Source organism: Bidens hawaiensis, unplaced genomic scaffold (genome assembly GCF_021521415.1).
Source record: "Bidens hawaiensis isolate Kalapana, Puna unplaced genomic scaffold, B.hawaiensis_p1.1 tig00051482_1, whole genome shotgun sequence".
Taxonomy (NCBI): Eukaryota; Viridiplantae; Streptophyta; class Magnoliopsida; order Asterales; family Asteraceae; genus Bidens; species Bidens hawaiensis.
This window is the reverse complement of record NW_027506193.1, coordinates 15216-87304: the sequence shown is the minus strand read 5'-3', so window position 1 is coordinate 87304 and position 72089 is coordinate 15216. Positions and strand designations below refer to the sequence as shown.

At 36.7% G+C, this 72089-nt stretch overlaps 2 protein-coding genes across 2 annotated transcripts; both read left to right on the top strand.

Moving 5' to 3' along the window:
- The first annotated feature begins 17155 nt into the window (after positions 1-17155).
- Positions 17156-19378, top strand: LOC143617033 (metacaspase-1-like). The gene is made up of 5 exons (XM_077089705.1): positions 17156-17603; positions 18195-18525; positions 18700-18811; positions 18908-19075; positions 19271-19378. Exons 1-5 carry the CDS (start codon positions 17201-17203, stop codon positions 19328-19330), a joined length of 1074 nt encoding a protein of 357 aa, XP_076945820.1. The 5' UTR covers positions 17156-17200; the 3' UTR covers positions 19331-19378.
- Positions 19379-39986: 20608 nt separating this feature from the next.
- LOC143617034 (metacaspase-1-like) lies at positions 39987-41909 on the top strand. The gene is made up of 5 exons (XM_077089706.1): positions 39987-40338; positions 40421-40751; positions 40981-41092; positions 41180-41347; positions 41841-41909. The coding sequence occupies exons 1-5, from the start codon at positions 39987-39989 to the stop codon at positions 41898-41900; spliced, it is 1023 nt and encodes a 340-aa protein (XP_076945821.1). The 3' UTR covers positions 41901-41909.
- Positions 41910-72089: the final 30180 nt, after the last annotated feature.

Genomic DNA, 72089 nt, shown 5'->3' with positions numbered 1-72089 from the left:
GCATCATTTGCGTTCCATTCTCGAACTTCTTAGAAATGAACGACTTTATGCCAAGTTCTCCAAATGCGAATTTTGGCTCGAGCAAGTTCAATTTTTGGGACATATCGTAAACAACAAAGATATTCATGTTGATCCCGCTAAAATTGAGACCGTTAAGGATTGGAAAACTCCAACGACTCCCACGGAAATTCGATCCTTCATCGGTTTAGCCGGATATTATCGACGTTTCATTCGAAACTTTTCCAAGATCTCTTTGCCTCTTACCTCCCTCACTCATAAAGGAAAACCATTTGATTGGGGTTCAAAGCAAGAAAAAGCCTTTTGTACTCTCAAGGACATGCTTTGCAATGCTCCCATTTTAACCCTTCCCGATGAAAACGACGATTTCGTGGTATTTTGCGATGCCTCTCATCAAGGTCTTGGTTGTGTCCTCATGCAACGAGGTCAAGTCATCGCTTACGCATCAAGGCAACTTAAGGTCAACGAGAAGAACTACACGACTCATGATCTCGAACTTGGTGCCGCTGTTTTCGCTCTCAAAATCTGGAGACATTACCTTTATGGTACGAAATGTGTGGTTTTTACCGATCATAAAAGCCTTCAACACATTTTTGACCAAAAAGATCTCAATATGAGACAACGACGATGGGCTGAATTACTTAGTGATTACGATTGCGAAATTCGTTACCATCCCGGTAAAGCGAATGTTGATGCCGACGCCCTAAGTCGAAAGGTTAATGTTAAATCCGTTCTGCTTCTAAGTGTTGTCGTTCAAACCGATCTTCAAATTCGAATTTTCCAAGCTCAACGTACCTCCGTTGAAGAAGGTAACATGTATGACGAAATTTCATGTGGAGCCGAACTTCAACTCGAAACCAAACCCGATGGTCTTTTGTACTTTCTCAATCGTTTGTGGGTTCCAAATCGCGATGACCTTCGTACTTGTATACTCAACGAATCTCACAATTCGCGGTATTCCGTTCATCCCGGTGCGGATAAGATGTATTTCGATCTTCGTGCTACCTTTTGGTGGCCGGGTATGAAAAAGGACGTAGCGTTATTAGTATCTAAATGTCTTACTTGCTCAAAAGTTAAAGCCGAACATCAAAGACCTTTTGGTCTACTCGAGCAACCACCGATTCCCGTTTGGAAATGGGAAGACATTGCTATGGACTTTATCACTAAATTACCCAACACCCAAAAGGGCAACGATAACATTTGGGTGATCATCGATCGTTTAACCAAATCTGCTCATTTCATTCCGATCCGCGAGAAGTATTCTGTCGAGCAGCTTGCTCTAATCTATGTTCGAGAAATTGTGTGCCGACACGGTTTACCATTGACTATTATCTCTGACCGTGATGCTCGTTATACCTCTCATTTTTGGCGTTCACTTCAAGAAGTTTTGGGAACACGTCTCGATCTTAGCACCGCTTATCATCCTCAAACGGACGTTCAATCCGAACGTACAATACAAACTCTCGAGGATATGCTACGAGCATGTGTTCTTGATTTCGGTGGGAATTGGGATTCTCACATTCCGTTCATTGAGTTTTCTTATAACAATAGCTACCATTCGAGCATTGAGATGGCTCATTTCGAAGCTCTTTACGGTCGTAAATGTCGTTCTCCAATTAGTTGGAACGAAGTCGATGAAGCTCAAATCACGGGACCCAAAATGGTTCAAGAAGCCACCGACGTTATTGATCGAATCCGTAAGAACCTCCTAGCCGCTAGAAGTCGTCAAAAGAGTTACGCCGACAAACGGCGAAAACCGATCGAATTTAATGTTGGCGATCTTGTCCTTCTAAAAGTATCTCCTTGGAATGGGGTAGCCCGTTTCAGAAAGAAGGGTAAACTAGCTCCTCATTTCGTTGGTCCTTTTAAAATCCCTGAGCGTGTTGGAAAAGTAGCTTATCGACTCGAACTACCGGAAGAACTTACCAGTGTTCATCTGACATTTCATGTTTCAAATCTTAAAAAGTGCTTAGCCGAGGGTAATCTCCATATACCTCTCGACGAAGTACATGTCGATGAGTCGATGGTCTTGGTTGAACGACCCGTTGAGATCATGGATTGCAACGAGAAGAGAACCAAGCATAGCCGTATTTGGTTAGTCAAAGTTCGATGGGAATCACGGCGCGGCGCGGAATTCACTTGGGAGCGAGAAGACAAAATGAAAGAGAAGTATCCACATTTGTTTGCAGCATCGTCTTCGTCTTAATTTCGGGACGAAATTTCCTATAGTAGGGGATACTGTGACATTTGTCAATTTCGGGTCTTGTTTGTATTCCTTTTTGTATTTGTTTATTATGTAAACCGACCCGAATTGTAAACCAAAGCTTATGTTATAATCAAAATGATGGATTTATGTTACAATATTGTTTCACACTTGTTGGGTCTTGAAAACATCCTACCTTTATTTTTATTTTTATTTATTTATTTATTTATTTTATTATTATTATTATGTTTTTTGTTGTTTCGTGTTTTTGTGTTGATCCATTTTGCATGAAAACTCTTGTGTCTCACACCCATATTTGACCACCAACATTACCCTATATATACACCACCTTCCCTCTTCATTTTCCCTTGCTACAACTCCAAAAAAAAAAAAAAAACTCTCTCAAACATCAAAGATTCAAGGTTATCTTCTTAAGTGTTCTTGAAGGTTTTTAGTCTTTCATCTTAATTAGTTTATGTAGCCTTATTAATACTTGTTTATGGTTGTGAAACACATATATAATATACACCCCTTGTTTACCTTTGGTAGTTACTTCTCCGATTCTGGTCGGTGAGGTTTCGGACCTCATAAGGCAAGGCTTCATGGAGGACTTCGTGTCCTTGATATATATACATCTATATAACTTGTTCAAACATATTAATCTTGCTTATTTTAGTTTGTTGGTCATGTTTACAAGTTCCATGGTTATGGGTTTTTAAGAGTCTATGCTTCGGTTTAACCGTAAATAGCTCTAAACCGTAAACCGAACTTTGTTACTAGTTTTGTTTGTTTAAACATACTTAGTGTTAGATCTAAGTTTCTAAAATCATTTTTACAAATTCTATGGTTATGAGTTTGTAGAATCTTACCTCGGTCTTAACCCGAAACACGATCCGAACCGAAAACCGAACTTTTGTTTAAAGACTTTATTGTTAACTTTTGGTATTTTTTATTTGTACATTATTATACAAGTTCTCTAGTGTTTGGACATGTGGAAACCATCTATGAACTTGTTGTGAGATGGAAACCGAACCAAACCGATTCTTACTCGCTTAAGACACACAAGTGTGTTTTTTTAGCCATCAAGACTTGTATATTTCTTTAAAAATAGTTACAAATTGATTTTTAAAAATTTTCTTAAGTACTTGGAAATGTTGGATCCAACTTGATCTCATAACAAAGTTTGGACCGACAAAACCGAACACTCGCTTAACGTGCGTTGTTAGTTCTAAAACAATGGAACTACATACTTGGTTAAGTCTTATTAAATTTTATTGAGTTATCTCATAACATTCAATATTTTGGAAAGTTGACTTTGGGTTTGACCAATTATCAAGACCCGAACCGACAACCCGAACACTCGATAAAAAAAAACCCGTTTTAGTATCTTTATTCCAAAGGGATTTGCATTCTTGCATTTTACCCACCTTATCACTTAACATAGGTTGAGTAAATATTAAGGTTAGATACTCTAACCCAGTTTCGATCAAACTTACATTTTTAAAGGGTTATTATTATAAATTCTTAAATAGTTACATTTTAAACCTTGAACTTTAATTATTTACATTTCTCAACATTTATTTTGTTTAAAGACCTTCAAGACAACCTTTCTAAATTCAAGACTTCTTTTCTTTTTAGGCATTGTGCGTTAAACTCGTCGTTCCGACAAATCTCCAAATTATCATCTTTCAAGTTTACTATTTGAAGGTGAGTACTTCATACCCTATTTTCCATATTTTATTTTTGAGGTGACATTTCATACTTATTTAACAAAATGCTTTATATTTGAATCTTAAACCACAAACGTAGTTGTATACTTTACCTAAATAATTGCTCGATTTGGTGTTCTATGCTTATATGCCTATGTGTTTATGGCTTTTGGTTGGTGGAACTATAAAATCCTAGACTATTTGGCATCCCCTTATAGCAAGGTGTCGTTAACGTAATGCAATTAACGATAACTATAAAATCCTAGACTATTTGGCATACCCTTATAGCTAGGTGTCGCTAATGTGTTTAGCGATATCTATTTATCCAAATTACCACTTTTATTTATCGTTTCGTATGCAAGTTTTGTGGCTATCTTTATTATATACTAATATGATTAAACTTATGAATTGCTCACCAACCTTTGTGTTGACAAACTTTATTTTATGAAATGTTGCAGGTTTGCATCTTGGTTGATTTATGATTGTGAAGAAAACGACATCAAAGACCTTAGGATATTAGTAAAAATAAACAATATCAAATTTGCCATATTTTGTGATATCTTGTTTATGGTTATTTTATGGATAATTGTTATGTGACATTTTCGGTGTTGTGAAATGAAATGAGTTTATTAAATATTATCACTTTAATTAGTGTCATGTGCTTATGGACAATCGTTACACCTCGGCATGTTCCGCCGCCTTTGGTCGGGGTGTGACACAGACACACAGTGCCTCCTTATGTGATTTGCGCACCTCAAACCTCATCTTTTGAGACCTACATGCTTCAGAGCGACTTGTGCAGTTGTGCGACTAGTACTAAGAACCCAAACATTTATGAGTTCTCTGACAATCAAGTTGGTATCATGTACAATCCTCTCTTGATATGTGTTTTATGTTAGACAAACATTTAACTATATCACCATCGCCTATGCTTTCCTTGCTGCCTCATTTTCACATAGTTGGCATGAACGACTCGGTCACTTACTACGCCCTATCATAGTTGTCCTTTCTTTAGAAAAAAATATTTCTTGTAATAAACTTAGTTCTTTTACTTGCCATTCGTGTCAATTGTCTAAACATAAACATTTGAATTTTTCCAGTTTCGTTATCAAATACTTTGTCTTTTGTTTTAATTCATTGTGACTTATGGGTTTTGTTGAGATAATCAGGAGATAAATATCATCTAGTTAAGTTATTATTTGATTATTTCACTCGATGCACTTGGGTTTTTCACTAATTAAAATCAAAGCATTTCAATGTGACATTTCATTGTATTGAATAATTTTAATGTCTTTTGGATTACATCGAAACAGAAGGCAAGCGGGCAACAAGCTGCGCCGCTACCCCCTTTTTGAATCGTACCTTCAACACCTTCGTTAACACAAATAGTCTTCGCTTCGTATCTCGTGTCCCCACATGTCGTATGACCTCACGCCTAAACAAGATTATGCTTACCGTCTTACACACGCCTCTCTCTCACCCTTCTTTTGGGTCGAGGCACTTCGTCCAACCGTTTAAGTACTCTATTAGGTTGAAAATCCTTAAACTAAAGAAATCTTTGTTATTAGGAATACTATTTCTATTTTGAGACATTCCTTTTAAAGAAAATAGATTGATATTCGAAGCATTTCTTTTCTAAGAGTATTAGGTTCTTTATTGTAATCCTTACGGGCCAATCATTTAGGAATCCACATACTTTATGCTATCGCTTATCTCTATAACGTCAACGTTATTAAGTTGATCAAAAAGTCTTAAAAGTATTTTTACCTAACAGTCCTTGAGGCTGTAATCTTGTGGATTGAAAATAACATAGTTTGTATGATATTCTTGCTCTATATCAATTTGTAGTTTAATGGTATACATCTTGAAGATTCATCTTGAGAAAATGATGAATATTTTGCGCCAAATTTATTTGTATCGCTCTATTATTGGTGATTGTAAATTTATTCCCGTCTAGCTCATGCTTACTTTTATTTTAAGGGGGTGTTTGGTACAGAGAATGAAAAAGGAGAGAAAATAGAAATGGAAATGGAATTGTAGAGAAAGAGAATTGGTATGGAGAATGAGAATCATTTCTCTTGTTTGGTACACGAGAAAATAAACAGAGAACTCTACCATACCCAACCCCACCTCCACCCAACCTGACACCACTCACCACCGCAGCCCCACCACCATAGCCCCACCACCACCAGCACCACCACCACAGCCCCACCACCACCACCAGCCCCACCACCACAGCCCCACACCACCAGCACCACCACCACAGCCCTTTCTTCAACCACAGCCCACCACCACCGGCCGCCGCCACCAAATCCCCTTCTTCAACCACAGTACACAAGAAATTAAAAAGATTCAAATTTTTGGAACATAAGATATAGAAAAAGGAGGTTCAGATCTGTCATCACTGCCTCTTTGGAGATTTTGTGGTGGTGGTTGTGGTGGCGATGATGATGATGATAATCAGAAGCCACCTGCGACCACCGCCGATTTCCACCACCACTGTCACCCACCTGCGACCACAATCACCCGACCATCTGAAAACCCTAACCTACCACGAACCACCACTTGAAACCCTAATCTCCGTTCACCCGTACCACCTGCAACCTACAACCGGTTACCATCTCTGTGTTCACCACTGCGAACGGCGGAGACGGGGTGGTGGTTGCAGACTTGGAGACGAGGTGGCGGCCGGAGACGGGGTGGTGGCCGGAGACGGGGTGGTGGCCGGAGACGGGGTGGTGACATGCTATGAGGAGGCTGCTGAGAAATGGATTTCTCTTTGTTTTAAAGAGAAATGGAATTCTCTAGTTTTAGAGAAATAGAAAGAGAAATAGAAATGAAAAGTGGAAAACAAACAAAAGAAATATTTCTAATTCCATTTCTCCCCAATCAAATCCCTCTACCAAACACCCCCTAAGGGTTTTCTGTTGGATTTATGGAGGCTTAACAGGACCCATGGTAGAAGCCCATTTTTAATGGCAGCTTAATTAAAATGAATACTAGTAGCAGGACTGACCCATTTTATTTAATTATAGTCCGTTAATATTTTTCTTTGTGATTAAGTTGTGAACCCTCGCATTTTTTCTCTATTTATATTGTAATTCGTGTACTTCTAATTCCTCACAAGTGAGGCAAATAACAATAATATTTTGCCCTGGTAGTAGCTGATATATGTAGGTCAACCAATTGAACCACGTAAATTTCACGTGTTCATCTTCGTTTATTTCTTAATAATCCTTTTAAAAAATTAAGGCCTTTCGAGCTCTATCGGATGGAATAAACAAGAATAACCACTTCCTTTTCTCGTATTTACTTTCCTCCCATGTGGGAAAGTTGTCATTCAAGGGTCAAACTCTTCTTTGATCCACCACCGGTATCAATTAGTAGCGTTGGCAAGTCACTCGTCTCCTCGGTTGACTTCGGACGCAGTGGGAAGGAGGGAGCCCTAGCCTTTGTCTAGCCAATCAATCCAACCGCGCGAAATGTTCGTGTTTGTTTATGTGTTAGATCCCAATATTTTCATGGTTGTGTGCTTATTATTTGGTAGGTTGCTTATATTTATAATAACCCTATTTTATGGGCACGCTTCAAGGATCATAAGAAATTAAAAGTTCTCAGGGTACTCGGAGAATTCACGTGCCTCGGCCGAGCCGAGAACAATGTGCCCCTTAAGCCTTAACAGAATAAATAATATTAACAATTTTTTTAAAACAACGGTTAAAGTTATGGTAATAAACATAACAATTAGCAAACTATGGTATTAGGATGAGTTTATGACATACTTAATAGGCTAATAGCTAACCATGATTTGTGAAGCTCTTCTAGCATTCTTGATAACAATTTGGTGAATTAACTCTTAGTAGTTTGTGCTCTCTAATATTCCTTCTAGATAGCTATCATCACTAATCCACTAAGTCTTTCTTGGGGTATTGTGGATCGTAAATAATATTTCAATAACTATAATTTTGAAAAACTCATTTATGTGGAGCTACCGTGACTGCTGGTGTTCGAAGTCAACGTTGTTGTTATCCCACATATTCATTTCACTTTATTTATTTATTTAACTTATGTGATTAATTTAAAGTAATGGGCCTTTTTCAATTTTTAAATGGCTATAAGTCTTTAATTTAAAAAAATGAGTCTAAAAGTGTTTGAGTATTATAAAAATAGTGGGATTATAATCGTTCGGGTATTCTTTATATATAATATCGGGAATTTTTAAAAATTTTGTGCTCGCAGTGAAAACGTGCCCCGACCGGATGCCCACCTTGCCCACCATTAGAGCCGGGCATGAGAGTCCTCATTGCATCCCTTTTACACAAAATTTTTGAATTCCATGAGGGTTGAGGTAGGGGTTTTTTCCGGTAATTTATTTGGGTTGTTCGAATCGGGTTGTTCAGGTTTGAGCTCAAATCAAAATGACCCCAAAATCGACCCAAATAAGGTCAGGTTGTTCGAGTTTCTGGTTGAACGGGTTGGGTTTCGAGCTTAACAAGCTAAAAAAAATATTCACCTTTAACAAGATCATAAATGAAACCATAATTCAAACCTTCATAAAATCATAATCAAATTAATTTCAACATACAACCATATTTAACCATAACAAAATCCAAAACCTTCATAATTCTAAAACTTAATAAAAACAAAATGTTTAAAACATAAAACTAACAATGAAAAAGATGATAATAATAAACTTCTAAACAATATTCACTTTTGATTGTCTTCACTCATCATGGTTGTAAAAAGACTTTCAAGTTTGCTTCTACGCTTCTAATTCTACAGTAGAAACCACCGATCACTAAATATAAGCAATAAGCATTGTTAAATTAAATTGTGTGCTGAATGAAGATATCATGCCGCAACTAATTATTAATGATATACGACTATATGCATGCAATAGCCAAGAATTGAGAGCTTGAGACCTTTGGTTACCCAACCATTTGAATTATTCGGGTCAACCCGATCTTGGATATTTCAACCCAAATACCGACCCGAATGTTTATTCTCGGGTTCGGATTAGGAGTTTAATCGGGTCGGGTACATTCGAGCTGGGTTATTCAGATCTCGGTTTGCTTCAGGTCAAGTTCGGTTAAAAACACACCCCTAAGTTGAAATAATAAAATCAAATGGTATATTTGAAGATCATCATATAGAAAACTTACCACTTAACTATTAATGTCATTTCCAGGGAAGTAGAAAAATTCTTGGAGGCATACATTAGAGGATTATACTATAAGTTGCCATTAACGTGATGGGCGTTTTGGGTGCCATGTAGACATGCTAATGTCTGAAACATCGCCACGCTCCAAATAAAGGCGGCGTTATGAAGGGTTTGTTAACGAGGTAACGAGCTCTTGACGGAAGGTGTGGCCACCTACTAACAATCAACCAAAACCTTTTCTTTTTTTTTAAATTTACACCACTATTATAACTAGCTAGTTAATCCACAACGCCCTAGTTAACGGTAAGCTATTTAAAGTCTCTCTGCCTATGTGAACTCAGGGCCGGCCATAAGGTATGACGGGGTGGTCGACGGTCATAGGCCCGACACCCTGTTAGGCCCAGAATTTTTTTTTTTTAAATTATATGTACTTTTATTAAAACAATATGTATATTTAGTGTTTAAACTCAACTAGTATTTCGACCCCGTGCTTCGCGGCGGGTGAAACCATTCGATCAACTAATTAGCCTACCTGTGCGTTATGTTGGTACTCGGGCGTGAAACCATTCGATTAACTAATTAGCCTATTTGCGTGTTGAGTTGGTACTCGGGATCAACTACGGTCTTTTTTTTGTCGTTCGATTAGTTGTTAAAAAGTCAGTTGTTGTGATAAATAGCAAAGTAGGGCATCCATACCAAATTAGGGGATGCATAATCAACAGAACATCACAAAAAATATAGGAAACAGAGTAGAAAATAAGCATAATCAAAGTAAATTAGATTACCTTACAAGAAGGAAGAAGGTACCGGAACAAAAAAGATATATGGAAAGAATAAGAATGTGAAAACATGTGGCATCACACAAAAGCATAAGAGATATGCAGTTGAAAGTCGGTGGACATATGAGAACATATATAGTGAAATCACATGTGGGTTGATTGAGGAATGCTTAAAGAACTTGTACCAAAAGCATGAGAAATGATACAAATTAACTACAGTGGAGTTTGTCTCACAAAGAGCATTTGCTTTTTAAAGTTATATATAATTACATAATCACTAGTTTGGTTTAGTGACAAAGGGATATTACTCCCAACCAAATAGTTATGGGTTCTAGTTTCATTTGAGATATGTTTAATCCTATTTTTATACAAAAGTCTTTTACACAACCTAAATTATAACCAGGTAAGCCCATATCAGAATTAAATTGTTTTAACCCAACAAAGTACTCCTTTAACTTAAGGCCCAAAAAAGTTTTCGCATTTGGCCTAAATTTTTTTTTGCTTTTTTGAAGCCGGCCCTGTGTGAACTTTAACTAGCCATTGCTAGTCAAACCATAACACATAGCCTTATAGCATATTTAATGATGCCTAAATGCAGGGCCGGCCATGGCCTATGGCAGGGTGGTCGACGGCCATAGGCCCGACTACCCGTTAGGCCCGAAATTTTTTTTTAAACATTTATATGTATTTTTATGAAAAACTATATGCATACTTAATGTTTAAACTCAATTACATAACAACTAACTTGGTCTAGTGGTAAAAGGGTATGACATCCAATCAAAAGGTTGTGGGTTCTAGTCTTATTTGAAACATGTTTAGGCCTATGTTTACACATTAGTTTTTTACACAACCCAAATCATAATCAAGGAAACCAATTTAAAAATTAAATTGTTTAAACCCGACAAAATAATCTTTTTACATAAGGCCCAAAATATTTTTCGACTTCGACCCAAAAATTTTTTTCAATTCCCCGTGCCGGCCCGGCCTAAATGACACTGTTCGAAAATGAAGAGAGGAGAGAGAGAGATGGAAGAAAGAGAATAATCCATTCGGGAATGTGGACAATTTTGTAAGAGAGAAGAGAGAAGAGGGTGGTGGTGACGTGGAGGACAGTGGTTTCGATTAAAGCTATGTGTCTTTCAAAATGATTGGCCAATAGATTTAATCAACATAAGGATATATAAATCTTGGGAAATTAGATGCCCACAATTTGAGGTTCTTCCATTAACTTTTGGAAGACCAACTGATTCCTTTCCATTTCTAATTCAAGAGATTCTAGAGCTTATAATAATTTAGAACCAATACATAAAGATAAGAAATGCTTCGAATATCAATCAATTGCATCTTTTTCTTCAAAAAGGCGAAAATAGATATAGTATTCCCAATAACAAAGATTTTGTTTTGGTCATATTCCTGCATACAACACTTTTGCTAGTGCTGTCATCTCCATTGCGTATCATTCGCCCTTGTCACTAGAAATAAACTTCACATATCATTTGAATACGACATTTCACATACACCTTTTCTGTGACTATGCATTCGGTATAACTCAAGTGGCATGTTGACTATATATGACTAGTATGTTTTCGATATAACCTTTTTAAACTTTAAACTTTGGAGCAATTTTTGAAAACTGGATCGATCATTGAACCAGCCAATATGCTAATTTAAAAAAGGGATTTTTATATATTTCCCTTTACTAAAACATCTAATTACATATATCTCCAACTATAAAAATTAATTACATATTTCCTCTTTTCAAATTAAATTACTAATTTATCCTTGTTAAATCTACAAATTTACAATACTAATACTATTTATCTATCTATTCTAATAAAATAAAATTAATGGAAACACTTGTCATGTTTTGGTTAATTCTCATAATTTTTTTCCCTCCAAAACTAATACCCTAATATATGTAATAAATTAATAATTATCCACTTTCCTTTTACACTATATTTATATAATATCTATATATTTTTATAAATGTAAATATTAACATGTTATTTTACTATATATTTCAAAATACTTGGTGAATTTCAAAAATCAACAATAAATCATATTTCTCAAATAAAAATTGTTTCGGGTTTTTTGTGGAAGTTAATTTGATTTTATGGGTCAAAATTTGGTAAATAGATTGTTTGATACAAGTTAACTACATTTAGGTCAAAATTTGTTACGGGTCAAAAATGAAAATTTTGAATATTTTTAAAAGTATGAGAATGCAAAATAGATTTATCGTCAAATTTGTTATGGGTTCAAATTGTTGACTTAAAATGTCAAAAGTATGAAAGTTAGAATTTTAAACATGATTCGAGTTTCAAGTTTATTTTTAATGGCATTTTTTGAAATAATCAAAAGGTTCGGGATTTGACAAACTGACTATTTTTCCCTCAACTATCAAAATTTAAGAAAAGATTGCGAACACTTTTGACATGCCACCCCCATGCTTATCAACGCTTCTAACTTTTATCAAATTTGAAATATTTATGTCAATATTAATTTTTTCCTTCAATGGTGATCAGAACGTTGTTTGGGAAGCATGTCATGCAAAACTATACTCAAATGAAACAAAATATTCACAAAATTGAATGAGTTAATATGTTATTTTTTATGTTGTCATTATGATAAAGTCGAGAAGCCCTTTGAAACTTATCAAAATCTTTTTTATGGTGTAGCTCAGAAAAACATAGTTATTGAAAAACATCAATTGCTACAATTTAATATCCTACTTTCTTTTGATGGGTGGTAAATTGATAAATATATCAATAAAGATAACGCCTCTTTTATATTTAGGCTAAGTGGTTAGAACTATTATCGTAAGAGAAGTCTTATTTTTGAAATTGGTTCATAACCAAAATTCTTTCAATTATACATATATGACACCGAGAATGAATTTTTCAATAGAAATAAACATTCTCAGATACGATTTTGCATGGGCATTTTTTTTATTAAGTGCATTTAAAAAAATCATTTTGTGATATAAATAAAATCAATTTATGTACACATTGTATAGATACAAGCATAGATGTAATACATTTTTTTTTCATATATGCTATGTAATTATTTGTTTTACTTATAATTTTATAATCTGAATTATTCCGTGTGTAACACTGGCTCTAAAACTAATTATATATATAGATAAAGATCAATGGTTGATGCCAAACTCCTTTTAGAAACCCACAGTTTGTGTATTTATGAATTTAGTTTCGTTGTTTTATCAAATATGTTAGTTTAGTTGGATGGCTGAAGATTGTTCTGCTAAGCCCTTTGGTTTACCTTTCCCAGGTTCGAACCTCTTTGTGGTTCATATGCATCATTTCTTTTTATCTATTGTTACATCATGTTTTTTAAAGGTCTTTGAATTTAGGCTTTTTTAAAGGGTTTTTTTTAAGTATAATAATTTTAGGAAATTAAGTTTTAGATTTAGTTTCAGTATCGTAACGAACCTAACTTATGCCAACTAAATACGCAACACCTTGTCGCCGCAACACCCGTGTTTTTTTATTTTGTTTTGGTACCTTAACGAACCTAGCCAATAACAAAATTATTATTTATGTTTACTTCTGGTATGATAACAAACCTAACCGGTACCGACCGAATGTGTGTCGACTCGCCGCTGCAACACCCACGTTTTGTTTTCTCTTTTTTAAATATGTTAATTTTTCAAATTGTCTTTTATGTTTGTTCCAGTACCGTGGCAAACCTATCGATACCGAATTTCCGCCACAACCCTCGTATTTTGCCAACAAAATAAAAGCGGTTTTACACATATTATTTTTTTGTATCATAAGCAATACAATTTGATTATAAGTTGTACGTGTGCTGACACTATTTTGGACGTTCACATATAATTTTTTTTTACTTAATGTAGGTGTTGTGACGAACTTTACCGATTGAATTTGTGTCAACCCGTCGCCGCGTTTGCGGCGGGCTTTAAACCTAGTTAGTAATAAATCTACAAACAGTTACGGCATTACTCATTAGTGGCACTAGACCTCATGTAGCTTATTGTTGACACCGGCGGCTGATCTCCGGCACCGGCGTGCGGCGGCGACAGCGAGTCTAGTAAGAGTTCAGATTCTACGAATCTAAGGCAATTCTGATTTCACGAAGCGATTGGATGTAAGCAATATCAGCTGCTACGAAATCGTGGCGTGAGGCTACCACCTGGTTGCCATTGACCCGCCGCCGACGACCCAAACCCAAACTATGTAGCTTCAAGACTAACTCCGCCACCGTAACCAATCTGCCAAAACGATTTCTCATCAATTTGGATCCGTATCTTTCGTTATAAAACCCAGATATGAACCACTATCGAACTTGCTACCAGGGAGTTTGAAGATGGATATGGAGGGTGGCAATTAAAACCTTTACAGCGAACCGCAAACGTGTACAACCGTTGATTGTGCGCCGGTGACGGTGTTAGGCAGTGATATGTTACGACCTGTGGGGGAGTTTAGGGATGACGAGGTCACGAGGACCTTGGATGGGTTATAAACAATATAATATTTAGTTTTTAGTAGTAAGAGTTTTTTAATATTAGAATTTAAGGTATTTTGATAACGGTAAATTAGTCAATTAATAAGCTTATTTTAATGAAATGAGTATATATGTAATATATATGTTTTAGGATGAGGAAATATGTAATTGATTTTTAGGTTTGGGGAAATATGTAATAAATGATATTATGAAAGGGAGATATGTAAATGCCCATTTAAAAAAAATGGACCATGCCCTAATTAATTTTGAAATTTAATTAATATAAGAAATAAATATCTATGTAACTTAGTTACACATAGAAAGAACAAAAATTATATGTGATTCAAAAATTAATAGATTAATAAAGATATAAAATTTACAATTAACCAAATAGTTCAATTAATCAAATAGTATAATAATATACTAATACTAGGTTTTATTGGGGAGGGGGATAGTTTTACATTATTCGGTTATAATATTTATATATTTTTTTTGAATTTTAATTTTATTTATTGTAAGAAAGTTAATAATATACTTAGGGTTTGATGATAAAATAGTTTCACAAATAAATGAGATGCTATAACTATGAAAATATCTGTATCCCCATTTTATATATTTTCATATCAAATATTTGGTGAGATTAAATTTTGATTTAATGAGATGTTATAACCCCTTTAAAGGCTATCTGGGTTTGGTAAGACCCATACATGTGAATTCGGGTCAAATGCATAGGAAACTTTCATTTACAAATAAAATAATCTGGTGACTTTAGAGAATTTAGAGAGCAACCAGAGAGTTTTTAAATGTTTCGTTTATATATATATATATATATATATATATTTAAGATTTAAGATTTATATTCTTTTATATAATAATTTAACTATATACTTTAGGGGTCAAGTTATTCTACAAAGGGGGACAAAGATGAAAATGTTAAGGACTTATAGCCATACAAAAAACCCTAAAAAATCATAACTTAAAATTTAATGAAAAACAAAAAAATAAAAATAAAAAAATGTTTCCATCGTCTTCATTGTTAAAAAAAACATAATGTTGAGGAAAAAAAAATCATTGTGTCTTTTTGTTTATCATCGTGCTTTATCTTTATTTTTGTAATTGATTGTGTATTTTTTTCCTTGATATTGTGTCTATTTTTTCTTGATATTGTGTTATATTTTCAACATTGTGTTATATTTTATTCGACGCTGTGTTATATTTTGCGATTTATTGTGTCTTTTTTAGTTATAATTGTGTTTTTTGTTCATTTTCTTTATTGTGTCGTTGATCTCGGCATTGTGTCTTTTTGTGGTTTTTTTTGGAACGAGATTTACGGAGGAGACATTTGAGTTTTTAATTTTTTTTTTATTTTTTATTTATATTTTGAGTTATGATTTAATTATTAATTGTTTTGAACTTTTTGTTGAGGGGTTTTTTATATATGGACATAAATCCTTCTCACACTTCTTATTTTTATCTTCCTTTATATTTTGACATTTCCCTATACTTAAGATATTCAAGCAGGTTCGACCCAATAACGTAACTGGGTTACAGTTCAACTAGAGGTGCACAAAAAACCCGAAATCGGAACCGGACTTGAAAAAGGAACCGGTTTTTTTATACTCGGGTTTCTTAATACCCGACCCTACCCGTAGGTACGAATAGGGTATGCATTTCAATATCAGAACCCGTACCCAAACCAGACCCGATTTGTACCCGGTAATACCAGAAAACCAATTTGTGCATCTCTAAGTTCAACCATACTGCCGCCTGCTAATACGCAGGTGGCCCACAACTCACAAGACCTCAACCATACTAACGCTGCCCGCCGTTGCAGGTCTTGACGTGGTCTCGCCCTTAAACCAAAAATAAAAAACAAACATTGAAAATAAAAACAACAGGAGTTAGATTTGGATAAAAGTTTGTGAAGAAGTCGAAGACAAGCCGCCTGCTAATACGCAGGCGGCCCACAACTCACAAGACCTCAACCATACTAATGCTGCCCGCCTTTGCAGGTCTTGACGTGATCTCGCTCTAAAACCAAAAAGAAAAAACATTGAAAATAAAAACAACGGGAATTTTGGATCAAAGTTTGTGAAGAAGCCAGAAGACAAATTAAATTTTGATAAGGATCAACCAAATAAATAAAATGAAAGAAGTCTAAGGCAAATCAAGTTGAGATAAAGTTAAAGTTTGAAGTCTAAATTAAATAGATTCGGATTACCTGGATCCATTTTATTATTTGATATTATCAAGTTAGCTAGAGTTATATTAGATTCAGTATTTGTTTAGTTTAAGTAGAGGGTCTATGTAAACATCGAGTTTGTATTGTTAATGATAGCAGTCGCTTACATAGTTGCTAAGTGCTAACCATATCACTTTATTCCTGATCATCCATTGAGAAGCGTGGGCCTTCCGTATACATGCTCATTACCCAAGATCTATTGGTTCAATGGTACGTTATCGTTGTGGGTTTAAATCCTTGCAAGGGCAAGATAAATGTGAAGTTTTTGTTACAAAATAAGTATGCTTGTTCATTTCCATTTTTTTTTGGTTTATAACCGGTTATTTTAATTAAAATAAATGGTCAAGTGGTAAGTTTTGGTTTTCTTTTTTTGTTCAACATGGCTACAAACGAATAAATCTATATATCTCTGCCAGAAGGTGTTTCAGATGTGAATCTGGTTCTTCCATTTACTTTTTGAATACCAAATGATCGAATCCATTCCATACAAAGAATGATGATGATGATACAAATGGCTGGACTATTAGAACCAAAAACTCTAAACCAACAATCAAGCAATTAACCTCAGAATTACAACTACTCTAAACTACCTATAACAACAAATACATGGCAACAACAACCAGACCGTGCAAAACATGCGGAAGAACCTTTATTCAGATGCCGGGATCACAATACGAATCGTGTCCCATGTGCCAAACCATCAACCTTTTCAATCAAACGATCAAACCCCGTGTGCTCTTTCGAGTCGGCCAGTTTATCAACGCTGCAGCAAACAAATATCAGCAAGATCTTCAACAACCACCACCGAATGGATCAGCGCCACAGTCGAACAGATCATTCCAGCAACAATTGTCTCAGAAATATGGCAGGAAAAGGGCAGTGTTATGTGGTATCACCTACAATAACCACAAAAAGAAACTTGAAGCTAGTGTTCATAATGTCAAGAGCATGCATCACTTACTAGTTAACAAATTGGGTTTTCCGAACGCTTCCATCCTTATCCTTACCGGTAATATTAAAGATTTGGGCAGAAAAAAATAGTCTGACATAATGAATTTGGTTATGAAACTTTGGGCCTTTTATTATTTATTACATGCGTGTAAACTTTTTTGGGCTACTCAATTTATTGGTATCTATAAATTACTTAACATTAAAAATAGAATTAAAACAAAATTATAGCCCAAAATTTAATAACAACGTTACAACGGTCGGTTCTGGTTTTTATATTTTTATAGGTATAGTTCGGTAATAAAAGTCAGTTAGGTGTTTTCAGTTTTCAGGGCATGCATAGCTGAATGCGAACTGGAAATTCGGGTTTTGTAAAACTAAAACCAAACCGTCGGTTTTGGTAGGGTTTTGTTATTTCGGTTCAGTTACGTGGGTTATTTATGGTTTCATGCACATTCCTATCAAATCACACTACTTATCCAAAAAAAAAAAGAAAAAAAGAAAAAATATATTAATGTAGACCTACCTTGTTTAAACAAATTCTATGAACAAAATAATATTAGACATGGAAAAATGTACTAATTAACAAGTGATCATGGTTTTAACAAGAGAAACATTTCAGTATATATGACCAAAGGAACTTTTAATGCAGAAGAGGAGTCGGATCGCTCAAGGATTCCAACAAAGCACAACATACAAGCGGCATTACAGTGGCTAGTCCGTGGTTGCAAACCTGGGGACTCATTGTTTTTCTACTATGCAGGCCATGCATCCCAAATTCCTGATGAAGATGGAGATGAGGTTGATGGGTATGATGAAGCATTGTGCCCTGTTGACTATAGAGTGGCTGGAGCAATACTAGATGATGAAATCAATGCCACCATTGTAGCACCACTGCCTTATGGTGTTACGCTTCACAGTGTCGTCGACACTTGCTTCAGTGGAACCCTTCTCGATCTACCTTTTCTATGCAAGATCAACCAGTAAGTACTAAAAACCAAATATCTTTATTTAAAGAGATTACAATGAAAAGAATAAATAACTATCTTAATTGTTAAACTAGAGATAGAATAATGTGTAATAAACAAACTCTACGATAAAACAAATAATAATAACCATAATAGATAATAAACTCCGTCCTTTGAACTTCCAAGCAGGGACGGACTCTATAAGTGGGAAGAACACCAACTTACAAATAAAGGAACGCGTGGAGGAAAAGCAGTGTGTATTAGTGCCTGTGCAGACGACCAGAACTCAGCAGATACATCAGTAAGCACACTCATACATGTGTTACACAATTTTTATTTGATCTGAGCTATATATACATAATGTTACAACAAAAATTATATGTTAATGGTTCTGAAGGCTTTCACAGGCAAGGCTATAGGCGCGCTGACCTTTAGCTTCATACAAACTATTGAAAATGAAAGCAAGCTGACATATGGAATGTTACTTAACTCAATGCGAAAAAAAGTTAACCATGCTCAACAAGTGGTAGGCCGATTTATGCCTCGTGCGACTTCTATGCCGCAGGTACTTCTCTTCTCATTTAAATTCTTAACTCGAGTTATCTGTGTATTATTAGGATAATGATCTTTTGATCTTTTTAAGAGCTGTCTGGTGTTTTACTCAACCATTTATATATATTTCTAATTTCTTTAGAAAAATAAATGCTAATTGTTGCTAGCTTTTGCTATGTGCTTACATTTTGAAGTTTGGTCTTTGTAGGAGCCTCAACTATCTTCTTCCATAAGATTTGAGATTTACTTAGAGCCTGTTATATTCTAGAGAAAACAAAAAAAGTAAACACCTATTTATAGTTACACAAAAAGAGTGGAAACAGATTTTAAGCCCTTCAATGAAATAATTTTTACACTGTCACTTTGTAGTTTGTAGTTGTCACTGTGCTTTTTGTTGGAATGTAGCAGTAGTGAGAACTTGTGGCATTTACATCTAAATTGTAATATCTTATAGCAATAAAATACGAAAACGAGTTATAATAAAACTCACTAATTATTATTTTTGTACTGTTTTATGTAATTGTATAATGTTTTAAGAGAACAAAATGGTCTAGTGATGACTTAAATGAACAAAAATTTGGAAATAGTGTAAAAATTGACAAAAAAAGGAAGTCGAGATATTAACAGTATGCGAGTCCATAAACTTCAGGTGTGTATGAAACCGGACAGAACACGTTTGAAGTGTGTGTTCTTGATGTCCTTGCAAACGATATAGAAATAGATTATTGGAGAAACAAATATCAAGGAAGGTTTCAATCATATTTGGGAGTGTTTAAAGAGTTCTTATCATTAAGCAAATGCCTCCTAGAGGAGCTAGCTCACTCGGTGTAGGCACATGTCCAAGGTTCAAATCTAGGCAAATCAGTGATTTAGAAGTATTTATGTAAAGCAGAAGCAGGAGTAGCATTTTCAGGTTAAAAACAATTAAGCAAAGAAAAACTAGTTTCTCCTCATTATTCTTGGTAGGAGTGGGGTTTTGATTGTTTATGATATCAGTATTATCTAGGTCATTTAAGTTTAGTTAGATTACTTAAGATAAGATAGAAATGAGTATAAACATCATCACAAGTTATAATGCATGGAGTACGCATTTGCATTATACTCTGCTTATTTCTAACACAACGAAGCAGGTGGTTTAAGGGTGCAACTATTAGAGATTCGGGTATTTCAAAACACACACAAACACAAATAATCTGCAAGAAAAATAATAAACGAATATGAGCACGCAAGCTTTACATGGTTCGGTTGATTGACTTACGTCACGGGCTGCAACTAGGATACCTTTTATTATTGCTTTCTGCCTCACTCGTGATGAATTATATGTATAAGTATTACAACATAAATAGAGAAAATATTAAGGTTCACAACTTAATCCCCAAGAAAACTATTAGCGGGCTATAATTAAATAAAACGGGTTAGGCTTGCCACTAATCTTAATTTAATTAATCTGCCACTAAAGATGTCTTCTAACCCGGGCCCAGTTAAGCCTCCATAAACCCAACAATCTCCCACTTGAAGACTTGATAGTCTTCAAATTGGCTCCCGTTATTATCACTTGTACTTTTTCTAATCTTCCTCATTTTTCTGGTTCCAATGCCTTCTCATTAGTTAACCTGAAAGCTCGTTGAAGCTACCTCAAGTTCCAACACATCAGTCATAGCTACAAATGGCATTGACTCGTACTCTGTCCCTACCGGTCCCCACTTATACAAACTGCCGAATTTTGGAATACCCTATGAACAAACAACACTCTCCATATTTAGCAGGTAATCCTCTAGAGAGACTTTAACCGTTGGAAATCTGGTTCTCTTAACCTCCTGTCTGGTAACTCTAGGTAAAACTCTGACTGACAGTCGGTGCTCCCACTGCCACGAAAACCCCCTGGTTTCTCTAAACTTATTCTAGACATTCAACATGAGTATGTCCTGTGGCTCTGGGTTTATTTCCTGTAAAACAAACCTTCTTTTACCCATTAGGCTTTGCGACCAAACTTTAGTCTTCTTTTGAACTGGGTCGGTCACAGCCTCAAACGATAAACTGACCATATACAACGAACCTCTCTTTCTTCCTCGAGCCATGACAAGATTTCTCTTAACAAATTTCCACTGCCCATTCCCAAATTTAACCTCATATCCCTGTTCATCTAACTACCCAACAGAAATTAGCTTTTACTTTTAAGCTTGAAATCACTTTGACATCCTTCAAGGTCCATGAACCGGTTAAAGTAACTAAATTCATGTCACCCATGCTTGTAACATAAAAAACATCAATGTTCAGCAGTCTAACCTTACCAAAATCACCTTCCTTCAAATTCTGCAATGCTTCACTTTGTGGATAGCATGGAACGAAGCACTAGAATCATGACCTAGGAATCGACATAAAGCCTCTGCGTATTTTCCGCAATGTTGACTTATTTCTTTTCATTCTTAACATTCGGACACTGATTCCTAGAGTGTCCTGTCTTGTTGCAGTTCCAACATACCACATCTTTCTGAGTCCTAGACTGACTCCTTTTCCTGTTCTTGCTTCCACTACCTATGTTATTTTTTCTTCCTCTATCAGCATGCATTAAGTCACTAGATGATTCACCTGAATTTCTTCACCCAACATCTTCACCTAGAATAAGATCCCAAATCCTGTTAAAAGTGAACTCGCTGGTAGAACTAGTAATCACTGTAACAGTCCCTCACCAGCTATCAAATAAGGATGATAACAATAGTAGAGCCTGAACCTCATCGTCGAATTTGATACTATCTGACACAAGTTTTGACAAAATCAAGTTTAAGTTTTTGATGTGTACTGTAACTTAGCTTGAACTAGTGGGTTCATAGCTTGTGCTATCATTTCTTGCATTTTTACTATCAAATGCTCAGGAATCTCTTAAGCAGGTGCGGTTCGAGCTCGATTGCTCCTTGATCTAGAAGCTTCCTTGTTTGCAAAGGTTTTGTTTGATTAGACATTCTGTACTTATAAAAGAATTGATTCAGATACAAGGATTTTATTTATATATCTATCGTTAGATAAGATATCTTACAAACCCGAATATCTTACAAACAAAACTACTACGAACACAGATACTATAGCTGACACAGAAACAAACAATACAAATACAACAAGCTAGGATTCCTAATCTTTCATCTAATCTTTGATTATCTTTTTCATTTTACCACATTTCTGTAGTAATTTTCTCCCAACTTTCCTTCTCTTGCTACCTTTAGTAGCAACTTTCTTCCTCATTTCATCAGTTTCATGAAGTGCTCGATCAAGATGTTTTTCTTATGATTGTGGCATGACATTTGGATATCCATATTGTGGTGGTGGATCTTGATAAGCCATCGTAACTATGCCATAATGATTCCTTGGGTATGGTGGTGGGGGCATGCTTCAAATGGTAAGTTGTAACAAGCTTTGGCAGCTGCTTCTTGTTCCCTTATTTTATTGGGTTGTTTTGATATGGTGGGAACAACACTGGGTGGAAATTAGGTGGGTATCCCTGAACATAAGGGTCTTAAGGATTATAACAAGGGGACATGCAAAACAGGGGATCTTGGCAACTAATATTTGGTGGACAATCACATCTTAGATTATCTCGAAAATAAGAACTTTCCTTCTCAGCACTTATTTTTTCCGGAACTTCTTCTTCGGGATCTTCCTCTGGTTCTTCCTCTGAATCCACTTTGGATTCTTCCTCCGAATTGATTTCTACATCATTCTTGTTTAAATCTACTTGTATAGTCACCTTTTCTTGTGGTTGCATTACCCTTATCTTGGGTCTCCTAGATGGACCTGCTATGGAATAAATATTGGAATCTGTTGGGTTGTAAATGGGGGTTCCAAAACGCCATCTACTTTGGTCTGAGTGGCATTGCATCCAACTAGATGTGTCTTGCTCGGGTTCAAATTTGATTGGTTCGTCAGATTGCATATCGTTGGGAGTATGAGAATTCGGAATATCGGACGAATGATATTCGGGAGTTGGTGGATCACTTTGTATGAGGATTGGCATTTGTTCCGTGCTAGGAAAAAAAACTGGTTGGCTTCCTTAGGGTACTACAGGTATGACCAGACGATATTGGCTAAAGAAATCAGTATAATAGCTGTCACTTTCATCATTTTTGGGAATTTCTGGTTCCGGGCAGTTCGCCATTCTATGTTCCTTACAAAAAGTATCCATATATTTCTTGAACGACATCTATTAGGATTAGAATAGTGAGGGACAGGCAACAGTACCAACCTATCTTATCCCTATAATATAACATAATAAAATATTAAAACTTATCTATGATCAAAGCTTAGGTATGATTATATACCTAATTTGTTAAGATCGATGGCTATGATACCAACCTGTCACACCCTGACTTAGGGCCTAGGAGTGTGACAATTAGTTGGTACCTGTTTTGTAAATATATCAGAGTTTAAGGTTGTAAAACGGAAGTCTTAATTAAAATATTATTATATTCCAAAAGACGGGGATTAAACACCTGTTAGTTGTTACAAAAGTGTTCGAAGATTGAAAACCATAATTTACATTCTTTTAATAATAAAACTGCGACTGAGCCATCAGATCGTCTAACGGCTATCCATCATCTCCAAATATCTATTCTTGATTACCTATAAAACAATTTATAAAATACCTCAGCAATACATGCTGGTGAACACATTGACACAAAATAATTTTGATACTTAATTATCCACTCAAGACATTACTTAGGCCTCTGACCAACGTGGCTTAGGAAATAATTAAGTTCTGAAAGTCTGAATTAGTGTTATAACTCCAGCTCAACTCGAAACCACTCAGAAAACACCGCAACGTTCGAGGACTTAGCAACTACCAATATACACAAGATAATCCCCTTTTAGACATTACTTAGGTCCGGCCCAACGTGGCGGAGGCATTACCAGAAGTGGTGCGGTGTGCCCACCGCCTACCCACATATGAAAGGATCCAGACAAATGTATACGATAGCCTGAGATCTAGCAATTACCTTTGTTTATAAAGTTTTAGGGTTACATTATCCCATGCAAACAGTTTATATGACACATAAAAGAGTTAAGCGCATTCACCTTTGTTTTGATCAGCGTGTCTCACTGATTTATGCTTGATCGTTACCTTGGACCTATAGTACGAGAATAACATTTTATAAATAACTAGATCAACGATCTAGCTTCAGACCTTTAGTTTGTTCATATAACCTCTACTGTGACATATGTCAATTTTCGATTCGTTTTTGTATTTGTAAACCCCCGACCTGATGGGTCGTTTCGATGTATTATCATTATTAATTATCATTAATAAAAGTATTCCCGACATTTAATATTCAACGTTCGTTCATTTGTTACTATGTTCAATATATTTATGAAATCCCGAACTTTATCATTAATCGATCCGTACGGGTTAAAAACGCGTAAATAATCCAAAACCGAGAACTATATAATTCGATTACAAAGTTTAGGATTAAAAGTGTAAAACTTGAAAACTATAATTAGCTTAAAAAGTATTTAAATTACCATTTAAATGTTTCTTAAACTTCAGGGACTAATAGTGTAAATAATATTTAAATTATATTATTAATATATAAACAAACCCTACCCCGCCCCACCCCTCCTCCCTGCCGTTTTTCCGGCCACTGCCGCCGGCGAAGGCGCATGGATTCCGGCTAGCCCAAATCACCCTTTTTAATGCGTTTTAAACCCAGGTAAATTTACCAAAACGATTCTACGTCGATATTAAACACTAACCGACTAATTTATTGTGATTTCTTGCCGTAAAACACCCCGTAATCGTCTCCGGATTTCACGGGATTCACCATTAATGCGATAACCGCGTACACGCTCCTCCTACTAGTATAAATAGGATCCTTGCACTCGACACAACTCGCTCACACTTCTCAATCCCCCTCTAATACAGCGATTTGTCTGTAATTGGGAGTTCTAACACTGTTTTTCCGGCAACTGGGTTTCGTTCAAAACAAAACCTTATAAGGTAATTAATATATGCTTGTTAATGTCGTTACACCAATAAACAAAACACATAATCTAATTGTAAAAAATATGGAACAGAAACCCCAATTAGAAAAATTAGGGTTTATGTCCTTATAGATGAAGAAGATGAATTTAAACATGTGTTTAAAATAAATTGCTTTCATAATTTCAATAAATTGCTTCCTAGCCCAACTGGTTTACTCGTTTGCATCGTAAAGATGAGACCCGGGTTCGAAACCCGGGTCAAGCGCGATTTTTTTGATATAACCTGTTTAATTTTATTATTATTAATAATTAAAACCATTAAAATCTGTTAATATATATATATATATATATATATATATATATATATATTTAAAACTGTGTTTGAAACGAATTTGTAGCTTAGAGCAACTGGTAACACATGGAACTTATAACGCGGAGACCCGGGTTCGAACCCGGGTCACAACCGATTTTTGTATTTAATTTTTGAACCATTTTTAATCATTTAAAAATCAAAATAAAATTATAGAAACCTTTTTAAATTAAATAAAAATTATGTAAATTAACTATAAAATATATCTCACCATTTTACATATAAAAATCAAGTTTCTCGTTTTCTCAAGTTGTTATTAAAAATCGCTTATTAAACGTAACGTAAACTTTAATTTCCTAAATGTCGCCTCGTTAAAACAATAACCTTATTTTCGACTTATAAACAATGGTTCAAGTATTTCGGAAGTATAAACTTCGTTTTCTCACCATTAAAACGCTTAAAACCATATTAATAACCGATTTCCGTTAAAACATAAATAATAATTTAATAATCAAAGAGCCATAAAATTTGTAATGAATTATAATAAATTAATAACTAACTTCTAAAATTATTCATGCTATTAATCAACCCTAGACTCCCGATAGAGTAGCCGTTAAAATTCGTGTGTATTTCTTATTTATAGTTCGTACGGATTGACCGCTTCGGTTTCCCTTGACACTTTCAAGTTATTCTTATTTCTCTTACTTTAATTACTAAGGTGAGTTTTTCACCACCCCTTTTTAATGTTTTTATTGTTTTGGGGTAGCATATGTATCCTTATAAAAATTCAAGTATTGTTTCTTCTATTACAAAACTACAATTCGTATATGGACTTGTGTGTTACATGTATTACTTGCACGTTGGGAAGCCTCATTAAGTATGATCATACGCCTCCCTTTGCACTCCGGTTCATTTGTATCGAGTGAAAAAGGGCCTCATTATCCAAGTACGTTGGTTGTTACCAATTGGAAAGGACCTTACTTGCGCGATTACCCAAGTACGTTGGTTGTTACCAACTGGAAAGGACTTACTTGCTTGTTTGTCACTTGTCCATGAGTTGTACGGTTTTTATGTATGTATTTAAAACTGTGGAAACTCACCGGCGATTTATAGCTGACTTTATTTTATACATATGTTACAGGTACCGTGATTAGAGGATGAAGGACTAGAAGACGCTTAGAATACCTAGGTTATTTAATAAACGAGACATTGTTATGATTATGTTTTGATTTGAACTTGTATTGTGATTTGTTAAACTTGTGTACTTGGCAATTTAATGAATTAATGTTATTTTGGTCACTTAATAGTGCCACGTGTGTTTGAGCAATCTGTACATCATACTCGGGTGTTTCCGCTTAAGCCGGGGTGTTACAGATTGGTATCAGACCCGTGGCTATAAGATAGGGCATTAGACGTAGTGTTCTAGTTTAGTTATAGCTTAATTGTTTAAATTGTTTAGGTTGCATGATTAGAAAATTATGTGGGCCTTTATTTGATTGTTTGCATGCACTTACTATTATTGCTATATTGCTTAATTCATTTACGCCTCATGTACACAAAAGCACACACAAGTCCAAGGCTTAGGCCTAAAAATCAAAATTTTCAAAGGATTTACAAACAAGTTTCGTTTGGGTGTTCCGATAATTCTTCTGCATAAAGATGATTCGTCGTGGCGGGTATGTAGTAATTGGAAGGGGGACGTGCTTGTTTCCCGAACTCTTGACACCAAGGTTCATGAAACCCTGGATAAGCAATGCGCATATATCCAATCAGACGTTGGACCCGGTTGCTTACCTGGATAGTTCGGGAAGGGCATGAACCTTATTAGGCCAAAACGTACCATCCAAACACCATACGAGTCACCATTTTATGTTTTCAACCGTGATCATGTCCTCTTTGTGAATAAGGATATGGTTGCATCCCTTAGGATGTCACACAAATCATGGTGGTTCATGCAACGTGTGACTCCGACCCTCTATGTTTTACAATGTGTTTTAACCAAAAGTTTGTCAAGTCGTGGTGATACACGAATACCCAGCTTTTGGTTCGATTTATTTTCGAAATTTCGATTTTGTGTTGGAACACAAGAGTCCATGGTGGTTCATGAAAACTCTAACTTCCTCACAACACTTATTATATTTATGGTTTTCATATTTTAACAAACTTTAACAAGGATTTATTTTCTTTATATATATCATGCACTATTCCGAGTCTCACGATTTTCGTTACCCTTGTTCGTAGAATGGCTTCCCGTAACCTTAAGCGTCGATCATCTGGAACCTCTAGTCGTAAGATAACTTCTCAGATCACTAAGCACCTGACAGCGGTCCTTCCTAATATCATGACCCGGATGCACCAGAACATCATGGCTAACGTTAACCCTCATCCTCCTACCCTGCCTTCAGCTCCCATTGTAACCTACAAGAACTTTACTGATGCCAAACCTACCAAGTTTAATGGAACTCAAGGTGCCACTGCCCTACTTCAGTGGTACGAAAAGATGGAAAGCGTGTTTTACCAAATTGAATGTCCTGATGATAAGCGAACCCGATTCGCTACAGGTATGTTCGAGGAAGGCGCACTTACATGGTGGGTCAAGGAAAAGTCCACCCGCGGTGTTGAAGCTGCCATGGCCTTGCCATGGAACGAATTAAAGGATCTTATGACCCAAGAGTTTTGTCGTCCAAATGAGCTCATGAACTTGGAGGCTGAGTTTTGGAACCTCAAACAAGAGGGCGGTGAGCACCTGGCTTACACCACCCGTTTCAACGAGTTGAGCGTGCTAGTGCCGCATCTTGTTACCCGTACCTCGCTTGCCATCGAGAAGTAAATTAGGGGACTACCGAGGCAAATTCAATATAGTGTCTTCAGTAGTTCGCCTAAGGAACTTGGCGACGCGATTAAACTGGCCGCAACCCTAACCGACAATCATGTCAAAGCCAGGACTTTGACATTGAAATCATCCAAGAAACCGGTCGATAAACCTGTTGCTGAACCCAAACCCGAATCATCCAAACCCGTATACTCCTCCCAAAACCGCAACAAGAAGCGCAAGAACTACGCGCTAACCCAACAACCCACACCTCAAACCCAAGCCAATCCTGCACCACCTCTCAAGAAACCCTATGGCGGACCTCACCCGTTTTGTAGCACCTGCCAACATCACCACCCCGCCTATGCCTCTTGCCGACAGTGCACCCGTTGCAACCGTTACGGGCATCTTACCATAGCGGCTCTCCCGAGGGCTGCTCCACCGAATCCCCGACCCGTACCATATGTCCAAACCATCAACCAAACGATAGCTTGCTATAATTGTGGAGACCCTTTCCACTTCCGCAACGCGTGTCCACGACTCGCAAACTTGAACACACTTCGACTGGCTCCTGCTCCGCAATTGCAGCTCCAAGCTTACCAAGCCTACCAAGCGATTCAGCCACAAGTTCCTCAATTGATGGCTAATCAAGCTCCACCACTGCTAGCTATTCAAGCACCTGCACCTCAAGAGGGTCAAGCCGTTCAAGCTCCTCAAGATAACCGTGGGCGTGCATTCATGATGAATGCCCACCAAGCGCAACAAAACGGCGATGTGGTGAATGGTACGTTTCTTGTAGACGACCACTTTGCAACCATTTTATTTGATACCGGTGCCGATATGAGTTTTGTGTCTTTTGAATTTGAGTCCTTGCTTGCTAACCTCGGTCTAAACTTAAGAGCTCGTACACTGTTGAAGTAGCGAATGGTAAATCCGTGACGATCGATTCCGTTATTCGAAGTTGCAAGATGATTCTTAATGGCCACATGTTCTCAATCGACCTCATCCCGATGCAATTGGGAAGTTTCGACATCATAGTAGGCATGGATTGGTTGTCCTCTCACCGTGCCGAAATCGTTTGCTTCGAGAAGATTATTCGTATCCCGATTACCGATGGTCAAACTCTTCGCGTTATTGGTGAAAAGCCCTCTCCTTCGAGCCTAAACCTCATAACTTGCTTTCAAGCCCATACGTACTTACTCAAGAAGTATGTAGCGTTCGTGGCTCTCGTTGTTGAAAAGAAGGAGCAAAAGATTGAAGACATTCCGTTTGTTCGTGAGTATCCTGAAGTGTTTCCTGATGACGTATCTGGTCTTCCTCCCGTTCGTGAAGTTGAATTCCGCATTGACTTTGTGCCTGGTGCAACTCCGATTGCAAAGGCTCCTTACCGTCTTGCACCCTCCAAGATGCAAGAATTGTTTACCCAACTCCAATAACTTTCAGAAAAAGGGTTCATCCGCCCTAGTTCGTCTCCGTGGGGCGCACCTGTGCTGTTTGTCAAGAAGAAAGACGGTTCCTTCCGTATGTGTATCGACTACCGCGAGCTCAACAAGCTTACGATCAAAAATCGTTACCCCTTGCCTTGCATCGACGATTTGTTCGATCAACTTCAAGGAGCTTTTTGCTTCTCCAAGATTGATCTTCGTTCGGGTTACCATCAACTACGCGTGCATGAAGATGATGTACCCAAGACCACCTTTCGGACTCGATACGGACATTACGAGTTTAGGGTTATGCCCTTTGGGTTAACCAATGCACCCACGGTATTCATGGACCTCATGAACCGCGTGTGCAAGCCATACTTAGATAAATTCATGATTGCCTTTATTGATGATATTCTCATATATTCTAAGTCCAAAACCGAGCATTCAAAGCACCTTCATTCCATCCTTGATCTCTTGAGGAAGGAACAACTTTACGCTAAGTTCTCGAAGTGTGAATTCTGGTTGAGCGAGATTCCGTTCTTGGGGCACATAGTAAACGAAAAAGGGTATTCACGTAGACCCCGCCAAAGTCGAAGCCATCAATAATTGGAAGACTCCAACCTCTCTTACCGAAGTTCGTTCTTTTCTTTGTCTCGCGGGTTTTTATCGTCGCTTCATCCTCAATTTTTCCAAGATCGCTTTGCCCCTAACCGCTTTGACTCACAAGGATAAACCTTTCGTGTGGGGACCAAAGCAAGATGAAGCCTTCTAAACTCTCAAACGTAGGCTTTGCGATGCGCCGATCCTTTCCCTCCCCGAGGGCAACGAGGACTTTGTTGTCTATTGCGATGCTTCTAACCAAGGCCTCGGTTGTGTCCTCATGCAACGAGGTAAAGTCATCGCCTACGCTTCACGACAACTCAAAGTTCATGAAAGAAATTACACGACGCATGATCTCGAGCTCGGTGCTGTTGTTTTTGCGTTGAAAATTTGGAGACACTAACTTTATGGCACAAAATGTGTGGTATTCACTGACCATAAGAGTCTTCAACACATTTTTGACCAAAAGGATTTGAACATGCGGCAACGACGATGGGCCGAATTACTTAGTGATTACGACTGCGAAATTTCCTACCACCCCGGTAAAGCGAATGTTGTAGCCGATGCCCTTAACCAAAAGGCTCATGTGAAATCTATCTTGCTTCATAGTGTGACCGTTCAAACCGATCTCCAACTCCAAATCTTTGAAGCCCAACACGTCTCGGTTACCGAGGGTAATATGTACGACGAAACGTCCTGTGGCGCGGAGCTTCAACTCGAAACTAAGCGTGATGGGTTGTTGTATTACCTTAATCGTTTGTGGGTTCCCAATTGTGACGATCTTCGTACCTTCATCATGGACGAAGCTCATAAGTCGCGATATTCCTTTCATCCCGGCGCGGATAAAATGTATTTCGACTTACGGTCCACATTTTGGTGGCCCGGTATGAAGAAAGACATTGCATTGTACGTCGCAAAGTGCCTTTCTTGCGCTAAAGTTAAGGCCGAGCATCAGCAACCATCTGGTTTACTCGTGAAACCACACATCCCGATTTGGAAATGGGAATATGTGACCATGGATTTTGTATTCAAACTCCCAGCCACTCGAAACCGCCACGATGGAATTTGGGTTATTGTTGACCGTTTGACTAAGTCTGCACACTTCATTCCGATCAACGAAAAGTTCTCGGTTGATGAACTTGCTCAAATCTATGTTCAACGTATCGTGTGTCGTCATGGTGTACCCTTGCGTATTATCTCCGATCATGATAGTCGTTTTACTTCTCGTTTTTGGTCATCTTTGCAAACTGCGTTGGGAACTCGTTTGGACCTTAGCACCGCCTATCACCCTCAAACCGATGGGCAATATGAGCGAACGATTCAAATGTTTGAGGATATTCTTAGGTCTTGTGTTTTGGATTTTGGTGGAAACTGGAATTCTTATCTGCATTTGATTGAGTTCTCCTACAATAATAGTTTTCATACGAGCATCGGAATGGCTGCATTCGAAGCACTCTATGGTCGTAAGTGTTGTTCTCCTATTTTTTGGAATGAGATTGGTGAAACCCAAATCACCGGTCCCGAACTTGTCCAAGAGACCACTGATCGAATCACACAAATTCGACAAAATCTCTTAGCCGCTCGTAGTCGTCAAAAGAGCTACGCGGATAATCGTCGACACCCTCTCGAGTTTAACGTTGGTGATCGTGTTCTTCTCAAGGTATCTCCTTGGAAGGGTGTTGTTCGTTTCGGAAAGAAAGGTAAACTATCCCCTCGATATGTTGGACCTTTCATAATTCTCGATCGTGTTGGTGGCGTGGGCTATACTCTTGAACTTCCGCAAGAACTCGCGAATGTTCATCCGACGTTTCATGTGTCGAATCTTAAGAGATGCTTAGCCGAGGGAAATCTCCACATACCACTTGGCGAAGTGCGCATCGATGAATCTATGCACTTTGTTGAGACGCCGGTGGAAATCATGGACCGCATGGACAAAGAGACCAAACGTAGCCGTATACCTTTGGTAAAGGTTCGTTGGGAATCTAAACGAGGCGCTGAATTTACTTGGAAGCGGGAAAACCAAATGCGAACTAAGTATCCCCATTTGTTTGATACGGATTCTTTAAACTAATTTCGGGACGAAATTTTCAAAAGTAGGGAATGCTGTGACATATGTCAATTTTCGATTCGTTTTTGTATTTGTAAACCCCCGACCTGATGGGTCGTTTCGATGTATTATACTTATTAATTATCATTAATAAAAGTATTCCCGACATTTAATATTCAACGTTCGTTCATTTGTTACTATGTTCAATATATTTATGAAATCCCGAACTTTATCGTTAATCGATCCGTACGGGTTAAAAAAGCGTATATAATCCAAAACCGAGAACTATATAATTCGATTACAAAGTTTAGGATTAAAAGTGTAAAACTTGAAAACTATAATTAGCTTAAAAAGTATTTAAATTACCATTTAAATGTTTCTTAAACTTCAGGGACTAATAGTGTAAATAATATTTAAATTATATTATTAATATATAAAACAAACCCTACCCTACCCCGCCCCGCCCCTCCTCGCTGCCGTTTTTCCGGCCACCGCCGTCGGCGAAGGCGCGTGAATTCCGGCTAGCCCAAAATCACCCTTTTTAACGCGTTTTAAACCCGGGTAAATTTACCAAAACGATTCTCCGTCAATATTAAACACAAACCGACTAATTAATTGTGATTTCTTGCCGTAAAACACCTCGTAATCGTCGCCGGATTTCACGGGATTCACCATTAATGCGATAACCGCATACACGCTCCTCCTACTAGGTTATTTAATAAACGAGACATTGTTATGATTATGTTTTGATTTGAACTTGTATTGTTATTTGTTAAACTTGTGTACTTGGCAATTTAATGAATTAATGTTATTATGGTCACTTAATAGTGCCACGTGTTTTTGAGCAATCTGTACGTCACATTCGGACGTTTTCGCTTAAGCCGGGGTGTTACATCTACCTTGATAATCGTTCTTTATAAAATATAAGGACCCTTAGTCCCTTCTTTGTTTATCATTTATTCACTACGTTTCTTCTTAATGAAGAAACGTATATATCAGGTTTCTTCTTTCATAAAAAACATTATAAAACTTTATATGTATAAGGAAATAATATTCCAACTATATCCTCATCTTATAAAAACTATATGTCACTTATTATTTAATCAAGATATGGGCTATAGCCCCGACTAGGGTCTAAGACACATATAATAAAATAATCGGGCGGAACCCCTACCTTGTATGGATGCTTTTATAGGAAATGCCTAGGCTTTATGCGAGCAGAGCCGGCCCGACAATGTAAGCAAGTAAAGCTAGGGCTTTAGGCCCCCGAATTTTTGAGGCATCGTTTTAAAAATAAATAATAATTATATCATTATATGGAATGCATATTAACTTTAGTTCAATGTCAGAGACATATGGCGTTGCTGTAGGGTAGTGGTAAGGGTTGTTGGCTCGAATTATGAGTGCTCATGTTCGAATCTCAATATTTCTACAATTTTTTTTCTATTTGCAGCTACAGGCCCCTTTAGGTCAAAAAAAAAAATGTTTAATTTCATAACTATACCTGCAGATTCCCAATACTTATCTAGTAATAGCTATCAATAATTAATTTTTCTCTCATGCCATATTTATGTCGTTCATTTTTTTCTTTTTGTTTCTCTCATGCCACATTTATGTAGTTCATTTTTCTTTTGTTTATATCCGATGTAATTTTTTTCTAGCATTTGTACTGTAAAGAGATATTTATTTTTTGTTACTTAAATAAATTGTATCTAAGTTATCAAATAGAACTTAAGCTAAAATCTTTATTAGCAAATTACATTTATTTTCTAATTGGACGTGAAGATCCGTTTGCTTTGTGTTTTATAGCTAACGGACCAAACTTTGTTAACGGATTAGACAATTAAATAATTTCCAAATTTTTAATCACAAAGACAATGCAAAAGGGTCCCTAATATTTATTTCGCTTTAGGCCACCTAAATGGTTGGGCCGCCACTGTATGCGAGCAACACTTCTACTTATCGTCGGGAGATCGAAAGAATAAACCGACAGAACTTCTACTTCTTGCACGAATTTCGAAACAACGAACATGTTGTAACGTTGGGATCGTGTTACATATTTTGAGGTTATATTTGTGAGTTTGAAGTGTAGATGGATGAATGAAACATCACCCTGTGGGTGACTTTTATAGGCAAAATTCTGAGTTACACTGCGTAACACGATGTGGCTTTAAACAAGGCCATCACGTATTGCGATGGATCTTAAAACCGCCGTTGAATATTATATTCCGTCTCGTAACGCGATGGAAGCTTTGGGTTGGCTGTCGTGTATCGCAACGCCACCCACTAGCTTTGCCTTGTCAATATATAGGCTTGCCACGTGCCACTAACATTTCCGATCCGTACGTACAACCTACGTCAATGAAAGAGCAAAAGAAAAATGAAAAAAAATTCACGAGCAATGGTTATGGGGATTATAAAGGGAGAAAAGTCCCGATCTTTGTAATCAAAGCCAAAGAAATAAGCCGTTAAAAGATAATAGCTATTGTGCTATGGTTAGGGTGCATGATCGCATCAAGACTGGTTGGAAATCTTCAATAAGTCATGAAGTGGGTAGGTTTTTGGTCACTTGTCAGGTTTATGGACGATAGGGCAATACAGGTAATATTGTATATTATTAAGCAGAAAACATTTGGTTGGGATTAAGTGGGTTTGAGTTTAAAGGGACACAGAATATTAACAATCGTAGTTACACGTGTCGGTACTTCCTGGGTTCAAATGAATGAAAAATAACATGCTAGTTATGATCTCGTTACAAATCTTTCCGGTACCAAAACGGGTTTAAAAAATAAATATTTGCATATACATGAAAAAAAAAGTCCCCAGCATTTTAATTCCCGATTTATACTATTCTTAACTTCCTTAAGGACAAGTAAAGGTTTAAGCTTGGGGAGATTTATTAGTCACATTTCTTGGCATGTTTTATAACACTTTAAACACTCAATTTGTCATATATAATGTGTTTAACATACATGTATCACTTTAATTTGTGAAACACTTATTTTTTTTGAAGTGGAGTATACTTTGGATTGTTTTATTGTTTTGTAGGCGTGGATTGGTCGTGAGTGACAGCAACGGGTGTTGGAAAGGATTGAAAGCATTCAAGAATAAAAGTTAGTTAGTAGAGAAAACAAAAGGCTAAAACAAAAATAAAAGTGCTTATCCATTTGGTTGTTTAATTATTTAACAACTAAAAAGATAGACATCAATTTTAAATTACAAATTTGAAGATCAATTATGAATACGGTATGGAAAACTCACGTGGGCTACAAGTGGTGGAAGGAAAAGTATTTTTCTTTGGGCTGAGTAATCAAGAGTTTGGCCTTTAATTTCAACCAGATGAGGTTAAGGATCGTTTTGTTTTGGATATAAATGGATTTTAAGGGATTTTCTAAGACATCTCTTTGACGGTAGAAATATTCCAAGTAGGAGAAGAGAGCATTATTTGGTTGATTTTTTTAGTAAGATCATTTATTTCATGTTTTGTTTCTTCAACGTTGTTTTTTCAACGTGTGATTCTTGTGCTTAAACCCAATTCTATTCCGGTATATACTAGATTGTTAATAAACCTGATCAACTTATTAATTTTTCTAATAAAGTTCATAAATATTTAAAACCCTAATCAGTTTTTAAGTTTTGGTAAAAGGAACTAATAATATTTTGTGTTTGCCTATGAACTCAAAATTATTATAGAATTAAACAATATAATTAAGCATATCGAGCGGCGTGTGTGTTTGATTGAAATCAATACTTCTATCACGCAACCGGCCGCACGCTAAGATCCGAATGGCGTAAGTTTGGAGTAGCAGGTTGTCTCTAATCACCGAATGACGTGTGGTTAGACATTAGATGGAGTGGATATCCGAACGGCTTGACATCTAGTATTGATACAAAACATTTAAGTAAAAACCATTGCATCATAATTGTTAATGATCATAATCTAGAATTAAATCAGGAAATTACTTTAGTGTTGGAATTAGTTTTTTGACATTTTGAATTCACATTTTTGTAATAATTTATTTTCATTAACTTTAAGTTCAAATCAACCCCCCCCCCCCCCCTTAAAACAATTGTATCTGCACTCAAAATAATTTTGGTATAATCTAGTTAATTTGTATCCCTATCTTTGAGGACATGAACCTTACTTCCATCCATACTTTTCAGAGTAAGTCTAAGCAAGTTTATTTTATTTGTTGGATTCGACACCCATTAATAACGAACGGATTTGTTCTTGATAAGCGATCGAGACGGGTGAGGAATAGGCAAACGATCGAACAAATAATATAATGATAACATTGAATGACTCCGTAATCAGTAATAAAAGATTGATAATATTAAAGGAACCGATTCCATCAAAGGTGAGCTCCCCTTGGGTGGTTGGTTGCACCTTCCAAAAACACACAAATAAAGAACAATACAAGTCCCTACTTATAGCAAAATAACAAACATTCTAAAATTTTTCTTCTCATTGAAGCTAAACGCGTACATCGAAGCGCTCGACTCGGATTCGGATTACACGCTTACTAAAACCGGTTGATTGAACGTAATATATATAACGAGATTTGCCACATTGATATCAAAAGTCACAACTTTTTGGCCTTACAACGCCGACCAAATCCAAAGGTCACCACGTGTGAATTTATCTCTCCATGCGGTTAGACAATTAGCTCATTTCCAATGCATGTCATCTATACTGTCGATCATGTCAGATAAACCATGCGCATTTGCATGCGCCTTGTAATTCTGTTTTGAGATCGTTTCAATTAAGCGATCTTAGATAACGTGTAGCATTTAGCTTTATTATTCTTATATAAAATTAATAATTAAAATATTTAAAAAAAACAAGTGATATAATTTTATTAAAATTAAAATATACCGTAGCAGAAATACTCTAAGGTGTCTCGAGCTGTTTTATTGGCCATCTTTAAGTACTTGTCCTTGATGTTGGTCGTGTATCCGCCAGTGAGAGCGCAGTGCCGTTGAAGTTAGCTTTAATTTTGTATTTTTTCCAATTATAGTTCGTGAGGTTCGATCGCTTCAATTTCTTTAACGCGCTTTCGGTTTTTGTTTCTATTTCATCTTCAATTACAAAGGTGAGTTTCTCACACCCCCCTTTTAATGCTTTTACACTCTTTGGGGGTAACATATCTATCCTATCAAATCAATTGTTTACTTGTTCATTTACAAACTACAATTCGTATCATGGACTTGTGTGTTACTTTATTACTTGCTCAAAACTTACTTGCATGTGGTATCCTTAATAAGTATGATCATACGCCCCCTTTACACTCAGGACCATTTTGTTATGAGTGGAAAAGGAGCCCCCAATCTGAGTACGTTGGTTGGTACTACAAACTGGAAAGGACCTTACGTGCACGATTATCCGAGTACGTTGGTTGTTACCAACTGGAAAGGACCTTACTTGCTCGATTATCCGAGTGCATTGGTTGTTACCAACTGAAAAGGACCTTGCTTGTATGATTTTATTACACATGTCTCGTAAAATTGTATGATTTTTATGTATATATAAACAAAACTTGTGTGAACTCGCCAACAATTTATTTAGTTGATCTTAATTTTATATATATGCTACATGGACAATCATTAGGTGATGATGCTTTGAATAAGAAACTAAACTTAGGTTATTTTAATAATTAGACAAGTTGTTTATTTTCCTTGTAATGTAATTCCTTTGTTTACAAACTTTTGTACTTATGCTTAAAGTAATTAATAATGATAATATTGTCACTTAATAGTGTCACATGTATTTTGAGCAATATGTATATTACACCCAGACGTTTCTGCTTAAGCCAGGGTGTTACCTCTTTCATGGTCCTCGAAATGTTAGTCAAGCGTCTCACGTTCTAGTGCCAAGACGAATACCAAGGTGTTGCAAATGTTATTGCTGAAATTTTTTGATTGCATAATTTATTATTAGAATTGCATCGCACTCTCTCCGTTGCTACATTGGTTTAAAGCGAAAACACAAATTCCATCTACTTATCAGGCAATCCCATTCAGCATCAACGTACAAAGCATATTGAAGTGAATATTCACTTTGTTCATGAGCAGGTTCAGCGTGGAAAAGTACGCATTGTCCATGTTCCCACGTGGTACCAAATAGCTGACATCTCCACCAAAGGGCTTCCGAAGATCTTATATGTTGAGGTTGTAATGGAATCACTGTATAAATCGAATAGATTTGTCTATATTAATTGTCAGTATAATCAAATATTATCTAAAAATATGAGATACACTTGTAACACCTATTTAAAGGGAGAGAATAATGAGAATATATTTTTTTGAAAAATATTATGTTACACTAATGTTTACTATTACAACTTAACAATACAAGGAATCATACTGTTTAATATCCTATATACAAATGTGTACAAAAGTGTATTTAACCTAATAGGGGCCTTATAAAGATTTACCTAGAGAATATTAATGATATACTATTGTATGTATTTTTCATAAGAAGTCTCATTCTATTGTTTTTACTTAATGTTATTCTATTATTGTTTTTACTTAATGTTTTGGAAATTCAGGAGAAATTGAGTAATCAAATCAAGTGGTGTATTTGAATATGTTCACATAGAACTCACCACTAAAATTTATGTCATTTCTAGAAAATGCATGAGAGGATAAGATTTTAGAAATGTGTGAATTCTAAAATGATTGGCACATAACTATTAATATATAGGAATATATCTAAGAGAAGACCAAATGAATTCATGCTATTGTAATTAAAGAACCTAATAAAGAAAGGAAAAGATTTGAAGATAGATCCTATTTATCTTTTCCTTAAAAAAAGTAAAAATTAAAATTAGAGAACATAATTGAAGTGGCATTTCTCATGACAAGATTTCTTGATTCATAGCCATACAACACGTACTTATGCTTGTGCAGTCAACTACGTTGAGGATCATTCACGCTTGCGGCCCCCTGGAAAAAAAACGTCACAGATCATCTGGATATGACATTTCACATGCACCTTTTGTGTGATGATAATATAACCCACATGACATGTTGACGACAAAACTTACCTAATCATGAACATATAAGTATTGGTAAGAATGTTTGTAGGATTGGAGAAAAATTAGTAAATTTGGTCCGTTTATATTTTATGTCTTAGCAGACTAGAGACGTTTATAGATGCATTAAGCACCTTGCAATGGTAATGGTCTAATGATGAATGTTTTTAAAACGTGACCAGCATTCATGAGTAGGTCCTACTTGCGTTGCTGCATGCATAACCCACCAACTTAATCCATTCTCTGCCCACACAAAAATGAATAAGTAAATAAATCAATCATGTCTGACCCGCTAATTAAACAGGGTTTGATTCAACTGCTGACCGGCCAATACGCCAAGTCCGGGTCTGGCCCGGCCCTGAAAACAAAAGAAACCAATGAATAAAAAGACAGGATTCTAATTTAGCATTAGAAATCAGTAATCACACACGTGATTATTGTATTTGTTCTCTTTTCATTGATTTTCAATAAACGGTCCACATACGTAAGTTTTTGGTCAACATGGCTACACTAGAATAAATCCATCTCAACCGAAAGAAGTTACAGATGATGTGAATCTGGTTCTTCCATTTACTTTGTGATGAATCCATTCCTTAGTCCTTACAAAGAGTGATGTACAAATGGCCAAATGGACTATATAAATAGAACGAACACCTCCAAACTAGTTACCATCCACACATTCATTCTACCTTAGAAACAACAACTCTTAACTACCTAGAACAACAAATACATGGCAACAATAACCATACCGTGCCAAACATGTGGAAGAACTTTGATTAACATGTGGGGATTGCGATACGCATTGTGTGCCGAGTGCAAGGCCGTTCAAGTTTTCAAAGAAAAGATCAAGCCCCGTGTTCTCTTTCAAGTCGGTCGGTTTCTCAATGCAGCTGCAAACCAGTATCAAGAGCAGTTGGGTCAGCTGGCACCGAAATATGGCAGGAAAAGGGCAGTGCTATGTGGTATCACCTACAATAACCACATAAAGAAACTTGAAGCCAGTGTTCATAATGTCAGGAGCATGCAACGGTTACTAGTTAACAAATTGCGCTTTCCGAACGCTTCCATCCGTGTCCTTACTGGTAATTTCGAAACTTCTGTCCAAAAAATATAATGAATTTGGATCTCAAACTTCTGTTAATTAGTGATTAACTTTTGATGTAGAAGAGGAATCGGATAGCAACAGTATCCCAACAAAGGGCAACATACAAGCAGCTTTAGAGTGGCTAGTCCAGGGTTGCCAGCCCGGGGACTCATTGTTCTTCTACTATGCAGGCCATGCAACCCGAATTCCTGATAAAGATGGCGATGAGGTCGATGGGTATGATGAAGCATTGTGCCCTCTTGACTATAAACACGCTGGAGCAATTCTAGATGATGACATCAATGCCACCATTGTAGCACCACTGCCTCATGGTGTAACACTTCATAGTGTCGTCGACACTTGCTTCAGCGGAACCGTTCTAGACCTACCTTTTCTGTGCAAGATCAACTGGTCAGTAGGAATTCAATATAACCAAAAAAAACATTGTTTGGTGAAATTTAATTTTCGTGTATAATAACTGAAAACTGAAAACCAGATCCCTTTTTATAAAGAGATTGCAATGAAAGGATTATACTGAAGGTCGATTAACAAATAAGCTTAAAAATAAATGATGAATCAAATAATAATAACTATAAAAGATAATAAACTCGGTTAACACACCTATGATCCTTCCAAGCAGGGACGGACTCTATAAGTGGGAAGAACACCAACTTACAGATAAAGGAACCCGTGGAGGAAAGGCAGTGTGCATTAGTGCCTGTGCAGACGACCAGAACTCAGCAGATACATCAGTAAGCACACTCATTCATGTCTTCATGCGCATCTCACACGGAAACCACTTTTTTATTTAATCCATATTTGTTTTAATGCTTTTGCAGGTTTTCACAGGCCGGGCTATAGGCGCGTTGACTTTTAGCTTCATCCAAACTATTGAAAATGAAAGCAAGCTGACATATGGAATGCTACTTAACTCAATGCGAAAAAATGTTAACCATGCTCAACAAGTGGTAGGCCGATTTATGCCTCGTGCGACTTCTGTGCCGCAGGTACCTCGTCATTTGAATCCTTAACTTGAGTTATCTATGTGTTTTCGCTTTAGACACAAATAATTTGATCTACTTATAATTTATACCATTTTTAAATAATGGGTTCACGATCTCCTTGACGAGAACTTAATTCCCATGGACCTTTTTTCTCCAATCAGCCTTTAAAAAGTAAAAGGAGTAACTTACAAAATTGGGTGAGAACTTGTACCAAGTAGGGGGGGGGGGGGGGGTCTATACACCTTGATCCAAAATGATTGTTAAGCATCTTTAGTTGTATGTTACTCCGAACTCCTATACGCATTAAACTGCTAAGTATGGACACCTCTTTTGTAAGTATGAAAATATTACATATACACCAACAAGTGTAGTAAAACGGAACCATTAATTTGTATACATTTTTAATTTATTCACCACTTTTTAAGTATGAAAAATAAATGCTAATTGCTTTAAGGCTTTTGCTATGTGCTTACATTTTTAAGTTTGGTGTTTGTAGGAGCCTCAACTATCCTCTTCCACAAGATTTGAGATTTACTCAGAGCCTATTATATTCTAGAGAACGCATCTAGTGGGTGTTAGCTACAATGAATGATTTATAAAGTACAAGCATAAAAAAATTAAAAAAAAGAGTCATTCATTGAAATAAAGCATAAAAATCGTTATTAAAAGTCAAAAGTTGTCACTGTAAGTAATAATCGGTCACAAAATTTTACTTCCACAAAAAGAAGTTTTGAGTAATGACCTATGTATAGTGACACGAAAAAAAAGAGTGGAATCGGATTTTAAATCCTTTTTTCCGAAATAAATTTTGATAAAGAAAAAGTGTATAAAACTCAAAACTTTAACTTTTGAGTCCCTTTTTAAAAGTGTAACTATAAACACAAATGCAGTGACAATTTTTAGTGTGTCACTAATGTCACTTTCGTTTGTGGTGGAATGCAGTGGTTGTGAGAACTTGTGGCATTAACATCTAAGATTAGCTTAATTTGTAATAATGCCCATAATCTAAATTGTAATTCTTAACTTTAAGTATTGAAATGTGAAAGTGAGTTACAATATTATTATGCTGTGTTGTTTTATGTAATTGGGTAAAATTCTAAGGAAATAAAATAATCAATTGATAACTAACATGATAGATTTTGTTTTTAGTAAAAAGTAATTGGTGAACTATTTTACACATAAGTGATCAAAAGTAATCTAGTGGGTTTTCATTTAAATAAAAACTGAGTTTACAACATTATTGCTTAGAATTAATTAAAATCTGGCATTGCATGGTTTTTGTATGTTGATCTAGGGTTAGACGTTGAAGAAATAAGTTGATTTTAGCCAAGATGACCCAAGCTGTGATTTTAGTGGCTGGTTAACCACATTAGTCAATAGATAATGAATTTGAAGTGTTTAAAATATTTGAGAAGTGCTTTAAAACTAAAAATTTAATTTGATGTGCATGGGTATAAAACTTATTTTGGTGATTTGGGAGCCAACATGTCATTTATGGTTGAAAAGGATGGTTAATTCTGTGTTGTAACTATAAACTCACTCAAAATGGCAAGTACATCACAACATGAATACTGTTAGGTATTACGTGTACGCGGCTAACCTGAAAGGAGTCAGATAGGGCTACAGAAATCAATACAATACAACGGCTCGGGCCTTAAGAACTTAACGGTATTTCTAATTGATTTCTAAAATGAATATAACGTGCAGCAGAAACAAACGAGAAGTAATACATAACTCAAATTAATAAAACCCAAGCAACCAAACTGATACAAATCAGAACCTGAAAGCCAATTGTTCTTCACTTGGACACCCACAGCTTGCTTCCTTCTGATCGTTGCTTCAAAATTATTTGGTGGCAGTAGGTATACGAACACTTACAAGAAACAAATATAATAATATTGTTGATGGCGGCAGGGAGTTCTCACGAGTCACGAACACAGATTACAAATAATTAAACGTAAAGCAATAAAGAGATACGAACACGGGATTTACGTCGTTCGGTCACGGTGTGTAACCTATGTCCACGGGCAACGAACATGGTCTCTTCTTTTATTGAGGTGCTCAAGAAATTACAAGATGCAATATGGTTTATATAGGGAGGTTACTAGGGTTATTTTCTTTCTCAACAAGTTACAAGAAATAAAATAAACGGACCACTAAAGTTGAGTGGGTGGCCAGCCCATTCAACCCTTCAAGTCTTCAACTGTCAAGATGGGCCGGGGCTACACCCGTATAGAACCTAACAAATACAACAGAAATTAAATTTGAATGGGATGTTACTTATGTGAATTGTATAAAAATATATATCTTGCATATGCACAATATAAAATGGTTTATAACTTTATATTGAATACTAAAAAATCAAACATGCATGTTAAATGCCACTCTTAAAATATCTATATGTTCATAAAATTATGAATCCAGCTCAACAAGTGATATATAAAGCACCAAAATTTTCTGGTAGGCTTCTTCTTTTAGAACCGTTGCATATGCTGCTTCTCCTGTGGAAGGAAGTGAGTCCAATCGGCCGTTTTAGCGAGTCATACTTCAGATCTAAAGCATTTAAAAATTGAAACAACTTAATTATGTTCAGACCTGATTTTGTTGTAGACTCGATCTGATGTTGTATGGACACTTGATCATCGGGTTTGGATCAATTCTTTCAATTTCTTCCCATAACCTTTGCAAAGCAATCTAAAGATTTTCAAGAGAGGTGTCATTCAGCTATATTTCATTAGCTTTAACAAGGAGACTAAATGTTTGCACTTTGTCTTTTCCATTACTGTAGGTGACCAGGTCGTCTTTCTAACTTGCATCACTTTGATACGGAGGATTCAAGGTTAAGTGTTTCAGCAAGGTCTTTGATTTTCCAACTGTGGCAACTCGAATCATTCGCACCATAGAGCACCATAGAGCGTATTTTAACTGTTGAGGTTGATTTTTAGATTGTCAGAAAATTTTGGGGTTTATCCGACATGCACATTGCATCGGAATCGCTCGTTTGTGACGCTTTTCCCACTCAATTTGGCGTCACAACCGTATCAGTGTATTCTTGATCAGATTGGCAAGTTGGATCGATAAATCTGAATCGGGGTTACTGTCTCCGGACATGGCAGCCCAGTTCGTTCATAAATCTAGAAAAGGAAGAAAAAAAAGATTGAAAAGGTTTTGGTATTTGATGGGCAGGTTGGTCCTAGAACCAATAACACCGTTCTCATACCACGTTATCAAGCCTAAAATTGCATGGAATTGTATTTGATACTTACTTGATGATTTACAAAATATGTCGTAATTTAAAGGCTTTACAAAAATTTAAATAAGGTAAAAACTAATGTCATGAGTTGGTCATGAAGAGGATAATTGATCTATTTTTTTGGGAAATGATGTTCACAATTACCTTTTTTAACGAATTCCAACTTCAAAAATCTGAATCTTCTAAGTTGATGAGTTATGCTCAATTGCTCACTTACAGTTTGCAATTATGAGCTTATGTTACGAGTCAACCATATTTATGGCTCAAGCAACTTCAGGTGACCGACACATGACATGATCATCAGTCTATCACTAATTAATACAATCATTGTATAAATCAAATAGATCTGTCTATATTAATTGTCAATATTATCAAATGTTGTGTTAAAATATGAGATACGTTTGTAACACCTATTTAAAGAAAGAGAATATTGAGAATATGTTTTGTGGAAAATATTATCTTACACCTATGTCACTATTACAACTTTACCAGATATTATCTTACAGCTATGTTCACTATTACAACTTTACCATACAAAAAGAATCATACTCTTTAATTTCCTATCTATAAATGTGTACAAAAGAGTATTTAACCTAGTAAAAAAGAGTATTTAACCTAGTAGCGGCCTTGATCGAGGTTGTGATCAGAGCATATTTTTGTATGATATTCTCCAACTATATCTTGAGTTTAATGACATACAACTTGAAGATTCACCAAAAGAATACAAATTATTTTATTGTATGTATTTTTCAAACGAATTCTCATTCTATTGTTTTTTACTCAATGTTTCTTAAATTCAGGAGAAAAAAAGGTAACCAAATCGAATGGTATGTTTAAATATGTTCAAATAGAATTTACCACTTAAATTTTACGTCATTTATGGGAAATGCATGAGAGGATTAGATTTTATAAATGTGTGAATTCCAAAATGATTGGCCCATAAATATTGGTATATAGGAATATATAAGAGAAGACCAAATGAATTCATGCCACTGTAATTAAAGAACCTAATACTTAAAGAAAAGAAAAGATTCGAAGATAGATCCTGTTTATCTTTTCCTTAAAAAACGTAAAAAAATTAAAATTAGAGAACATAATTAAAGTGGTATTTCTCATAACAAAGATTTCTTGATTCGTAGCCATACAACATGTACTTATGTTTGTGCTGTCAACAACATTGAGGATCATTTAGACATGCCCACTAAGTGTAAAATTCACATGTGGCGTTTCACATGCACCTTTAGTGTGACGATGATGTAACCCATGTGACGTGTAAACTATAAAACTTACCTAAATGTGAGCATTGGTAAGAATGTCTCAGCTGACTATGCATGTTTATAGATAGCTTAAGCCCATTACACAATGTTTGTAGGACTGAAGAAAATATAATAAATTTGATGTCTCAACTGACTAGGCATGTTTATAGATAGCTTAAGCCCTTTACACAGTTACTCTAGTGATAGATAAGAAAGAACGTTTTGAAAATGTGCCCACTCATTAAACCCAACATGCTATTGGTCCGTGGATCGAATCAGTTTTAAAAACCAAACGATGTCATAGTTAAATTAACTTTTTAAAATATGAAAAATAATCTAAATATAATAACTCATTCAGGCATATCTAAGACCATGAGTAGTCACAACTTTACACCCCCAGACATTTTACGTTATGTGGTGCATCCTCGTCCTCGTCTTCATCGTTGTCATCGTCTTCGTCTTCATCATTACCCTCGTCCTTGTCTTCATTGTTTCCCTCATTTTCGTCTTCATTTTCACCGGGAATGCGCCGAACCATCCAAGCATGTTGGACCAAATCCACCATAAGAGTGTTATGTATTTCTCTTAAACGCACTAAATATGGGTTTTCCTGTCTTTGTTCCATATTTTCTGGAGTTAGTGGTAGATTATCGTTCGAAATATAAGTTGGACACATTGCTCTCCTTGAGTCTTTGATGATCATATTATATAATATAATATACGTATACATAACACTTTTCATTCTTTCCAACAATGATAAATGACAGGGATTTTGTTGTTAATCAAAGAGCTCGATGCTTATAACTGTATTTGATATATTTGTGAATGAATTTTACAATAATAGGGAAAACATATTTATAATAAATTACAAGTTCTAAATAAGGAAAATATATGAGAATAATAAGGCTGTCAATTGGTTGTAATGGCTTTAATAGTGCTCCATGATTTTGGGCTCTAATGAATTGACCGATCCCATGAAATCTTTTTCCCTTTTTAGTTATTATTTTTTCAACACTCCCCCTCAAGTTGAGTAGTAGGGTCTCCGATACTTAACTTGCTTAGACAATGGCCGAAGATTCTCCCATTAACTGCTTTTGTTAGTATGTCGGCTAACTGATCTTCTGAACGAACAAATGGGAGTTCTATAATTCCTGTTTCGAGCTTCTCACTAATAAAGTTTCTGTCGACTTCTACATGTTTTGTTCGATCATGCTGGACTGGATTTTCTGAGATTTGAATTGCAGCTTCATTGTCACACATAATTCTACTTCTATCTTTTGGAGGAAAGCCAATTTCTGTTAAGAGATTCCGAACCCATAGGACTTCTGTTAAACAACGTACTATTCCTTTGAATTTAGCTTCTGCACTTGAGAGAGCAACTACCTTCTATTTTTTACTTCTCCAAGTTACCAGGTTCCCACCAACTAACGTGAAATATCCTGATGTAGACCTTCTATTCCCGTTTGGTTTGAATTGAACCCCATAACTAGTTGTTCCCTTGAGATACCTGATGATTCTTAACACAGCTTCCATGTGAGCAGCCTGAGGTTGGTGCATGAATTGGCTAACAATCCCAACATCGTAAGCTATATCAGGTCGAGTGTATGCGAGATATATTAACTTTCCCACCAATCGTTGGTATCTTTCTTTATTTGCCAATTCCGCTTTAGGTTCCATGTGCAATCTGTGGTTCACCATCATGGGAATTTCTGTTGGTTTGCAGTCCATCATACTTGTCTCTGCTAGAAGATCAAGTATATACTTGCGTTGACTGCTAAAGATCCCTTGTTTAGATCTTAATACTTCAATTCCCAGAAAATACTTTAATCTTCCCAGGTCTTTCATTTCGAATTCTGCAAATAGATTCCCTTTTAGTTCCATTTCTTCCTTGTCATTTCCTGTAATAATCATGTCATCAACATATACAATTAGACATGTTACAAGATTGTTTCTCCTTTTAAGGAACAATGTATGGTCTGCGTTACTTTGTTTAAAACCATAATTTTTCATTGCGAGGGTAAACCTTCCAAACCATGCCCTAGGAGATTGCTTTAACCCATAGATGGATTTTTTTAACTGACAAACTTCTTGATTTTTATTTTCCCCTGGGAATCCGGGAGGAGCCTTCATATATATTTCTTCTTTTAGTTCTCCATGAAGAAAAGCATTCTTTACGTCAAACTAGTGAAGAGGCCATCCTTTATTTGCGGCAATAGAGAAAAGAACTCTAATTGTGTTAATGTTGGCAACTGGTGAGAAGGTCTCGGAATAGTCAATTCCATATGTCTGAGTGTAACCTTTAGCTACCAGTCAAGCTTTATTCCTTTTAATCGTTCCATCTGGTTTATGTTTAATAAAAAAACCCACCGAAATCCTACAGGTTTTTTTCCACGTGGGAGGGTACACATCTCCCATGTGTCGTTCTTTTTCAGAGCCTCCATTTCGGTTTCCATCGCCTCTTTCCAGTTTTTTTACTTCAAAACATCGTCAACAATAGTCGGAGTTTGTTCGGAGCATAGAGACGTTAAAAAAGCTTTAGCTTCATTAGATAAGTTTCCTCTAGCAATATTTACCACTGGATACTTGGATTTCATAGACTCCTTTTCTGGGGAGTACCGTTTTGGTGGGACACCTCTATTTTCCCTTGGTGGCAGTACATATTTTTTGGTTGTACTTTCTTGTATTTCTCCATCTGGTCTAGAGGCTTCATCTTCTGAACTTTGGTTAACAGATTCTTGAACTTCAACCTGTTCTGTCATCATCTCATTTTCCTCATGGTTATGAATAAAAGGAGTTTTGGGGGTTTGAGAATTACTTACCTCTGACTCTAGGTTGGGATGATCTTGGGTGGCACCGTCTAAAGGTTCAGCAGGTTGTGTGGTAATATGAGGTAACTTACTTACAATACGTCGATCAACTTCTTCTAAAGACGGGAACCATTTCAGCCAACTTAGTGTATCTTCTGAACTTAGGAATTCTCTCTCCCGCTGACCAGTGTGTTTGAAATTATAATAATACTCCGTTTCCAGGAAATCACAATTCATGGTGGTAATTACAGTATTGCGTTTTGGACTATAGCAACGATATCCTTTTTGGTTGACCCTGTACCCAACAAAAACACATTTTTTAGCACATGGATCGAGTTTAGTTTGATTGATTTTTGGTATATGGACGAACACCGAACAACCAAAGATTCGAGGTTCAAGGGTAAGGGCCGATGGAAGTTTTGTGTAATCTAAAATAGTTTGTAGAGGAGTTTTGAGTTTGAGTGCCTTGGTAGGTAATCTATTGATAAGGTATGAGGCAGTAGCAAGAGCCTCGAGCCAAAAAGATGTGGGCACACCGGATTCGATCATAAGAGCCCGAGTCATTTCTAGCAACAGCCGGTTCTTTCATTCAGAGATACCATTTTGTTCAGAGTGTCTTGGGCAAGTGGTTTGTGTAATCTAAAATAGTTTGTAGAGGAGTTTTGAGTTTGAGTGCCTTGGTTGGTAATCTATTGATAAGGTATGAGGCAGTAGCAAGAGCCTCGAGCCAAAAAGATGTGGGAACACCAGATTCGATCATAAGAGCCCGAGTCATTTCTAGCAACAGCCGGTTCTTTCATTCAGAGATACCATTTTGTTCAGAGTGTCTTGGGCAAGTGGTTTGGTGAATCATTCCCTTGGTTTCAAAAAATTGCTTCATGGAAGCATTAATAAATTCACCTCCATTATTGGATCGTAAGATTTGGATATTGGTTTTATATTGGGTTTGTATCATGGTATGAAACATGACAAATTTTTCAAAAACTTCTGACTTGGTTTTTAAAAAATATACCCACATCATGCGGGTACAATCATCCACAAAAAGTAAAAAATAACGAAAGTTTTGCCCTCAATTAACTTTAGCTGGACCCCAAACATCAGAATGAATCAAATGAAAAGGTATATCAACTCTAGTATTATTTGGTTTAAACGTTTGTCTATGGCTTTTGGCCAACACAGGTTTAACATGTTGACATACTATTGGAAAATTTAGGAAACAAAATACGTAAATAACCGGTAAAAGGGTGCCCCAATCTTCTATGCCACAGCCATGCTTCTCTATCCGTTGTTCCATGAGCAAGCATTAAAGTACCATTTGAAGTCACCTCATCCACATAATACAACCCTTGTCGTTCAGTGCCACGCCCAATGATCATCCCAGTCTTGATGTCCTGTAAGATACAAAAAGTAGGGTACATTAAGACGGTACAATTGAGCTCCTTTATTACATGGCTAACAGACAATAGTTTATGTGATAGGGATGGAACATAAAGACAGTTGGATAATTTAATTGTCAGAGATATTTCAACTCTCCCTCCCCCTTTTACCGTCATGACCCCCCAGTTTGCGGTTTGAATATGACTTCTTTTTCTTTATGGGTTGAGACAATGTCGGACATATCAAATGTCATTGTGTCAATGGCCCCACAGTCAAAGATCCAACGATTATCTTGTTCTTGACAATTTTGAGCCATATTGACTTTTCCAATACTTAAGGGTTCTTTTTGTAATACTTTAAAACATGGAATAATTGAGTTAGGTGGGATATGAGATTTGGATATTAAACCATTATCTATGTTACCTGCACCGTCACTTTCCTCACCCAATTTTGATTTCGAGTATGCCGCAATTCCTCCAAATCCATTCTCTAAATTTTTCTTTGATTGGTCAGTACCATTGCTGGAGGTGGTTGCCGCTTTACCCCCCTTGAGTTTCAGTATGCGTATTCGATTTTTTGTGGCTGTCATTCCACCACTCGAGATAAACGACTAGTTTGAAGCACTGTCTTTGGTGTGCTTGGACATCCTGCAATGGGTGCACTTTAATTTTGATTTATCAATTCTGGATGACAATGATTTTCCGGTGAGGTCTGACGGGTTTTGCCCCTTTGTAACTAACCCTAGACCATCGGTCTCGATTGTTCCGTCAGCAACGAGTCCAGCCGCCACACCAGATTCCGGTTTTTCAGAGGTGGTTCCAAGAATTCCTTGGTGAGCCATTTCCTTCCTGACCGCCGCGTAGGCCCCCTCAACAGAGGGAAGTGGGTCACACCAGAGAATTTCCCTTTTTATCGGATCAAACTGTCGGTCAAGAGAGTTTAGAAATTGGAATAGCTTTTGTTATGACCTAATTTTATTGTGCGTTGCTATATCTACGGCACAAGTCATGTGATTTGGATCCCGTCGATCTATCTCTCTCCATATGCCCTGTAACGTGATCCAGAACTCTTCAAGAGACAAACCACTCTGTTTCAAATCGTTTGCTTTGACGTGTAAGTCAAAGGTTTGTAATTTGTTTTTTCCACTACTGTACGTAACCACCAAGGCGTCCCACAACGTTTTTGCGGTGGGAAACTCGGTGAGGTTGGCGGCTAGCGCGGGTTCGATGTTCTGTATGAGCCACGAGAACACGACGAGATCGTCCTATTCCCACTGCTCGTATTTTTCATCTGATGGGTTTGGCGGTGTAGGGTTTCCTCACATGTGACTTAATAGGGTTTTGGATTTACCCCCTATAGCGACTCGAATCATTCGAGCCCATAAGGCATTCTGGTTGTTTAGCTTGAGACTGGTTGTTTAGCTTGAGACTGATCTTCAAGCTATCGGAAAGGGATTTACTCCCTCAAGCTAAACATTCTGGTTGTTTAGCTTGAGACTGATCTTCAAGCTATCGGAAAGGGTTTGTTTTGGGGTTTGATTCTGGGTATTGAGATTGGTTTGAAGAAGGTTCGCAAGTTGAACTGCGAGTTCGTTCGGACTGCTGCCCCCGGACATGGCAGCCTTGATTTGAGATCGGGTATATTATGAGTTAAAAGAATCGTTTCACTGCTTTGATACCATGTTATTAATCAAAGAGTTTGATGCTTATAACTGTATTTGATATATTTGTGAATGAATTTTACAATAATAGGGAAAATATATTTATAATAAATTACAAGGTCTAAATGAGGAAAATATATGAGAATAATAAGGCTGTCAATTGGTTATAATAACTTTAATTGTGCTCCTTGATCCCATGAAATCTTTTTCCCTTTTTAATTATTATTTTTTAAATAGATTTTTAATAAAATGCCAACATTGTTTAAGAACCTTAAAACTCCTCTCGATGTCCCTTTGCGAAGACTCTTGCACTTTTTTAAAAGGGATTACTCCATAGAATAGTAACCGGATTTCTAAATTATTCCAATCAAGTCACTCATAAAATATTTTGTTTCAATCAGGTCATTAAAGCTTTATTTTTTTTCCAATCCTAGATATTTTACCTGCATAGCAGGTAATATAGGTTTTTTACATTTTTAAATTAATAAAATATATATAATATAGAAAAACTAGCGTCGATTCATTATACACGATTACAACTTCCATCTTCAAACCCTACCAGCCCTACGTACCATCGTCTTATTCAATCGACCATCTTCACATACATCAAGAACACACCTTTATCAATATTGATGTCGATTCAATAACCAGATTTAACAACTAGTGTTGAGGAGGAAGTCGACATGTCCAACAACGATCACAGCATGGCTTCAGTACCAATCGAATAACAGGTGTCTTTATTTTACCTTTACTTCTTAATATGTGCATGCCAACTTATCAATAAAATGCCTATGTGAGACTTGCGTTATTTTTGTGAAGAAAACAAGTATACTGGACAGTTATTTTAGTTGTTAAACTATATGCTGTTAGGTTTTATGAAATTGAAAGGAGACTTTCTCAATACGCTGGATAATTCATACGTTATTACTACTTTGTTGCAATCGAAGAAATTGGAGACATAAATTCTATGCTTTTATTATTTACTGAAGGAATTAGTACTAGGAAGTATGTTTATGAAAGTTTATGTGAATATACAATATGTGATCATGTAATGTATGCAGTGCTTCAAATGACCCACCTCAACTCCTGAACGGGTATGACCCGGACCGACCTGGTCCGGAACCAGAACCGTCTACATGGAATTTTGAAACCTGGAACCGAACCCTATACAAATGGGCCGGTCCGGGTTTTGAAACGGGTTCTATGGGACAGGTTAACGGTTTTCACAGGATTTTTATAGATAATAAAAAACCAGGTTTTAAATGGGATTTCTAGAACCGATTTACACCACAACCCATTTTGCATGCATGAATGGTTTATTACATAGCATGTATGTTGTCTTTTAAAGCATTATTCAATGAACTTGCATATTAATAACAAAAGTAGCGTGCATATGAGCAATTTGTTGGAAATTTTGGACTACATAATCCAAACTATGTCAAAAAAGTTAATAGCAAGTAGTTCTCTTGAATCCATTCATCCAAACAAAAATATTAGGCTGCAAACAATTCATCAAAAACAAAGAAAACAAGCTGCTTATTTGTTTAGAAGAGCGATTAATGGAACATTCACAACAGTCTCAAACCCTATCAATATAATATAAGAGAGATTATGATTTGGGCAGGTCCATATTTCTTGGGATTGATTCAAACTATTAAGTATTTTAAAAACTTGTTTAATCATTTTAAAGACCGTAAATTTACTTTGTCGGGTGAACTTAGAAGATACTATGCGTGATAATATTAATGTTGATGTTCATGATCCTTTCTTGGATTTACTTTGTTTAGACAACGATGATGGGGATGAAGTTGATCTAATTTATGTTGAAGACTGGAGCGGAAGTGAACAAGATTATGAAAAGGATGTTTAGGATGAAGATTATGAGGATGTAGATGTTGTCTATCCTTTTATTTTCCTAATCTGGATTGGAAATTGACGAAGCCCATAGTGTTAATGAAATTTTAGAGTTCCGCGCAACTGGTTATGGTGTTGCAAATGGTCACCATATAGTGTTCACGATAAACGAACACAATAGGTTGTTAGTAAGACGCAGGACAAAAAAAATTGAAGACGTTGGGAATTGGGAAAAAGAATGTGTGGAAGTGTCCATATTTAGGCTTTGGCCCTCTAGGATTAAAGAGGATGATTCTTTTCAAATAAAATCACTAAATGATAAGCATGCATTCTAAAAAAAAGTTTTATTTGGGTTTGCTTGTTGCGTATACTTAGATTGCAAAACGATTTTTCAAGCAAATAAGTCAAAATCCCGAAATTAGTTATAGGAAAATACAAGAAGATATCCTAAAAAAGTACCAATGCAAAGTGAATCCTGGTCAATGCGGTAGAGTAAAAGAGAAGGTATTGAATGACTGTGAGGGTGGGTTGAAAGAGCATTATGCTAGATTCCAGATTATCAAGCTGAGATATTGGAAACAAACCTGGGGAGTATTGTGAAGATAGTCGTGGAAACGATGCCAAATGGAGAAGTTTATTTTAGTGGTTACTATATTTGTTTTAAAGTTGTTAAAGATGGGTGGATCAGTTGTTGTAGGAAAGTTATATGTTTAGATAGGTGTTTTCTAAAAAATCATAGTCAGTTACTCTCGACTGTTGGACGAGACGCGAATAATCACATTTTTTCTTTGGCATGGGCTGTTGTGTCTGTTGAAAATAAAGAAAACTGGAAATGGTTGCTTAATCTATTGCGGGATGACATTGAAATGGAAGGTGGACTTGGACTAACTCTAATTTCCGATCAACATAAGGTATTTTGTACTTATTACACACCTATCTATTTGTTTTTTATAACTTCTATGTTATATTTGTGTTATTGATTAGGGAATTATAGAGGTCGTAGAGGATGTATTTCCAAATGTCGAGCACAGACAGTGTACAAGATACATTTATGCTAACTTTATAAAGAAATTTCGTGGGCTTCAATCTAAAAATTTGTTTTGGGCTGCTGCAAAGTCTACTAGTAAGCAATGGTTTGAAAGGCATATGGAAGAGTTGAAAACCAGTAGCAAAGGTGTGCATGATCATCTTATGGAAAGAAATCCGATTACCTGATTAAGAGCTTTTTTTGAAGTTGGTAGGGCATGTGATGCATTCGAGAATGGAATGAGTGAAAGCTTTAATTCGCGCATATGAACCATAAGAAGGAAGCCCATTATCAGTGTGTTCGAAGATATTAGAAGATATTTAATGCGTAGAATGTTCTTAATGGAGAAAAAATCGAAAAGATTTGAACATGAAGTATGCCCTATAATCAGAAGGAAAAAAAAACTAGAAGATATTAAAAAGAAACAAAGGTAATGGTTATATTTTTATCTTTTTCTTATCTTGTAATAAATTTTAATAGACTTTTGGGTTGATGATGTAGGCACTATGAAGTTACTCTAGCGGTAACGACATATTTGAAGTAAGGAGTGAAAAAAATGCATATTTAGTGAAGATTCGGGAACAAACTTGCACATGCAGATCATGGCAATTGGCAGGCATCCCTTGCGTTCTTACGGTAGCAGCTTTAGGGTTCATCAACATATCATATTAAACCCCTTGTATCAAACCGTTGAAAGGAAGTATGCATTGGCCTAAAACATATCGTATTATACCCCTACCTCCAAAAGAAAGACGAATGCCTGGTAGAGTGATAGTGAAAAGGAGAAGAGACCCTTTAGAGAAAGAAAAGATGAACAAAACAAAAAATAAGAACAAAAAGGTTGGAACTGCAAGAAAAGTGACTTTTCAAAACTTGTTAGGATCGTGAGTCAGGTGAAACCTCGGAAAAGTTAACAAAAACACATAGACTCAATAACCCAAAGGCCTATTGAATATCCCGGCGGAATCAGGATATCCAACGGATGGGAACGAAGGTGTGAAATGATAACCAACGAAACAACAATAAATATTCAGTGCAAGCAAATACAAAGACAAAGATTTACTATAATAAATGCATCATTCAATGAAATAGTAAATGGAATGTCTAGGGTTTTGTGAATGACGGCGGCGGCTGTATGAGGAAACAAATAAAATATTCGCTAAGAATGTTTCTCGTATTTCATGTCACGTCTACCGTAAAATGGAAACCTTATAGACCCTCACATTCCTTCTAGAATCCCTAATCATTACATAATGAAAGACAAAATAAATACAAGTGTAAGAGTCTTCGAGCAAGGTTTGTCTCTTTCTCGAGCAGACTCAGTATGCAGGGTATGCTCGATGAGTGTCTTCGAGCATACTTTACTTAGAATATCTTCAGTGAAGATATTCTCCTCCAGCAAGCTTCATTCCTCTTGACTACTCTTGATTAATCCATGTTTTGCTTGAACCAATCCATCGAGCAAGCTCATTCTTCTTAATGTCTTCAGTCTTGTCTAGACTTATTGAACAATCTTTAGCATGCTCGGATGTAAATCTTGCTCGGGGAACTGAACTATGCTCGAAGTCCTTGCTTTGAGCATATGACATCTTCTTATTGCATCCATGCTTGTCCCCATGTGCTCGACCATCCTGTGCTCGTAACACTTGGTTGAAACTTGTATGATCAAGCTGTTTGCTCGATTGGCAACCCATGCTCGATAGAAGAATACTCTTGCTCGTTGAAATGTAGCTTGTTCGAAGCCTTAAAACTTAGAAGAATCAACCATAAATGGTTCTGAAGACCTTGCACGAGGTAGTAAAACCATGCTCGATAGTCTAGGCTTGCTCGAAGTCCATACTTAGCCGTTTCTTGAGGAGGTTGAGAATATTCCAATCTTCCTTATCAAAAATCTGACCCAACAATCTCCCCTTAGATTGGAACAAGCTCACCCGTAGGAGTCTGGGCCGTGTCTCAGTCCCAGTGTGGCTGATCATCCTCTCGGACCAGCTACTGATCATCGCCTTGGTAAGCTATTACCTCACCTCCGAATTAGTGGATGCTGCCAAAGGGAGTGGCGATGCCATACGCAAAAGGGAAGAGACTCATAGAATGGCAGAGGCAAATAGAGCTTTTGCACATTTTCGTCCCGAGAGACGGAGGAGGCTAGGTTAGCCGAAAGATGGTTATCGGTTCAAGGACGTAAGGTGACCCTGCTTTTTCAGTGCATAGAGTTACACATGTATCAGATATCAAAGATAAATCATTCAAGAACATGTCATTTCATTACATAATAGGAATTCTGCCACTTGGGCATTACACATCAAATTTTTACAATTCAAATTACAATTGAAATCACAAAAACAGAGTACAAAGATAGAGCAAAGACAAAAAAAATCATTAGTCATTCAGGATCCATTTGCTTCTATCTCCTCCTTAGGCTCCTTGCTATTGATTTTTCTTTCTTTAGTTTGACAAAGGCCGCCTTCTGTTTTATCATGTCAAGTTCCACAGCATCAGAGGAGTCAATGGGAAACTTTGCATCTACTATATCCTGGAGATCTAGAGGATGTATGAATTGAAGGTCCTCATCATACAGGATCATAGCAATTGTTCTTCCCGATTAATTCCTCAAGGATACTGAGTCATTGTGCTTGTTGTAAGTGATATAACTGATCTTTCCATTATGCTGCACAACTCAATTTGGTTTAAGCATCTCCCTCCTCAAAGCTAAGAACTCTCTCAATGTTCTTCGATTTGCACCCGAGCTGCTTGCCTGATCAGTTTTTCTCCTCTTAGAGTCTGGGAAAATGAGTTCAGTATGAACTTCATTTATTCTTTTTCTTATTTTGTCTCTCTCTGCTTGGCTCCGAATTTCTCTCCTCTTTTGATTCAGAAATAAGCCCTTTTCTGATTGTTCTTTTATGAATTTGGAGAGATCGTTTCGTTGTTGCCCTGCCATTTGACTTCGATTTTGATTGTCATAAAGGTCCAAAGTCTCCATCTTCTTTAATTGTTCTTTTGAAAAGTTTCTCAGATCATCTCTAAAAATGATAAGGGTTTCTTCCTTGTCTTTAGTAACAACACTTATGGTCTTTGATCTTTTATCGAAGTAGAGATGTGTAGGCAGATTCAAGTTTCGTGTTGGTTCTGGCCTCACTATCTCAGACCTTGGGGTTCGGCTCGAGCTTCCTTGAGTATTTGTCTTTATCTGATGTAGCCCAGCCTCTTCATACCATTGTCTAATTGTATCATCATTTTGTACTATCAATCTTGACATTTTGGCCCCCCTTTTGTGTAAGGCACTCATCATCTTAGCCCTTACTAACTCTTTCATTCTTCTCTTGTCCTCCTGCAATTTTCTCTCAGTCTCCATGTATAATCTTTGTTCTCTGTGGTATATGTCCAGGAATTGGTCATGAGGCATTTTGTCAAATTCTTCTTCAGACATGCCCTTGTTCATCACTATCTTCTTCAAAGTCTCCACCCTTTGAGGGCCCTCAAACCACATTCTGACTTCTTCTTCTTTCTTTGCAGCCTCCTATCTTTCCTTTTCCTTCTGCATCTCCATTTTCTTTTCTCTTTCACTTTCAGCTGTGTTCTTTTGACTTTTGTCAGAGTCTTTAACACCTTGTACTTTTCTTTTCAATTCTTCCAAAGAAAGCTTGGTCAATGAATTGTATTCAAAGCCACGTACTTGCAAAACCTTGATTTCTTTATGTTTAGCTTTGACAGACTCATATTCTGCATCATCATTCACCCTCTTCTTCTTGCTTACCTTTTCAACAAAATTTACTATGTCGTCTACAAGAGAATTCTTGTAGAGTTTGTCAATAGTGTCAAATGGTTGTAGGCTCAGAAAGGCAGGTTTGTGTCCTGCGTTTATCAAAAATTCCTGTTTTGATTTTCTTGTTCTCCAGCCTTCAGCCTCATTTGCAATAGTCTCTTTTGTTAGCCTTTGAAGATATTTCAAGTCATACTTAAGGCTTATCAAATAGGCTCTATCTTCATCCTCCCTCTCATCATCTTTCAATCCTCCTTCTTCTTCATCATCAACATAGACTGGTTCATCGAGATTATAAAGAGATCCAATCATTTGATCGTCAACATTTACTGGTTGCGCCTCATCATCATCTACAAACTTGGTAAACTTACCTTCCCTTCTTTTATACACCTTTACTTTCACATATTTTTGTCGTTTAGATATTGGTGTCACTAGCTCAGATGTGAGTTTTCTTTTTAGGGATTCTCCTTATTCAGCTTCATGTTCTATTGGCTCAGTGATAATTGGTTCTTCGTTCAAATTCTTTTGCACTTCATCACCATCAGTTTCTGTGATTATAGGTTCAACAGTCTCAGTTGCTGGCACTTCATCATTTATCTCTTCAACTATTGGTTCTGTTACATGAGCATCTTCATTTTCTTCAGTGACTACTAGTTCTTTTTGCATTTCACTGCTTAATTTGATAAAGTCTTTTTGGGCCTTTTTTGGCAGCTGAGACAATCTCAGGATGATGCCCTTCTGGTTTGTTCAGAATGTCTATTAAGGTTCTTATAATTACTAACTTCACCATGGTGCTTGCGGATACTTCAATTGTCTCATCCTGTTCTTGATTTACCGGACCTACGCTGAGTTCTTGTTCTTTATGAGTTTCAACTTCTGGATTTGCAAGCTCAGATTCAATTTGCACAGGCTCAGTTAACACTGGCTCAGTTTGTACAGGCTCTTGTTCATCATCATTTTGTTTTGCTTTCAGAGCCTCCAGTGTAGCCTTAAAAGCTTCACCTGCCTCCTTCCTCATTCTTTCATCTTCTGTTTCTTTCTCCTTCATTTTAATCAGTGCTTCAAGCACTTCTTGAGGAATTTCCTCCTCATTTTCTTGATCCTCTTGGTTTATAGAATCCAAATCTTCATTCATCAGTCTGATTGCTGTTTTGACAAATTCCACCTCTACAATATCAGGATCAAACACGTTGTCTTTTTCTAGAATCTCATCACCAGATTTGTCTTTATGGGTTGGTATTGGTTGAAGGTCTTCCTCAGATAGAGCCACCCCTTTGCCTTTGATTTGTCATTGGGCAATTTGCTCAGGGGTCTCTTCTTCTACTTCTGTTTCCTTCCCTCCTAAATCCCCCTCAACTTGATCATTTCTTTCAGTCACTTCTGGATTTATCATTTCAGTGACATTGGATGTTTCAGCAATTTCATTCTCCACTTCTTCTTCTGAACTGGCATATATATTTACAATCTGTTTTAGCCCTTCATTCTCATCTTGATTCTCCCCCTGTTTTGGTGCATCTGAGGTCTTGTCAACCTCAGAGTGCCCCACTAGGGTTTAAATTTTCAGTAAAGCCTCTTCTAAAGTAGCCTCCAGTGCCTTGTTTCTTGTCTCCAGAATTGCATTTTTATTTTTTAAGGTCAAATTCTCAAACTCCAAATTAGCATGCTCCTTGATAAGGTCATAAATGTTAGGGCTTGATGGTGGAGTTTCTTGAGTTGGCTTAAGTGCTGGTTCAGGGAAAGGTTCAGATTCTGAGGTTTCTGGAGATGGTGGTTGGTATGGCTCGGTTACAGTGAGAATAGGTTGGGTTGGTTGGGAAACAGGTGGTGAGGAATTAATTGGGTCATGTAATGGGGATGCAGGTCCCTACTCAGTAGTGCCCAAGTCCCTCTCCTTGGAGATAAGGACTGGATGACATGATGGATTAGGAAACGGTAAATCAGTGGGAAGCTGCCCTTTTGAAACTGTCCTTCCTTCACATCCCCTTGGTAGCCCATAGTCTCTTGAAAGACTCTTAAGAGCCTTGGGGCTGATAAGATGGTTGGTCTTCAAAATTATCATTAGGTTCAGTGCTGCTCGTATTATAGTTTCAGTGACTTCAATGTTATGATTTAGGACAGAGGCCTCAATCCTCTTCCCATTAATGTCATTCACATATGTGGCTGATCCCCAAAAATCCGAAATATGGTTCCTGTAAATTGTTGGACTTTCAGTAAGAGTTGTCCTCAGGTTGGAATTGTTCAAGAAATTTATCATAGGTTCCAATTCCCTATTGTCATCGTCCAGCTCCAATTGAGCACACATATTATGCCGTTTTTTGATTTGAAGGCCATTAGTTCTGCAAAAATAAGACAATAGTTAGTATACAAAGTTGCATAAACAATACGCGAAGGTAGTTTGAGAATATTAGCGTCTTCAGTAACCTATTCCGTAGTAATATGCGTACCTGCAAAAACAAGTAAACAATTAGTCCGAAATCCAATTAGAAACCCTAATTTCGAAATCGGCGAGATGATTATCGAATAACGATATCTTACCGAAGTCGAAATAGAGCTAATGGCAAATTTCGAAGTATATTCGAGCAGGAATTGAGTATTCAAGTAAGAAGCGGATGCATGAGCAAGAGGTTTGCAATTAGGTTTAAAAGAGGGAGAGGAAATATGTGAAAAAGTTTCTAAGTCCCCCTTCTATACCTAACGTTTGGGTAGTACAGTACTGTTGTTTTCGTCTAGTGCATGACAGTTGTCATTTAATTTCAAATTTATTGTACCTCCCTTGCTCGAGCAACCAGCCAAAATAACAGCTGGCTCCCACTGTACTCGAGTACTTAGTACAAGTTTTTCTCGACGTACTTAAACTTTGATGCTCGAGAACCAGTATACTCGAGATAGGTTGCTCGAATACACTTGTGCTCGACGCCAAAGTAAATTGAATTTACCACACTTGCTCAAGTATAGGACCATGCTCGACAAGAAGTGTACTCGACAATACTTGGTAAAATTCACTTAGTCATGTATACATAAGACACACTCATTGCTGAACCTTACTCGATTATGCATCATGCTCGACACTACTTAGAAATCTATCATAACCAAACATATGCTCGAGATGCAACTTCCCTTAGTGGTGTTGTAACCTTTGCTCGACTGACTTAGATTACTACACTCAATGTGCTCGATGTACCTTTATGCTCGAAAGCCTTAGCAGATTTAATCCTTCCTATGCCTGTACCCGAACACTCAAACTTAAGTGTCTAGTATACTAGTTTGCTCGAATCACTTAGCACTTATGTCACAACCTTGCTAAGCTCGAAACTCACAGACCAAAGTGCCTAGTACACAACTTTGCTCGAAACACTTTGTCTCCTATCATTCAGTTCTTTGTGCTCGTAGACTTAGGTTTAACTACTTAACATGCAATCATGCTCGAAACACATAATATCAATTTTCATGACATAACAGATGCTCGAAAGTAAGATGCATGCTCAAAACTCTTAACAGCAATTTTCAGTTCATCAGGATGCTCGAAAGTACGTGCATGCTCGAAGCAATGTAATCATACAACCAAGCAAAGTTTGTTTGCTCAAAACACTTGAATGATTTTCATTTCAGATTGTGAAATCAATACTTCCTGTTTCAATCAGTCTGGGTATTTTTACATACATCTTTTGCTCAAATTGCAATCTTGCATAAAAGATAGTCATTTCGGAACATTGAGCTGACCTAAGCAATTTGTTTAAGGTGACATAAGAGATCAAATTTCAATTGAATATTCTTTTTGAAAACATTTTCATAGAAAGATCTCAACATGGGATCTGATTGTTTAGAAACATTCACACCATAGAATAGTAGGCCTTATTACGATTTAAGTCAGGTTGACATTAGATAATTGCACTTAGCATGGTTATCATAACATTTGTGATATACTTAAAGTTCAATTAAAACTTAAGTGAAGAACGGTTACATTTTGGACTTCAGGTTGTTCCTTATCTCTTCTCAAAGCTTATTTAGCTTTCTCCAATCACCCCAATTTGACTTCAACCCCCTGATGCCTTGGTCAAAATTTGTTTTTATGAGCAGTTTATTAGAAACTTATATATATAGATATCAGACTATAAGGTTGAACGTTGGACTTACATGTCATTCGGACTTACAAGCCTTACATTCAGGGTGTTTAGGACTTATTTGGATGCCCCAGCCCTATAGTTCCCTTAGTGCCCCTTAAGTCAAGATAAATTATTATTTGATATACTACTTTTAAGCAATTTTTTTTATATTTTTCCTCTTTCTTTTTCTTTCCTTTTCTTTTTGATAAGTTTTTGTAGAGCTATACTTTTATATCTGCTCAGATACTTTGTAAATATATTTTTGTGTGACCAAAACACCAACAGGCTCGTGTATGATTGGATAGTTGCCTTTCTGCCTGTCATTCGGAGAGATGTGCAAGGAAACATACCTTGGTCTTCAAATGAGTCACCACATCATACTTAGTATTTTCATTATGTTTTTATCACATATGTCACTACACTCATGAAAATATACTCAAAGAAAAATGTCAATTTACTGAACAGAGATCCTTTAAGCCTATATTCCATGGGTTAGGAATTTAAACAATAGACTATCATTTCGCACAAGGTTGGATACAATATCTATCCAAAACCCTTTAAGCTTCTATAAAGCTTATAACTGAATAATCTTATCATATCTCTTATGTGAGATCACCAAAAAACAGTGTTGCTTAGTCAAAAACATTTCACAGTTTCAAAAACCATTTCTTTTGAAAATTCATTTTAAGGATTGATTCTGAAAACAGTGATGTCATTTAAGCATATTTAACAAGCACACACTTCAAAATTGTCACACATTTCACTTAGACACCAGAATTTATTCATTTTAGCACATAAGTTGGTCAAGCAAGCTCAGAAATCTATCGAGCATGCTCGAAAGTCTATCGAGCAACCTTAAGATCTATCATTTCAGTGCTTGTGCTCGAAAGACTTAAACTGTTTGCTTGTGCAACAGACTTGTGCTTGGAATACTTAGAAAGTTTTCCAGAACACATGTCCATGCTTGACCAGTAATAACATATCATTTGTGCTCGATTTATGGTTTGTTTCTGCTCGAAGAACATCAAACATACCATCAAACACAGAGTCATGCTCGAAATACTTAAAAGTTTTTCAAGGCAAGAATCTATGCTCGAGCAACTGAGTTGCGACATCTGTGCTCGAAAGACTTAGAAAAGTCTTCCAAGTACTCCTGCTTGTGCTCGAGGAGCAACAAGCATAGTATCAAGCACAGATTCATGCTCGAAGTACTTAAATCACAGAAATACATCATGCAAGCACAGATCAAAGTACTGAAAGCTGTAATTAAAAATAATATAATATTTTTCACATAAAGACAGTCACATACATGATTCATGCAATCAAAATGATCAGTTAAGCATAGCAAATCATCATGCAAACATTCAAAGTGAGTAACAGGATAATCAGTAAGCACCTCACTTAAGCACACATCCTCAATCAAACTTCATTAGCATTTATCATTCCTAGGCATTTTAACAGAAAGTGAAACCTGGTTTTATCTAAAAGTTTGGTGAATAAATCAGCCAGATTATCAGATGTATCTACCCTTTTCATTTCTATTAAGCCTTTTTCCTGATAGTCCCTAATGAAATGATGTCTAATCTCAATGTTCTTAGTCTTAGAATGTTGGACTGGATTCTTAACAATGAATATAGCAGCAGTATTATCAATTAAAATTGGAGTAATTAAGAAATTCAGACCATAATCCAGCAGTGGATTCTGAATCCATAGAACCTGTGCACAGCAAGCAGAAGTAGCAATGTACTCAGCTTCAGCAGTAGAGATGGACACTGTAGTCTGCTTCTTGCATTGCCAAGACACCAGCCTGTTCCCTAGGAACTGACATCCTCCTAAAGTTGATTTTCTACTCAAGTTGCAACCATCATAGTCACTATCTGTGTAGGCCATCAAGTCAAAGAAGGGTTCTTTAGATACCAAATCCCCAAATCTGGTTTTCCTTTTAGGTATATGAAAATCCTCTTTACTGCAAGCATATGTGAGACCTTGGGGTTAGCTTGGAATCTTGCACAGACACACACAGCAAACATAATATCTGGCCTTGATGCTGTCAGATACATAAGTGATCCTATCTTGGCCCTATATTCATGCTGATCTACCAACTCCCCCTTCTCATCAGGTACCATTTTCTCATGTGTGTCCATTGGTGTAGACACTGTCTTGAAGTCTTGGCACTTGAACTTGTTAAGAATCTCTTGAACATACTTTGATTGGTTAATAAAAATTCCTTCAGCCTTCTATTATACTTGAAGTCCAAGGAAGAAATTCATTTCTCCCATTGAACTCATCTTGTACTTGGATTTCATCACTTGCTCAAACTCCTTGTACATTTGTTCATTTGTAGAGCCAAAGATAATGTCATCCACATACACTTGCACAATCAGCAGGTCCTTGTTCCATCTATTATAGAATAAGGCCTAGTCAATAGCTCCTCTGCAGAAACCATTGTCCAACAGATGGTTTGACAACTCATCATACCGGGCCCTTGGTGCTTGATGTAGTCCATACAATGCTTTGCTGAGTCTGTAGACCTTGTTGGGATGAATTGGGTCTTCAAATTCAGGAGGTTGAGTAACATACACCTCCTCATCAATCATTCCATTCAAGAATGCAGATTTCACATCTAGTTGATAGAATTTTATGTTCATTGATGCTGCATACACCAGAAAGATCCTGATGTCTTCTAGTCTTGCAACTGGAGCAAAAACTTCTTCAAAGTCCACTCCTTCTTGTAAGCATCCTAGAGCGACCAATCTTGCTTTGTTTTTGATCACTATGCCCCTTTCATCTTTCTTGTTTCTAAACACCCATTTGGTTCCTATTGTATACTTGCCTATGGGCTTGTCAACCAAGTCCCATACATGTAAGTCTCTGAATTGGGCTAACTCTTCCTGCATTGCTTCTACCCAACTGTTGTCTTTCAATGCTTGATTAATGTTCTTTGGTTCAACTTGGGACAGAAAGCAGGCATACAGGCAGATGTTTTCTCTTTCAAAAGAGCTTCTAGTCACTCTCTCATGCAAGTCTCCTATGATATTTTCTACATGATGATTTCTTTCAACAGAAGTAGTCTGCACAATATGTTGTGCTGGCACTTCTGTCTCAAGATTTGTTATGTTAATTTCTACATTGTCATTTGTAGATCCTTCTTGATTCTCAGCAGTTTCTTGAGTCTGAATCATCTCAGAAGATGATACCTCATTTGTCCCAATTTGCAGAGAGTCAAACAAAGACTGAAACCGGTTTTCAAATTGATTTGTCACTTCAGGTTGAACAGGTTGCTGACTTTGTATGGGTTCACTCTCCGTATCACTTGGACCTTCATTAGAAACTTCAACTGCAGTTTCTTTTCCATTCATCTCCACTTCAGCTATACCTTGGTTGCATCTCTCAAAGTTAAATCCATTCTATTCATGAGCAACAGATGACCATAGCTTATCCATATCAACTTGTTTTTGTTTTCCATTATCTTCAAAGCTTGTTTTGTAAATGTTGTCATCCATGTCTTCATTATAAATTTCAAATGACTTGATCATCTTCTCCAAGTCAAATAGCCATTTGGGACCTTCAACATTATTGAACTGGTTTTCATTGAATATTATGTCTGTAGACTCAATGACTACCATGTGCTCCTTTACATAGACTCTGTAAGCCTTTGAATGAGATGAGTATCCCATAAAGAAACATTCCAGATATTTTGACTGGAATTTTTTTAGATAGTCCTTTGTATTTAATAGTGAGCATCTGCATCCAAAAGGCTTTAAGAACTTCACATAAGGTTTTCTTTTGAAGATAACCTTATATGGGGTCTTATTTTGAGCCTTGTTTAGTAAATCCCTGTTCTGCACATTGCATGCAGTGTTGATTGCTTCTGCCCAGAAAGTGACTGGCAGATTTGCATCAGCAATCATGGTCCTTGCAGATTCAATTAGTGTTCTGTTTCTTCTTTCTGCAACACCATTTTGCTCAGGAGTTCTAGGTGCACTATATTGCTGAAAAATCCCCTTAGAAGTGCAGAATTCTTCCATTATTCCATTCTTGAATTCTGTCCCATTGTCACTTCTAATGACTTTCACTCTCCTTTCAAGTTGATTTTCCATTTTCATCACATAGGTTCTGATCAACTCTAGGGTTTCATCCTTGCTGCCCATAAAGTATACCCAAGTAAATCTTGAGTAGTCATCTGTGATCACTAGACAGTATCTCTTCTCTCCAATACTTGGAACACTCACTGGACCAAACAGATCCATGTGTAGTAGTTCCAAGACCTCATCAATGGTATTTATCAATTTGCTCTTATGTGAGGATTTATGTGGTTTCCCTTTGAGGCAAGATGTGCATTTTTCTTCAAGCTTAAATTCTCTTGTGGGAAGGCTAACAACATGTACACCTTTCACTAGCTTGTTCATATTCTTCAAGTTGACATGACACATCTTCCTATGCCACAGTTTAGTCTCATTATCAGTGGCTTTGGAAACAAAGCATGAACCACCTCTAGATGTAGCAGTATTCATTCTCAGTTCATAGAGGTTGCCATTTTTTGGGGCCATCATCATGATCATCTCAGTTAGAATCACAAATTCAGGCTTTAGGATTAGGCAGTGTTCATCATTGAAAGCCACTTTGTACCCTTTGTCACAAACTTAAGAAATGCTGAGTAGATTATATTTTAGTCCTTCAACATGCAGCATATTCTCAAAGGATACCTTGCCATTGGTGAGTGTGCCTCTTCCAGCAATCTTCCCTCCATTTTCATCACTCCCAAAGGCAACTGGACCTTCATACTTCCTTTCATAATTGACAAGAGCTCCCTTGTCACAGGTTATGTGCCTCGAACAACCATTGTCCATATACCATACATCATTGCAATTCATGGACTGTTCCTGCAAAAACACATATAAGAGAATCAGTTTGATTCTGAGTCACAAACTGCATCAGTTTGCAATTCATATTCAAGTGAAGATTCATCAGGAGTTGGAGCTGGAAGTGGAACATTCTTCTTCTGAGTCTGAGTCTGACCCAACTTTCACAACTTGTGACATGATAAGGTTTTCATATTGTTCAATCATATAGTCTTTCTGTTCATTTAACTCCTTCTTTGTCTTCTACTGAAACCCTCTTGGTTCATAACCTTGCTTCATCAAGAACTTTTCATCCCCATTAAGAACACCAAGTCTCATTTTGGATTTTCCTTTGTCATTTGACCTTTTGTTCTATACTGGTTTGCTTGATCCTTTTGTATCATCCTTGATTTTCAGAACTTGTTTCAGTCTCTTCTCCAAAACTAATCTTTTCTCTTCATCACTTGAGCTATTCTTTTCTTCATTCAAATATCTTTGATACATATGCTTGTATCCTTTCATGTCAAAACCACAAACCACATCAGGGACCACAAACTCTTCTTCTTCAAACCAGCAAGAATCAGTGTGATGACCATAAGCATCACACTTCTTGCATCATACCTTGGCATAGCTTCCCATATCATCATGTAATTGTTTGTCTTTAATTTTTTCACTTGGTTTGGGGAAGTCAAAGCCTAGGGAAGTTTTTGGACATAAGGAGTTGCTAAAGTCCATTTTGATTGGCTTGTTCACATCAGGCTCCAAATGATATTTCTCCTTGACAAACACAATTGGGCTTCAACTTGGATGGTAATTTTGAATAGCTTCCTTCTTCTTCAGCAGCAAATCTTTTCATGGGTACATATCCACATCTCCAATATCAAACAGTTCATTATTAGAGAAAACTGGATAGATTGGTGGATGGGACTGACCATATGAAGATTTCTTTGGCACTTCATTCCTTTTCTTGATTTCTTACTGTGGTCTTGCACAAATGACAAATACTACATGTTCTTTTCTTATTTGTTCATAATGCTTCTTCATCTTGGGAGTCATCTTTAGCAATAAAGGAATCTTTTCATCTTTCTTCTTGTTTGATCCCTTCTTTTTCTTCTTACCCTTAGATGATTTGGTACTGCCACAGCTGCAAGTACTCTCCTCACTAGAGTATTCACTCCATTTCTTATTCTCACTATCCTTCTTTTCTTCCCTTTTTACTTCTGGTTTCTCATTCTGCTTTATTACAAACTCTCCATTTTCATCAACAATCACACCTTCATAACGTCTTATAAATTCAACTTTGTCTTCAAACACATTCTTAAATTGTTTCAAATACTCATTCCTACTTTCCTTGTCTACTCTTAGTGGATAACTGTCACAAAAAGGTGGTGACACCTTTTTGTATTTCTCTTCATCTGTCATTTTGTCCACAAATCCCACTATGTTTCCAGTAGGCACAAGGTTTTTCAGGAATTCCATTTGAATTAACAATTCAGCATTCTTAAGCTTCTCTTCAGCATACAACTTTTTCAGTCCCTCAATCTCAACTGTCATTCTTGATTGAGTTCTGTATGCTTGCATACAATCTTCTTCCAGTCCCTTAATTTGATTCTTATATGTTGCTTCACTAGTTTCATAAACATTCAGAAATGCTTCCTTTCTACCACATTAAGTCTTCCATTTTCCAACTTCCTGATTGAGTTTATCAATTGTAATAAGAAGATCAGAAATTAAAATATCATAATGTACTTGTGTATTTGAAGATTATGCTTTGTCTTGCACCCTGGCCATGAAAGCAACGTTTGCTTTTTCCATCTCAGCTGCATGATTACTCTAGTCAAACTCCCCATCTTGAGGCACCCTTGTGACTACAACATTCCCTTGGTCTCTGACTTGATTCACAACATTCTGATTGACTCTGTTCTAGTTGTTTTGAATCTGCAATTGGTTGTTCCTTTAAGGCTGAAAGGGTTGTTGCTGGGGTCTATTCTGGTTTTGTTAGGGGTTTTGATTGGTGATCTGATTTCTCTGATGCTGGAAGTTTTGGTTCTGATTTTGGTAAAATTGATTTTGATTCACATGGTTTCCAACTTGCTTGGGCATATTTCATTCTCTTGCGAAGTGTCTAGGTTGTTGACAGTTGTAGCAGATGGCTTTTGATTTGTCAAAACCTATTCTCTCATTTGCTCCATTGAAGCTTGATCTTCCTGTTCTGTTGTATAGCCTCTTGCTTCTCATAGCTAACATGGCAGCCTGCCATTTGATGTCCATATCTTCCAAGTCATCAGCATCAATCTGCTTAAGGTCTTCCTGCACAATGCTTGTGTTGATCAGGTTCTTGGCCACAAATGCATGATATGAGTCAGTAAACATGGAGAACAATGCTTGGTATCAGTTCCTTAGTTTGTATTGTTCTGCACAAATGTGGACTGTCCACTTGCTGTTGAGGCTACATCATCTTCTATCAACTGAACATTGGATCTTAGCTGTCCACCACATGTTGAACTTGTCTCAGATGGCTCTTCAATGATTGGCTGCTGATTCTTGATTGAGAGATTTCCCATTGGAGCTACAAGATCATTGTTCACTTGAAAACTGGGCTTATCCTCTCTAATCATATGATTTTCAATCATTTCATGTTCTGCAGCTTTGAGGAAGGCTATTACATCACCTAACTTAAAGTTGGGAAAATTTGTCTTTTCCTTGATAAATTTGCTGGCTGTATACCACTCACCAGACAAAGATGACAATAGCTTCTTGTTTAGCTCAAAATCAGAGATCTGCGGGTTAGTTGTTCTTATATCATTCACAATCACCATGAACCTTTGCAGGACTGAATTTAATCTTTCTCCATCTTTAAACTTGAATCTATCCAGCTGTTGCTTCAGTCTATCCTTTTTAATGTCTCTCAGTTCTGTATTGCCTTCAAACATATCAATAACTGCATCATACATATATTTAGCAGTTTTGTGATGCTTGAAAGTTGTCAATATTTCCCAAGACAGACCTAGCTTCAGCATAGATAATGCTTTGTCATCTCTTTTCTTCATCTTCAGCTTTACAGTAGCACTATTGTTTGCAGCAGTGGAGGCAACATAGTTTCCATCTGTGATAGATGTCCAGAGTTCTGGGTCATTATAGTTCACAGCGGCTTCAAAGAGTACCTTCCATTTAATAAAGTTTTCTTGTCCAAGCAGTCTTGGAATTTTGTTGATAGAAACTTCTTGGTCTTCCATTTCAGCAGATCTGACTTTTGCAGCAGAGAAACAGAGTAAAGCTTCAAGCTTTATCACAAACCTTCAGTCCCCTGGCCTTCATCGAGCTTCCAAAGCTCTGATACCACTTGTCAGGACCGTGAGTCAGGTGAAACCTCGAAAAGGTTGACAAGAACACACAGACTCAATAACCCAAAGGCCTATTGAATATATCCCGGCGGAATCAGGATATCCAACGGATGGGAACGAAGGTGTGAAATGATAACCAACGAACCAGCAATAAATACTCAGTGCAAGCAAATACAAAGACAAAGATTTACTGTAATAAATGCATCATTCGATGAAACAGGAAATTGAATGTCTAGGGTTTCGTGAATGACGGCGGCGGCTGTACGAGGAAACAAATAAATATTCGCTAAGAATGTTTCTCGTATTCCGTGTCACGTCTACCCTAAAATGGAAACCTATGACCCTAACATTTCTTCTAGAATCCATAATCGTTACATAATGAAAGACAAAATAAATACAAGTGTAAGAGTATTCGAGCAAGGTTTGTCTCTTGCTCGAGCAGACTTAGTATGCAGGGTATGCTCGATGAGTGTCTTCGAGTATACTTTACTTAGAATATCTTCAGTGAAGATATTCTCCTCCAGCAAGCTTCATTCCTCTTGACTAATCCATGCTTTGCTCATACCAGTCCATCGAGCAAGCTCATTCTTCTTTATGTCTTATGTCTTGTCTAGACTTATTGAACAATCTTTAGTATGCTCGGATGTAAATCTTGCTCGGGGAACTGAACTATGCTCAAAGTCCTTGCTTTGAACATATGACATCTTCTTATTGCATCCATGCTTGTCCCCATGTGCTTGACCATCCTGTGCTCGTAACACTTGGTTGAAACTTGTATGATCAAGCTGTTTGCTCGATTGGCAATCCATGCTCGATAGAAGAATACTCTTGCTCGTTGAAGTGTAGCTTGCTGGAAGTCTTAACACTGAATCAACCACAAATGGTTCTGAAGACCTTTCTCGAGGTAGTAAAACCATGCTTGATAGTCTAGGCTTGCTCGAAGTCCGTACTTAGCCGTTTCTTGAGGAGGTTAAGAAGATTCCAATCTTCCTTATCAAAAATCCGACCCAACAAAACTGTAAAGAAACTGGACATAACATCATGTCTTGCACGAAGCAGAAAAAAGATACACAACCAAAGGTGGAAAGAGATATGGTAGAAATAAAAAAGCAGAGTCAAAAAGTGTGACCCGCGAGAGGGTAGAGTAGGTGATTATACCCAGTTGGGCATATTTTTGGTGTATATAGTCTCTGTTTTTGGGGTATTTGTTGTATTTTTTACCCATTTGGGCTTATCAGAATCTTTTGGAATTATTTTGGTTTATTTTGACATTTTAAGGCTTTTGGTGTATTTTGATCGTTTGAGCATTCTAGATGTTTTTGTGTACTTTGGTTTATTTTGACATGGTAAAGTTGAAATTGTATCATTGCTAAGTCATGTTCTTGTATAAAAATATAATTAAAAGGATCGTAATTTTTCATATTTTTGTTAAAAAATTGGTAATGTTTATAAAAAGCTAT

Bases quoted from the DNA above. Each gene is read 5' to 3' on its own strand.
- LOC143617034 (XM_077089706.1), top strand. From the start codon at position 39,987: ATGGCAACAATAACCATACCGTGCCAAACATGTGGAAGAACTTTGATT. The intron at 40,752-40,980 runs GTCAGTAGGAAT...CCTTCCAAGCAG, and splicing joins TTTCTGTGCAAGATCAACTG to GGACGGACTCTATAAGTGGG. The intron at 41,093-41,179 runs GTAAGCACACTC...ATGCTTTTGCAG, and splicing joins AGAACTCAGCAGATACATCA to GTTTTCACAGGCCGGGCTAT.
- LOC143617033 (XM_077089705.1), top strand. From the start codon at position 17,201: ATGGCAACAACAACCAGACCGTGCAAAACATGCGGAAGAACCTTTATT. The intron at 17,604-18,194 runs GTAATATTAAAG...CTTTTAATGCAG, and splicing joins TTCCATCCTTATCCTTACCG to AAGAGGAGTCGGATCGCTCA. The intron at 19,076-19,270 runs GTACTTCTCTTC...TGGTCTTTGTAG, and splicing joins GTGCGACTTCTATGCCGCAG to GAGCCTCAACTATCTTCTTC.